The sequence below is a fragment of the Aedes albopictus genome, chromosome 3 (assembly GCF_035046485.1).
Source record: "Aedes albopictus strain Foshan chromosome 3, AalbF5, whole genome shotgun sequence".
NCBI classification, from domain to species: domain Eukaryota; kingdom Metazoa; phylum Arthropoda; class Insecta; order Diptera; family Culicidae; genus Aedes; species Aedes albopictus.
In genome coordinates, this window is record NC_085138.1 from 401,519,923 (window position 1) to 401,592,011 (window position 72,089).

Here is a 72,089-nt window from a genome sequence, read left to right on the forward strand (position 1 = left end):
TTCTTATGTTCACTCCCCAAAAGTTTATTTGGTCTTATCTGAGAGCTACAAGTGTCCTATTTAAGTCCAGTCTAGTCCACGCATACACTACACAGTAGGCCTGTCCAGTTTTTCAAAAATGTTCTCTGATTCTCAAGTCCACCCCCATATTTTAATTGGCATCCTAAAAGAAGTAACTGGTCAAAATTTCAGCCAAATCCGTTGAAATTAAGAGGTGCATCAAATCAATTTTGTGTTTTTCAACTATTTTTGAACTTCAAAAAATCATAACTACTCTAAAACATGTCAAAACTTAATTCTTTCGGCAGAAATTGAAAGCTATACTTGTTTGCTACAACTTCTCCGAACAACGTGTGCCAATAAAATTGAAGGAAACATGTGTAATTATCACATTTGTAATCAGAAAAACCTTAAAAAGTTGATTTTTTGATAGATTTCGTTCTGGAACACCCTAATATACTTAAAAAGATGGATTTTTCAAAACGGCATCATATTCTCCAATGTTTTTTGGTTATTTGCTTCTTTGACACTAATGCTGTAGGAGTTGAGCAAAAATTACTAAAATTCGTGAAAGTCAAATGTGGCCTAAAAACTAGCTTTTTGGTGGCAATCACGTTGTGGCGCGAAATTGTACTGAACGTAGTAGCTTTGCTTCCTAGTAGTTTGCCTTGGCTACCCCCTACCACGGGTGATAACAAACAAGAGCGATGACAGGTGTTGGCTATCACATCAGTGCTGACGCGATGCCACTTTTTGCGCGCCAAAGCGTGATTGCATCCGAAAAGCTAGTTTTTAGGCCACATTTGGCTTTCACGAATTTTAGTAATTTTTGCTCAACTCCTACAGCATTGGTGCCAAAGAAGCAAATAACTAAAAAACATTGGAGAATATGATGTCGTTTTGAAAAATCCAACTTTTTAAGTATATTAGGGTGTCCCAGAACAAAATCTATCAAAAAATCCACTTTTTAAAGTTTTTCTGATTACAAATGTGATAATTACACATGTTTCCTTCAATTTTCTTGGCAGACGTTGTTCGGAGAAGTTGTAGCAAACAAGTATAGCTTTCAATTTCTGCCGAAAGAATTAAGTTTTGACATGTTTTAGAGTAGTTATGATTTTTTGAAGTTCAAAAATAGTCGAAAAACACAAAATTGATTTGATGCACCTCTTAATTTTAATGGATTTGGCTGAAATTTTGACCAGTTACTTCTTTTAGGATGCCAATCAAAATATGGGGGTGGACTTGAGAATCAGAAAACATTTTTGAAAAGCTGGACAGGCCTACTACACAGCCATTCAATGAAAGAATCCTGGAAAATGATAGAATCGACTACTTCCATCATTTTTTGTCTTTAATTATGTTTGCAGTGCATCGGAATGAAACGATCGTTCGATCAATTCTGACTATACATGTCAATGGTTGCTCCTCCGTGATTGATCTGAACTGGTACCAGTTGCACTGAGATCCAACTGAATAAGGGGCTGGGACATTCCACTTATTCTCAAAGTGCAATTTTAGCAGCTCATGCATATTTGATCAATAACGGCGTCGGCCAAGTCCTTATAGTCAGCTGGGAAGGGAAAGGAATGTTAGAGTGTACTGGTTCTTGCTACTAGAAACCGAGAGCACTCTGCGTCCCCACAACCCGCACGGACTGGGGTATTTGTTAGACGGAAAGGATGGGAGATCTGGGAGTCACCGTTGGGTCGGTGATGCGATCCATGGATAGGGTTATTTATAGTATTTGTGATAGATTGTGTGGTGAATAAGGTGAATAAGGTCAAGCGGCACAGCACGCTTTGGTTGCATAACTTATAGGCGTTATATACACTGTGCTGTGAGTGGAAGTTGGAAGGGAGGGAAACGAGTTTTTTTTCAATTCGTTTCTGGTTCTAGCGATGGCTATGAACATATGAATATACATGAGTTGTATATGTAGAGAAGAGAGAGCGAGAGAAAGTGGATAGAAAGATACAAAGTAGGATGAAAAGGACGGGCCAGGGATTGAACCCATGACCTTCTGCATACGAATCAGAAGCGGTAGCCACTAGACCACCAAGCCCGTCTACGAGTTTGCAGTGCATCGGAATGAAACAAATAAAAAGTAGAAACCTTGAAAAGGATCCGGTACGGATCGAAACGTCGGAGCAAGAAAACATGAGGTATTTTTGATCTCAAAATCGGACTGAAAAGTCAAGAAATTCCAAGAAAGAATGAAAATATATGTACACTGTGATGCAAAATTGATCAGACAAACCCAAATTTTCATACAAAATGGCCAACTTTGAGATGCCGAAGCTATGGTTTGCTTTGAAGGATTGAGCTCAATTTTTGATGTGGAACTACAAATATGCTAAATTTTGCGTATACAAAGTACAACATGTTTTCGCTCACAGGTATGGGCGTGACAAGGCGTTCAAAATGTGCAAATTTGATCGAACAGTGGTACGTGTGTAATTCAAAGGGGCATATTTGTAGTTCCGTGTCAAAAATTGAGCTCAATCTATCAAAGCAAACCATAGCTTCGGCTTCTCAAAGATGGCCATTTCGTATGGAAATCAGCGTTTGTCCGATCAGTTATGCATCACAGTGTATACATAAAGCGGCTGGTACAAAAAAGTCAAAATCGTCAAAAAGTAACGTGGAACAAGTATGCGTAGACCAGAACCACATTCGATCGCTACGTGATATATGATTGCAAATATTTATTTGTTGTTTAGTGAAAAAAGCTCTCAGTAACTTATGAAACACTTCTATACTGAAAAAGTGGTTCTGCCTCAGTTGGGTCGATACAACAGAAATAAAACAAAATCGCTTCATTAGGGAAGGGAAATTATCAAAATCCGCAATCAGAGCGCAATCAGTTGTCGTGCCATTGAATCTCCGTTGGTTTGCATATTTTTAGACACGGCATCTATTCGCCAAGGCGTGTTGTGCGTTCGATTCAAAAGTGTAGGATTGGCGGCCATCGCCGCCGTGTCGGAACCTTGGAATACCGAAAAAAAAAACGTTCCCATTTGAAAGCGCCGAAACAAAGCAAAAAAAAAAAAAGAGAGCATTCTGAACCAAACGTGATTTTTTACGCTTCAAACCGCACACTAGTGCGTCCCCGCGAGTGCGGGTCAAATTTAAATAAAAGCGGAAGTGTCACCTTTTTCGGTCGTCGTCATTTCGATGACTTTTATGGCATAATGATGACGACCGCGAGGTTCAATCTCCTTTTTTTTTTCATCACCACTAACTAACTAGCCGTGTATGTATGAGATGTAGTCAGTGGTGGCGAGCGAACAAAGTTTGTCATCGAGACTGCTACCTGGCATATATGTGTGTACTTTTCCACAATGTAGAAAGGCAGTTATATAAACTCTTATAGCTAGAATGACATTCAGACGGGTTTAAGCACATCCGGTTTACTTTTCACTTTTGTGGTTTTGCCTAGGACCTAGGTAAAGGTTTGCACTTGTAGGAGAACGGAACCCATCTTCAGCAAAGTGCTCTCATTTTCATCGAATCGAAAACGAAGCTAATGAGCGCAATTTGTATTTTTATTTATGTACTTTTTTTTTGCCAGAAGTGAGCATGCTTGATAACAAAATGAACGAAAAAAAATCGGTGCTTAAATCGTTTATTTTTGGAATAGGATGAACATGGGGACAAAAGTTGAAGAAGAGTGGTCATACGATATTTGATAGAATTTATTTGTTGACTTCTCCTTTATAAATAAGCCGGTTTTCATCTAAATAAACAAAATTGCGATACATGAGGTCTTTATATTTTTTTTGGTATTTGTCGGGACCCACGGTTTCACTTCCCACCGCAGGAAGAACTCTCATTATATGAATTTGCTGGCGGTGAGATTCGATTCCAGGGGTGTACATTCATTTGGCCGACTGCTGTTTGGCTGAATGTTGTTTTACCGAATGCCATTTGACCGAATTCCGTCTGGTCGTATGGGTCGTTTGGCAGAATGTCGTTTGGCCGAATTATGATCAAATGAATTCAATAAGTGGCGACCACAAACTTCGGATAACATTCAAGCTGCCAATATAACCATCAGACATAATTCCTCCTTTCCTATTTTTCATGTTTTACCATGAAAGGCTATGAAACTGAGGACATTTTTTGTCAAAGATTTTTCCTTCCTTGAATCGTCTTTCTTTTTCGAGTTATGCTGATACAGCTCTATACGGCACGATATGTTGCGCATTACAGATCCCATTGCGATCCATTAGCCTCTACCTAGCAAGAGGGACGAATGACCGTAAGGTTAAAGTCCCTCATCAAAAAAAAAATGGCAGCCTATTTATTGCACCCATAAACAAATAGAAACGCTCCATAGAAAATCAAAAAGTGCTCCATAAAGAAAGAACATATGTTCCATGAAAATGTGCAATGTTACCCATAAATAATTGAAAACGTTCCATACTTTATAAAAAATGTACCGGTAAAACATAAAATTTTCTCATTAAAAGTGAAATTTTGCACCAATAAATAATACTGAAATGCTCCATAATAAAATACAAATGCTCCATAGAAAAATGCAAACGCTCCATAAAAAATGAAATTGTACCCATTGAAAATTGAATATTGCTCCATAGAAAAATTAAATTGCACCATAAAAAATTTAAATTGCACCATGGGAAATAGATGAATTCTCCATAAGTATTATCAAACTGCACCATAGAAAATATGAATTGCTCCATGATAAATTGAAAATCCTCCATAGATAGTATATTCTTATAATTTAATTCGGCAGGGCTGCATTGCTTTACATTGCACTGCTTTAGTGGTGCAAATGTTTAAAGTTATGGAGAATTTTCAATTTTTTATGGAGCAAATTGTATTTTATGTGGTGCAGTTTGCTAATACTTATGGAGCATTCATATATTTTCTATGGTGCAATTTCTATTTTTTTATGGTGCAATTTAATTTTTCTATGGAGCAATATTCAATTTTCTATGGGTACAATTTCAATTTTTTATGGAGCGTTTGCATTTCTCTATGGAGCATTTGTATTTTATTATGGAGCATTTCAGTATTATTTATTGGTGCAAAATTTCACTTTTGATGAGAAATTTTTTTGTTTTACCGGTACATTTTTTATAAAGTATGGAACGTTTTCAATTATTTATGGGTAACATTGCACATTTTCATGGAACATATGTTCATTCTTTATGGAGCGCTTTTTGATTTTCTATGGAGCATTTGCAATTTGTTATGGTTGCATTAACCTTTTGCCAAACCAAATACACACTCTGCCCAGCAACTCCTATCCCTACCTCCCCACTCAACCAGTGACAGTATAAGATGTTGAATAAGATGTTAAAGTGGAGGCGATATGCGTACATTTTACATGCGCCTAAATGGAGACATGCGCGCATATGGCCACCCCTTTATCATCTTATACAACATCCTATACGATTACTGGTTATCTGGGTCCTTGTGGTACCGGCCGGAAGCAACCATAAGGAAGATCGGGTAACCAACCCCGTTGGGTACTTTGGTCGTAGGCCGACAGGGAAGGGGGGCGGAGGGGTGTTTGCTTCTGAAAACCTGAGCGTCTGTTCTCCAGGAGAAGCGGCTCACAACAGCGGCTGATCCCCATGTTAGGGGCGGCAGATCAACGTCCAAGTGCCAGGGAAGGATTCTAAGACCAACGGCAACGACCCCAGCGAACAAAAAGGACTTGCGATTGGAAACTCGATCACGGTGTGTTTATAGAGCAACTTTAAAACAAAAAAAAAATAAGTTAGTCTGGATTTTTGCCATAAGAAGTATAGGTATTCTTATTTTATTTAAGGGTAAAGTCAAAAAAATCTAGAGGGTATAGAGTAAAATTTATTTTTGAAACATTTGGTTAGAATATTACGAAGGATGGGATTAATAACTTAAACAAAGCTACATTCACTTGCTCCTATTTCGCTTCACAAGCATTGAATCAAAAAATAATGCATGAAGCTTTTTTTATATGTATTTTTTCTAAAACTTGACAGAACATTGTACTAACCTATGTAGCTTTGATAATTTGGTCACTAGAGAGCAGTAAACGAAACTCTCCATGGCGAGATTATTATTTGCGTACACAATATGGTGTTTTTGTCTTTATGGTATTCTCATGTGTTATGTTTACAGATGTGACACTTGGATTATTTGGATTATTTTTAGATAGAACTACAACCTAAAAGTCCTCCATACATTGTTTTATGATCGCATACCTGTGTATTGAGATAATTGCTAGTGATTGTGTCCTATCTTTGCTTACTATACTGACTTTCTGCCTAAATCAAAGCATTACATTTTCCCAATCATGCTCCACAGCTTACATCCACCTATAAACCCTTATTTTCATAATTAGTTGTCTTCAACATACTTCATAAGAGACCAGCCCACTGTAGTATGCTTGAGATATTCTTCATAGTTATGGGACATAAAAATACGTTATAAAACAGGCCCACAGGCATTTATTTACTGAAGGATCATATTTCAATGAAGCCCTACAGCACATTGACAGCTTAAATAGTTTAACAATAAATCGGCAAACAGAATACTATAAAGCATTTCAAACATCTTTTGTAAGTTAACAGATTGTTTTTCTATGAAGAGGGAGAACAGAAAAATAAACACTTCTCCCTCTTATATCAAAGTATGCCTCTATTACGAATCCTATAATAAACACAATTATCATAATTGCTGAGCATGTCGGCCTTCCCCCAAAAAAAAAATATTCGAATGTTATTTTGGTAAGCCAGGAAAAGCACTCGAGGATTGGAAAACATCACTGTTTTGAAGAAAAAGTACAGCAACTAAATTATCTCGGAGTGAATGTTTACAAGCTCAACATTTAATAGTATTTTACCTTAGTCAAAGAATAAGAACAAGTTAACTCTGATGAATACCTCAAAATAACATTGAAGTTGTGGATATGAGTCTACATTAAACCACTGTCTTCAAGAACACAATAACGAGAACTGAATTCAGTTTTTTGGGCAATAAATATTCGATCAAGGTCAACTTTACGGTACTAGACATAGTTTCCGGATTATTCCACGATAGCTGTTGAATCTAAACTTAAGTTTGTCTTTGAATTTAATAGCGATATGATGTTTATTGCGTATGCCATCATTGATAAACAAATAACTGATAATAAGTTTTGAAAGAATAGTTGAAAGAACGGAGTACTTATTGAACATGTTTCTACATTAAGCATAAAAATTAGGCTGTTCAGCATAAAGCCTAGGTAAAACAATGTGAAAACAATGATTTAAATAGTCTTATCAATTTTCAAATGATGTCACAAACAATATTTTCAGTGTAATTTAAAACCTCTAAGCATGAAGAAGAATGATATCTGTTAGGGCGTCGTTTACTAGTAGAATATTTTCAACATTAAGCTACCTATATTTTTCGAGAAATTAACAGTTTTTTTTTTGAATAAATATTATGACCCCACGCTTCCCTAAAGCCTTTCGCTTGAAATTTGATATTTATGAAAAACTTGATCATTAATTGAGGAAAAAATGAACATGTACCGTAAAATGGGGTAACTTTGATAGTGTTTCAGCGAATTTTCTCAATATTTTTACATGTAACAGTATTTCCTAGAGTTTTATATTTTTAAAACAAGTACTGGGGTATCAGTTATCAATTGCAATTAAAAGATTCGATAATCTGAAATATTTTGGGTAACTTTTAGTTTTTCATATATCCGAAAATCAGATTTTCATTTTGGGGTAACTTTGATAATGCCCTAGAAACACATTAAATCTCAAAAAATAATCACAGATTGAAATCTTAGGAGTACGAAAATGATAAGAGAAGGCTTCTGGAATATATCAGATAGAATTTTTATATCAAAGCATTGATTTTTTACTAAATTCTACATATAAAAATGAGTTTGTGGAGTATTGAGTGCAAAACACAATAAATTTAGCAATCTAAAATCATTATCTTTGTAATAATAAATGCTTTACGGTACATCAACATATGATTACATGCTATTCATGGTTAGTTTCTTTTTTTGGGTAGTTTTTTAATGTTTTATTAACAAATTTTGAACAACACATATTTATCTACATGAAATTACGAGGGCATGGCATACTTTTAGGCGTTTATCAATGTATGGAGATTTATATACCAATTTACAAAATTGCTTCCATTTCGTAAAAACACACTTTGTTAAGAGATTCAAGGCCAGATATGGAATCTTCTATGATGAATCTATCGAGAATAAGAGTCCATTCATTGAAAAAATAGTTGTAACGAAGTCGTATAGCAGATTGTTTGAAAAGGTTGATGAATGGCATAAATATCAACAATTTTTATTTTTTGTCCAAAAAGTTGTATGTAAACTAGATTTTAATGAAAATACGTCTAAGATGAACTTTCATATGTATAGAATTGATTTACGTTTGCCTTTTTCTTAACTGGTTGAAGGAATCATAGTTACAACATAAATTATACAACGCCTGTCGCACTATCAAAGTTACCCGCATTATCAAAGACACCCCGTTTTACGGTATACACAAAACCACGTTCATGAAATAAATAGCTAATACTTCAGTGAAAAGCTACATAATGGCAGTGTGCTTGTTTTTCTTTCATGTATTGAAGACTATGTATCTGTTCATCATTTGAAAAACAAGTTTTCACAGTACTTTCATCTTAAGGCGAAACTGGAAGCATTTCCTCACTTTTTGGTTTTTGATTTTTCAATAAATAAAGAAGCAATATTTTCAAAATCGGTTTTCGTGCACATGTAGAGTATGGATCAAGGTATCTTCTGATTTTTTTTTGTAGTAGAAAATGTTTTTCGTTTTTGCAGAAACCATTTTTGAACAAAATTTCACAAAAAAATGGTTTCTGCAAAAATGGAAAACATTTTCCACCTCAAAAAAAATCAGAAGATACCTCGATCCATACTCTACATGTGCACGAAAACCGATTTTGAAAATATTGCTTCGTTATTTAATAAAAAATCAAAAACCGAAAAAAATGAGAAAATGCTTCCAGTTTCGCCTTAATGATTCAAGGTTCTTGGAATTAAATATTTTCATGTATTATATATTTAAAAAAATATAGATATTTTTTTGGACTTGCTACTAAGCTTAGTATTTTAAAAGGCTTTTGGCAGTTTTGCTATTATTTGAAAACCATTCAACATATTTCAATGAAATTTTCACACAGTCATCTACGTATACTACTTCGAAACGTCTGAAAATTTTATGGTTCTAACTTCAAAGACAAAAAGTAGCGACTATTTGTTGGAGATGCAATAATTTACAATATCCGCATTTTGCATGAAAAAACTTAAAAAAAAAATGTTCCAGACCCCCCGATGGAAGTTTTCCACCGACCCAGCAAATTGAATGGAATGGAATGGTCCCAAGTATCATTGGGCAGAATTTCTGACTTACTTATTTTTTTAATATAAAGTTGTTCTACACAATACACCGTTCCTCTGACAACGACGCAAGGAAGTTTTCATTACGAAAAGTTCCTGGACCACCCAGGAATCGTACTCGTCACCCTCAACATGATCTTGCTGGATATCCGCCCGTCTACTGCTCTGGCTATGTGAAATCAGGGTGATGAACTTTATTAAGTTTTACTGCCTAATATTAAACTCGAGGGAGCGATCAGGAGGTGTGAAATTAATGGACATCACACTAAATATCATCACACGATCATAGTGATATGTTACGCAAAATTTCAAACGATATGGTCTCATCGGCTCATTCACTGAAAAAAGCCCCCGCCGTGCAAAGAATGATTCTTCATTCTATGCGCTGCAAATCAGCAGAATCTGAATTTTGAATGATTATTCTGCAGAATGATTTTACTGCTTCCTACTGAGGGAAAATCATCTTGTTTAAAGATTGCAATTGTTACTATTCATAAATGATTTTACGCTTAGGGTTTGTTGTGATTGATAATCATCACAAATCCATCTGAAAGTATTGGCTGCCTCGGACTTTGAAAGTATGGCTGCCTCGGACTTTGTTGTTTTCGGGACTTTGTAATAAAACACATTACTAAAGGTAAGAACGAATTATTGTAGCTTTTGTTCATTATTGTATGATTCAATCATTATGTATCTGTGGCTGATTTATTTACAGGATGCTGCCAGATATCCCGTTTTCACACCGGATAAACTAAGGGACCCACGCTCGAGCACGCTTAATTTTTATATTGAAGTATTTTTAGGGAAAATTTAATGTATATATGAATAAATTGATGAAATCCAAATCAACATGGTGTATGTTGTTTTTATTTAAATTTTTAAATAATAATTTAGAAATAAACAGACCCCATAGAAAGTCAGACCAGAAAAGGAATGAATATCATTTGTTTTTTGGTTTCCAAAAAAGTAACAAAAATCATCTTTTTTTGGGATTCTCATCATTCAGCTTGTTTTGATTTTGAAGGAAAATCAATCAAACGAAAATCATCCGAATCATGTCTGAAAATAGGCATGGGGCTCGGATGAGGCAAAAATCATTCAAAATCTGACGGGAGTTTTCGTTCAGTGTTGACATAAAGAAGCAAATATTGTGTACCGTAAAGCGTAACTTTGATAGTGCGGAAGGCATGGCATATCAATATCTTATAACTATGATTCCTTCAATCAGTTATGAAATAGGTAAACGTAGATCAAAACTATATGACAGTCAATTTCAGATGTATTTTCATTACAATCAAATTTATATATAACTTTTGGACAAAACAAAACTTGTCGATATTCCCGTCATTTTACATTTGTCAAACAATCTGCGCTACAACAATGCACAATGGCCACGAAACAGATTTACGAGGAAAGATGCATTCAGCGCCTTCAAATTATTTTCTAGATTAATATGGTCTTCTACAAAGTTGTTCCTAAAAATAAGGCCCTCTTTTCAATATACATACAGCTTCCAAAAAACGCGCATTTCGTGCGCTGAGAATGTTGTTACGTCATTCCGTTCAAAAGATATTGATGATTTTCTAGTAAATATTGGGCACTGTTCTACTTTTTTTTTTCTTGAGTTTCAAAAATAACACCTCTCTTATTTTTTTGATATGTTTTATAACAATATTTCAACTTTTGAATGCTGGAAAAAGATATTTTTTTATCTTTGCCCCAACCCGTAATATCGCCTTTTGAATAAACTATGACTTTTGAAGAAAAACGTACATAACTTTTGAACCAAAAGAGATAACGATCGTCTCAGCGCACGAACGACGCGTTTTCAAATGCTCTACAAGTATTTTGTGGGCGACTTTGATGAGAAATTGAAACTTAAAAAGTTAAAGCCAGAAAACCTGTTTTTCTTGGAGCACCCTAAGCTAATTTAGAAATATATCTCTAGATCGGTCAATTTTAAAGCTACATAAAAAGTGTCTTCAGTAAACTTGCTCAAAATTGATAGATCTACAACATTTCCGAAAAATGTATACAGTTATTCTTGCAAATAAAAAAGTTTGGTTACCAATTTCTTTGAAAATATGGACCACTCTTATTTTCATGCACATTTTAAAGAGGGCCTTATTATTGGGGACCAACTGTGTAGAAGACCATATTTGACGTGTTTCTCGGGACTAGAGTACTAAGTCCAGTATTTACTTCCTGATTCGCGGGACGACATAAAGCGAATTTCGTCGTTATAACTCAGAAAGGCAAGAAAGACACGACACTTTCGGTTTAGTGACCGTTTGATAACCGTTACAATCTGGAATCTGTCCGGACTTAATGAGGACTTGTGCAGGTGCATTGAGCGGTGCATTGAAAAAAAAAAACGAGTTTACTCCCAAACACACCATGAGAGCCGACCAGCAACTCATTCCAATGACATTTACGACGCAGCGAAACACAACAGCTGCTTAAAAATCTTTGGTTACTTACTCACTTACCGGTCAGGCTAAGGCCGGGGTGGCCTCTGCTATACATAGTAGCCGCCTCCATTCCACTCGGTCCATGGCTGTTTGTCTCCAGTTCCGCACTCTGCGTAGGGTCCGCAGATCGTCCTCCACTTGGTCGACCCACCTAGCTCGCTGCGCTCCACGTCTTCTTGTACCGGTCGGATGACTCTCGAGAACCATTTTAGTCGGGTTGCTATCCGACATCCTGATGACGTGACCCGCCCACTGTAGCCTCCCGATTTTCGCGGTATGGACGATGGTTCGTTCTCCCAGCAGCTGATGCAGCTCGTGGTTCATTCGCCTTCTCCAAGTCCCGTCTTCCATCTGCACTCCGCCGTAGATGGTACGCAACACCTTCCGTTCGAGAACTCCAAGGGCGCGTTGGTCCTCTGCACGTAGGGTCCATGTTTCGTGCCCATAGAGGACGACCGGTCTAATCAACGTTGTGTAGATGGTTAACTTCGTGTTACGGCGAACTTTATTCGATCGTAGAGTTCTGCGGAGTCCAAAGTAGGCACGATTTCCTGCCACAATGCGCCTCTGAATTTCTCTGCTGGTGTCGTTGTCGTCGGTCACCAGTGAGCCCAAGTACACGAATGCTTCAACCGCCTTTATCACCGTCGATATGAATTCGGGGTGGCGGGCGCGGTGATTCCTCCCTGGAGCCCTTTGCCATCATGTACTTTGTCTTCGACACATTAATGACTAATCCGATTCGCCTGGCTTCACTCTTTAGTCGGATGTATGTTCCCGCCATCGTCTCAAATTTACGAGCAATAATATCAATATCATCGGCGAAACCAAGCAGCTGAACGGACTTCGTGAAAATCGTCCCACTCGTGTTTATCCCCGCTCTAAGCAATGTTGAACAGCAAGCACGAAAGACCATCACCTTGTCGTAACCCTCTGCGAGATTCGAAGGGACTCGAGAGTGTCCCTGATACTCGAACTACGCACATCACTCGATTCATCGTCGCCTTGATCAACCGTATCAGTTTATCCGGGAATCCGTATTCGTGCATAATCGTTTTAGGTTACCGTTTTATATTCGGCAGATTATAGTGGGCTAGTCACATGGTGCGAGTGTCAGAGCAAATAATTGCGAAACAAAGCTGAGGACCAGATAGAAGACGACAGCAAAAGCGCTAGCTGATAGAAGGCATATGAATCTTAAATATTCGGGGAAACTGGATGAACATCGTCCAAGACTGACATAGATGGTGCTCTAATATGCGGTTGGGGCTGTTCAGAACCCCCCTCCCCCCTCGTAGACAGTTGTCCATACAAAATTTTGAAAACTTTCATGGAGCGTAAGCTTTGGCCAGATAACCCCCCCCTTTCCCAAAAAGTTTACGTGGTTTATGAACGGCCCATCACGCGTCTGACTGAAGTAATGTTAATTTTAATTAACTAAGTATCAATTTTAGTACCTGAATTTCAGTATAAATTGTATTAAAAATATTGAAGCAGCTAGCAAGCTTATTCAAGAATACCAAAATTTCTTAAAGCTCCGTTTTAACACTACACAGTGTACGTGAAAACATGTTTTATATGTGAATTCAATTTTAATCCACCCAGTAATTCCAAAATCCATCCAAAAGCCCCAATCACCGTTCATGCAAGCTCACATACAACTTGTGCCACACACTGAACTGAATGGTTGTGCCGCCGCAGAAGAAAGTACATAAAACCGTAATGTACACGGTAACAGCAACAGCAGCAGCACTATACAAAACCGATGTGAACTAAATGAGACTTTCATATCGCTTTTATGTGCTGCTGCTCACTGGTTTGCCACTGCTCGCGCCGTCATTCCACCGCCTTTTCGTTCCCTTAGTTTTGACTTTCTTAGCCCCCCGGTTGCCGATGCCTTCTTAGAAATTCCTTCACATTTGCTGGAGAAGAAATTTCTGCTTTATATGGTGGGGGTCTCACACTCTCCCTGAATGTGAAGCACCCGAATGTGGGAAGAAAGTATCAATTTCGGTCACATCCGTCAAAATCCATACTGGCTGATACATAGGTAGTGCATGGGAGTTCATGTATCATTGATGTGAGATGCATGAATATTCAAATAAAAGGTGTTGAATATGGATATTCCATCCCACGACTTCTCGTATCTCAAGATAAAATTTCGACATCGCATGATTTCCGAGCCTTTTGGGTGAGTCGACAACGTGGGAGGAACAGCTAACAAAGCTAGTATTTCTGGTCTTCACTAGTTTATACCTCATGATTCTCATGATACCTGTAAAATGATAAGATATTCTTCATCCGACATTTGGATATATTTTACATTTTCGTCATGGAATTAGAGGCATTTCTGTTTTATATGCATAAGTGACTGGATGGGTCTCACAACACTATAGAAACATTTTGCCAGAAGTCAAATTTGGTTACATTTGTTCAATAAGCAATAAAGAGAAATGCCTCTTCTTCGACTGTTTGATTGATTCTAGAGAAGATGGGTTTTCAGTCTTGACTAATGATGTTGTATGTTGTCCAATAGAACTTCCAGAAGGTCCTAAGTGGACCGAAACGTCGGACAAGATAAAATAGCAGTTTAACTATTGTCAAGACTGGAAAGCCATCCCTTCTAGAATCTCCATCCAAAGGACCGAGAGGAGATCTTCATGAGAATCATTTATGGACCCCGAAACCACAAATGCAGCTCATTAACTCGCACCAACATACATGACACTGTGCTGAAAAATTCCAACAATTTCGATAATGCAACAATCTGTGAAACGCACATAAAATAAAATCTCATGCTGTCGTGGCTAGTGGCCTTTTGTGTTCACCGCAGCCAGCCGCATTTAGTTACGCACGTTTGGCCCGAAATTCGTAGCCTCGTCCTCATCTACAACAGCGGAGACAACCAACGACGCCATTGCATTGAGGAGTACATGTTGGCGAAATGAAAATGATAAAATCGTGCACAGCCAGCTATTTTTAGCACTGACGCTGCCTGAATGTGTCATCAAAGGCCGGTAGGTATAGGTAGGTTGCATTACTTCGCACTTAAGTCATAATTTTTTGTGTGGTCTGCATCAGTGAAGCGTGTTTCACACCAAATAGGGTAATTACGCAGGTGTTTTGTGCACTAGCTCCTTAAAAAGCGTGATTGAAGTACACGGTCAGTTGAATCCCCTTTATGTATATATAAGATTTATTTCTCAATAAACACCAATCAAGTGCATTGAAAACAACCAGGATATATCGGCTAATCTGTAAACGGATACGACACAAGCCACGACATTGACGTTATAGGGAATCTGTGCTCAGTAGGTCAGAAAGAGGAATTCAGGCCTACGATAGGGCAATTGTACACCTATAACACTCTCTTACCAACAATATACGGTAGGTCTACCCGAGCAGAGGAAAAAAAGCTCAATAATATCATATTTTGATATGGATAACAGAAAGTGATATTTGTTTGTTTGAGATAAGAGGTAAAAGTACAGAGAATAACATCTCAATTTTACTCCTGGAACATCATCATCATTAGCACATTTAGCTCTTAGTAAGATCTAACCAATAGCAGTGAGCTATTTGATTGATCTTCAAATATCATATTTCGCTGTTGGTTAGATGGTTCGAGAACAAATGTTTGCTATTATTTTCAGTACTTTTACCTCTTATATCAAACAAATCAATATCACATCGTATCTTCCGGCTTTGGCCACTTTCTGGATGCTGGGTTCGCCGTAAAGTGCAGCGAGCTCGTGGTTCATCCTTCTCCGCCGTTTTCCTGCACGCCGCCGAAGATCGTCCTTAGCACCCATCGCTCGAAAACTCCGAGTGCTTGCAGGTCCTCCTCGAGCATCGTCCATGTCTCGTGTCCGTAGAGAACCACCGGTCTTATTAACGTCTTGAACATGGTACATTTGGTGCGGGGGTGAATCTTTTTGGACCGCAGTTTCTTCTGGAGCCCATAGTAGGCACGACTTCCACTGATGATGCGCCGTATTTCATTTCGTATTTCACGGCTCACGTTATTGTCAGCCGTTAACCTTCCAGGACGCGCGCCATCAAGCGACCGAAACTGCACCGCGCTCGCGCTGTATACGAACAGCGAGGTTTTTTGGTAGTGTTGTACTTTTTACAACAGCGCGCGCGCTGAAGGGTTAACAAGGAACCGTGGTAAACGAATTCTTCTACCACTTCGAAAGTATTCCCGTCTATCGTATCGCTGCCAAGGCTTGTCCTGTCTCGCTCAGTCCCACCTACAATCATATTCTTTGTCTTAGCCGCATTCACCACCAGTCCGACCTTTGCTGCTTCACGTTTCAGGCGGGTGTACAGTTATGCCACCGTTCCAAATGTTTTAGCAATAATATCCATATCATCCGCAAAACAGACAAATTTCGTGAAGATCGTACCCCGGCTGTTGATCCCGGCTCGTCGCATAACACCTTCCACGGCGATGTTGAATTGTAGACAGGAAAGTCCATCACCTTGTCGTAGTCCCCGTCGAGATTTGAATGAACTGGATAGTTAACTCGAAATCCTTACGCTGTTCTGCACACTGTTCTCGTCCATGATTTTCCATAGCTCAGTTCACTGTCGTACACCTTGAAGTCGGTGAACAGGTGATGCGTTGGGACCTGGTATTCAATTTCTGGAGGATTTGCTGTACGGAGAAGATCTGGGCCGTTGTCGACCGGCCGTCGATGAAACCGGCTTGGTAACTTCCCACGAACTCATTTACTTTAAGGACATAGTTGCAGGGGTTTCAAAATGGCAGCGGGTATGGCAGCCAGTCTCCCCCTTACACCTCATTCCCCTCACCACAGTCATCGAATAGCGTTTAGGCTGCTGAACAAATTCTCCTAATTTTTCTTGCTTACCTTGTAGAAGTGCACTCAGGTTGCTACTTGTGGTAGACAACTATATTTCTCATCCGTGGGGTAGCACTACTATTAATTTTTCACTTTATTTTCACTATTCCGTGCCAAAAATAGGCACTCACTGCACTTTTTATCTTCGGCAAGTACGTCGCCAATTTTTTTAAATCAGTTTTTATTAGTCGTCCAAACAACATAGCACTGAGATAAGTTGATCGATTATTTGAAACTATTCTTACTTTCACCTAACCACCCGTTTATCGCGAAAACCCGACGCGTTTTCCACTTTTTTGATCGAAAACTCGAATCAATTTTAATCGCGGTTCTTTAAAACGAAAAAACGTACCGTGAAACTGGGTGATGTTGTTCAACGCAGGGTAAAATTGATCAAACCGTTGTACACGTTTATCGCGAAACAAGGCTGTATTTTTGTCAAACATTGTAACTATTTTAAATATCATACTGCCAATGTGATTACAATAAGTAACAGAACAATCGGTCGCTGTTTATGAGTTAAAATTGCATTCATTAATATCACCCCATAACACGGTAGTTATCTACAGTCAGAGAGAGGAAGTGCGAGAGTAGAGAGGAGAGAGTTGTCAAAAAACGTAAATAAAGCGGCGCACAATGGGATAAATTTAAACAATATTGGGCAAAGCATGAGTTTAAATCACTTTGAAAATGTTTTATAACAAATTGTGTCGGTGAGCAGATTCAATAAATCACGTGGGTGCAAAAATGCAAATGTAAATATAACTGCTTTTTAATATTGTTTATTTATGCAGATTTGTTTTTGCTTCTTTGACCAAGTTACACCACACTGTGCGCCGTCCGATTTGGTTGTTTTGAGTGGGTGGCTGAGAGGGTGATTAGAGCGGGAGCCAAGCTTATTGTTGTGATCTCAAGCAACCTTCACCTTGAAAGATGACAAAAGATGATCTGAGATAGCACTTTGTAGGCGGCATTTAAAATGGTGATCGCTCGAAAGTTTTCACACATTGACTTGTCGCCTAGCTTGTCGCCTTTCCTGTGGATGGGACGATAAAACCTAACCTTAAAATGACTGATAATTCTCAGGTAATTTTGACAAGTGTAACACGAGCATGAAAGGGGCGACAACAAGGTCGGTAAAGCAGTAGATATATTTTGTCTTCCTCGTTCATGTGTGCGATCTGCCAAAATAACCTAAGAATTGTTAATCATTTTGAGGTTATGTGGTGTAATAAAAAAATGTGTGTGCATCCCTTTTGTTCTTTTGTTATCACGTTGTTGACATCACATTAGTCTTGTAACTGCCTCGCTATAGAGCACTGCATTATTTTGATTTTGTACTGGATTTTGACGTTTCTTGGCCTTGTTGTTTACAAAATTCCTATAAGAGTGAAAGAAAAGGAGAGAATTTCATGCCGCATGGTCCACTGCACGAATTTATGCTGGCCTGCTTACTCCCACAGAAAATATGACATTTGAGCGGTGCTGACACCGCTCCAACATCAAATTTCGAGTGGGAGTTGGTAGGCCAGCATAAATTCGTGTATATTTTTCTAAGTCTTCGACGTTTCGTGCCCTGTTTGGATATGGTTCGTACTTAGAAACATGTTGTTAACTTTCCATGGGTGGCTTGATATAATTCAAAGTATGGGGTTCGCATGCGCGGGAAGTTTTGTTGATTTATGGCGTGATGGTGGCACAGTGGTCCTTCTGGGATTCCACATGAGTTCCATCCGGGGACTCTCCGAGACATCAATTTCCAGGTGTTTCTTCTGGGATTTTCAGGGAATTTTTATTGGGGGCGTTTTTTTAGGATTCCTGCAGAAGTTCCCTTTGGGATCCTTCCAGGAGTTCCATCTAAGATTCCTCCAGCAACTTCTTCCAGGATTCCTTCTAAGACACCTTCTGGGACTTCAAGGGATTTCTTCCGGGATTTCTCAAGGAGTTCCGGTAATCCTTCAGGATTTCCATCCGAATCTCCTAATATTTTTTAGAATGCCTTCGGAGTTTGTTTTACTTAAAAAACAACACAATCCCGGAGGGAATCGTTGGAGGAATACCAGAGGGAACAAGTTTTTTTGTGATTCTTCTAGTATTTTCTTCTGAGATTACCTGAAGTTCTTCTGTAATCCTTCCAGCAATTTCACTCAGGTTTCCTCGCGGAAGTCCTTTCGGGATTGCTCGAATTCCTTTTGAAATTCCTTCAGAAATTCTGTCTTAGATCCTTCCACGAACCCACCATGAACTTCTCTCAGTTTTACTCCAAAAACTTTTCCCGTATTCCTTCAGGAACTTCTTTCTGGAACTGCTTCTGAGATTGCTTCAAGATTTCCTTCTAGAACTTCTAGGGTAATTCCTAAGGGTATGCGGTATGGGATTTTTTCAAAGCGAAACGAAACGAAACGATATGTGAAATTTCTGACGCAATGCGGTACGAAACGAAACGAAATTCAAAAATGTTTCGTGAGATCGATACGAAATCCGAATTCACTCGGTATTTTTTCGAAACGAAACGAAATTTTCGAAAAAGTTCCGCGGAATTTTGCAGTTATATCAAATAAATCAGGAAATGGATGCTGCGTGTTTGCATTTTTTTTTCTAGCGGTGGCGTGGCGGTGTTTCAGTTTAGTTTCATCTTCAAGACTTCATTTACTACAGTTCCATTTATAGGTTTGTTGCTGGGGCTGCCGTTTTTCTACCATTTCTCACATCAAACCCGACATTGGATTTGTCTTCGGTAAGCTAGTCGGTAAGCTAACATGAAAAATAGAACTACACTCAAACCTCCATTTAGGTAGGATCCATTTAGGTAAAATCTATTTAGGTCCCTCCATTTAGGTAACGTTACCTAAATGGAATTTGATTGTGTTCAGATCAGCTGGAGTATTTGAGATTAGGTATAAGGTTGGTTTACGGGAAAGAAGTAGTGAGTGGTATTAAGGGGATATGGGGGGATGGGAGGTGGGATGCAATATTGAGATATGCCCCCTTAACACCCCCCCCCCTTCCATGCAGTGTTGAAAAGTGTCAGTATCCGGCGTCATTTCCAGCTAAAATTGTGATAAGCAACCATCCTTCCATCAATCAGTTGATATGTATAAGCTTCAGCATTGATGACGTCAAACCCGACATCAACCTATCATTCACCTGTTTTTATTTTGGCCGCGAAACCCAACATAGACCCAACAGTTGTTCGATGTTGGTCCAACAATGGTCCAACATGCGATAAAAATTGACCCGACTTTGACCCGACATTCAATTATTTTTCAGTCTGGCGGAATTTTGCAAGGTTTTTCGTGTTTCGTGCCCAGTTAGTCATTTGAATGACAATTCTGATCTAAGACTCTCCAAAACCCCCGAAAACGCCCCTGAAGCCCCACCCCTCCTGAAACCCATCCCCTCCTGAAACTCCTTGAAAGCCATCTGAAACTCCGGATGACCTCCTTTAAATCTCCTAGTAACTCTCCCTTCATAAACTTCTTTGCAACCTTGTACTCCATTTAGGTAATAAACTGAATCCATTTAGGTAAAAATTCTATTTAGGCAGTCCCGACCCATTACCTAAATGGAGGTTTTGGTGTACTCACAAATTCGGTGATCTAATTGAATCGTTTGTTTGAGAAACCGCATAAGTGACATTTTTATCAAAAATGACTTTTTGACGGTTTTCATATCTTTGAGGGTAAATACACTTTCCCTGATAATTTCAGAAAAAGTTAGTTCCACAAACCCTTTCAAATTAAGGTTCAAAATATTCGTTTGTTTGAGAAACCACCTAAGTGCATGTTTCCGATTATCACCACGCGCGGCGCTTCAATAGCTTTGAATTTTTCATTGCTTGTTTACATTCGGTGGCAGCGCGCGTGTTGCGATTCAAATTCGATAGTGGTGGCGAAAGTGGTGGCGAAAGACTACATTCGTGGTGCTAAAAATAACACTTTCCGGCTGTTGTCCAAGCCAGGACAACTAAAACTCCCAACAAATCCAGCATATCCAGCAGGGAAAGTACCGATAAATATAAAGAAAATTGATGACATCAAGAAGCTCAAATCGTACATTCCGGTTGATGATGATATTACTGAGTTTTATGACGAAATTTTGACGAATTGGCCTACATGCGAAACTGACGCTCAAGAAGAAAGTGGCCAGTGATGTACCCAAGCGGAGAAATCCAAGTTTTGTATTGTTCAATGAAATAAAGATGAAATGAACCAAAATTGAAACATTACTCATTATTCACTCAAAATTGTTGAAAATACATCAATTTTAGGGGAGAGGGAAGGAGGGGGGGGGGTTTGGCCAAAGCCTCCGCTCCATATAAATTTCGAAATTTTCATATGGGTGTAAGTCAACGAGAGGGGATTATGGTGGGATGGGGGGTCTGAGATTCCTAAACTTTGGTATTCGTGGTTTATGGACAACCCCTTATATAACCATATGCAACGAGCCAATCATTGATACATTTCACTAATCAAATAACGCTAGGCGAGACGGTGTGACAAAAATCACCAACCCGATTTTACCTACGCTTTCGTAATTCAAACATACTCCCCTAAGTTTTTGTTAATTTCGTAATATAATGAAGGGGGGGGGGAGCTAAAGGGAGGAGGGGGCGAGCGCTAGGGATGCGATAGGTTCAATTTTGAAAAACGAGTTTTTTTAGTTCATTACATATTACAAAAGTTAATCTTTAATCCCCCATTTCCTCTTTTCCAACTTTGTTCATCAGCTCTTTAAAACCATAGGGGCTATCCATAAACCACGTACACCAAATTTTAGGAATCTCAGACCTCACCCTCCTCTCCCCGTAAACTTTCGCCTATATACAATTTTGAACATTTCTGTAGAGCAACTTGAACCAGACCCCCTTTAAGTCTACGTGGTTTATGGACAGCCACATAGTAAGGAAAGGTTCAATATAGAGATGTTCTTTACGATCCCTAATTACATATCGCGTCTAGTTCTTTATAGAGCGCTAATATTTCAATTTTATAACTTGAGTAATAAAATTTTTCTAAACTCAAGCATGACCACGTGGTATTTGGACGACCCCAAAAAGCAAATCTGCTTCATTACGATGTCTATTTATGTGTTTATGCGTATTTTGAAATAATGGGCACATGCATTTAATAAAATAAGATGATAAAGTGTCCAAAACGCATAATTATCGTAATTGATTTTTCGTTTGTTTGAGAAACAACCTAAGTGCATGATTTTCAAAGTACTGTAGTTATTGTTTAAAGCATTATTATGATCGAATGATGGACTCAGATACCTTGTTTTGTGCATTTCTAAAGATCCTCATACTAAAATCGCAATGCTCCAGGTCAAAATTTCGAGGAAATCAGTTTTTTGTTGTTTTCCAACAATTGTGTCGAATGCACTTATGCGGTTTCTCAAACAAACGATTCAATTAGGAAACACCTCTTCACAAAACTAACAATTGAATTCCTATTCGCATGCATTTTATGCCCAATGAATGACTAGGGGTGTTCAAATAAAATTTGATATGTCTAAACATTTCAGATAAGTGCCCAACTTTGCCTAACAAGGGTGGAGGACCATTTGGGCCCTGGACAGATTCTGACCACTTTGAGCTGTAAGTCAGCCAATATTGTAGCAATTTACTTGGAGTTTTGCACATCTAACAGTGTAAACAAATCAAGTCATTTGTATGGATGTTTCTTTTTCAATGAGTATTCATGATTTGGAGCAATTTGCTAGTGGAATCTAAGTAAAATATAGTGGGAATTTGAAGTTAAAATCCTAATGGAGTTTGGAGATAAATACTTGGAAAGATATCTTGGGTATCTAAACTCGAACAATATCTTAAATACAAAAAAAAAAAAAAATAAAAAAAAAACTTTTGGATTCATTTCTCGTGCAGCTTGTTGATGATTATTACCCCTCTACTTCCCACGATTGATCTAGAGCACCATCGATTTTCGACGAACAAGCGGAATTAGATAAATATGTTGCAATACTTTTTAGATTGTAATCTCATTAGGTAAAGCCAAATCCTATCTACTTGTTTCAAAAGTGTATTTTTTTCGGAAATGCTTTCTTGGTATAGGAATAGCCGTTCAAAGTCGTGGGAAGGAAAGGGTTAAGATAAATTTAAAAAGACAGAGGAAAATCTAAATAAATTCAAACATTAATTATAAAACTTTCGTTGAATCTTCAACGATTGAGGAAACTTAAAAAAAAAACTAGTATTGATTTGCGAAGATCAAATTGATAAAGAAGTCAAAATTATGGCCACGCCGATTCACACCGACGCCGCAGAAAGTGCTCTCGGCGTCACGCCGATTACGCCGCCGCTGAATTAAAAAGCGCCAAACGCCGCCGCCGACAGATTTCAAATCGGCGCACATCTCTACTGTAAGATGCTCTAATATCGATTGTTTGTCAGATACATGAAGAATATGATGTGGAAACATCAACTACTAGATATTTACCAATCAAGCTAAAGAAAGCTTGAAATCTACAACCTTCAAAGAAATGATAGATGATTGAAATTATCAGAAAATACCCTGTAAAACTCACAAAGAATGCTTAAGAAATATATGCGGTAATCATTGAAGCATCCGCAAACTCGATCCACAATCCGCTATCCGCAAATTCTAAAAATATAAATACAATCATCTCTAGTTATCCCTTTCGGGACGAAGCAGCACAATCGTGCTGTTTTTCGACAGTGGTTTTACACATTTTTTTCAATTGTTTTTTCGTCAAAATATGTGATGTAAATATTTTTTATGATCGAGTTATTACTCTAACTTGTATTTCTGAGCCTCAGCTTTGGTTGGGATTGTTTATGAAGAACGCCACAGTAAGTTAAACAAAAAAGTAAACAATCACCCTAAAAGTTGAAAAAGTTTTATCTGTCGTATTTTTATAAATATCTGCTTAATCCAGGTATGCAGAGTTAAAATTCGATAGAAAAAGAGTAGTTCTGCAAAACGGCGAAGAAAAAGTGGTGCTTTGTTGAAAAGCACAAGATTTCTGGGTGGTCAAAGTGGGACCAGCACAATTCAGTAACAAATTTTGAAAACGACGTATAATCAATGGTGTAGCATTGATTATACGTCGTTTTCAAAATTTGTTACTGAATTGTGCTATTCCGTTCCCAAGGCGGTCGAAGTCCCATCGGAAATTGCCAATTCTTAGGCGTTTTATAGTATAGAATATTGATTTGAATTATTAAATCACTACAAAGTGAAAGTTTGTGAAAGCTTAGACGTATAATTTCATTTCAAGGAACACTATATCAGCTTGTACGAGTTTTTTAAAGAACTTTGAATACTTGGGTGAATAATATTACTCCATATTATCGAAATCATGAATTAGATTGGAACAGGGATTTGCTGTTCTTATTATCTTCTTCTTATTCACTTCTATGGTTTGAATACCCTGTCAAGCTGATCTCGTGTTCCTAGATTTGAAATTATACGTCTAAATTTTTACAAACTAACACTTTGCAGTGATTTAATAATTACAATAAATCTTCTGTACCATAAAATGACTTAAAGTAGACAATTTTTAGCAATTACTTAGAGAACATCGTCCGGCTTCAGGACGGACCAGCACAATTGTGCTGGTCCTAATTTGACCCCAAAAAGTGCATAGGTGGATAAAGTAGCCGAAGTAAAGAAAGTTTTATTGTAGAGGACGTTAAGTTTATTAGAGAAAATTTGAGATAATCATTCTTTTATGGTCCGTCACGAAAGGGATATTGGGCCAAAAATTCTACCAGATAAAACTGGACTCAAGATTCTACATGTTAAGCGGACCTGATGTTATGGTTGATGTGCATGCTCTTCTCACCGAGGACCTGGGATCAAAAAACCAGTACCAAAAAAAAAAAAAACAAAAAGTATTTTCTACCTTCAGGTCATTTGATTCGGGACTAGCCTAGGATTGTCGCTTTATGAATCGTACATTTATAATTTGGCCAGAAAATTCTACGGGATTTCTTATTAACGAAAGGAATAAGAGCTTAACCGTGAATAGCGTTTCGTCATACACAGACCCGGATCAAGGATTGCCCGAGGTCCGAGTGGATGCGAAAGTCCCTTGGTGATGAGCATACTAAAATTTCTTTGTTTTCAAACAGTATTTGAGCAATAAGAAACATAAAGTTGATGTGTAATAACCAAAAAAGGTCTTTGTAGGGGGGCCTAAAATGTGGGGGTCGGAGCCCGAATAACCACCCCCAGCCACCCCTATCCTACCCGTACATCCAGCCCTGGTCATACAGATGTAATGGTAAATCCCTTTCAAGAGTAAAACACACTAAAAAAATAAACTATTTCAAAAAAAAATGTCCGAAAACACAATGAACTTGTTTTCGAAGTTTATTAGACATTCCGCGGAATTCCGTTTAATTTCGTCAAAATCTATTTTTTGAAGGCGAAATTTTTAGAATTTGACGAAACGAAACGAAATTTAAAATCATAAATTTCGCCTGGTTGAATTCCGTGGAATTCCGCGGAATTTCGTTTTGAGGTGTATTTGGCGAAACTTTTCGGTATACCGCATAGCCTTAGTAATTCCACCGGGCATTAATTTCGGGCTTCCTCTACCCAGCCAACACATGAACAATAGAACACATTTTTGTGATAAGCGGTTATAACGGCTATGATCTGTGTGTCCTTGTACCGACTTGTACCCTTTAATTCCGCCCTATTTTGCTTATCTCTTGACAGATACGCATATTAGAGTGGGTCATCGTTTATATGGCAAAATGAAAAACTCAATGGTATCCCATCAGATCAAAGCTTTTTTGATCCCATTTCAGGACCCAAATAAGTGTGCAAAATTTGGGAACGATCGGCTATGTCTACGTTTTGCGCATCGCGTTTGAAGTTTGTATGGGATTTTACATGGGAAAACACACTTTTTGCATTTCTCACATATCAAGCTCAAATTTTTCTAAAACCATGTACAGTGACCCCACACCGATGAATCACCTTAATTTTTGTACACTATTTATGAATCACCATGTTGATCAAATGGAGTGATCCATAAACTATGGTCATTTTTTCCGATTCATAAATTGTGGGGTCACTGTAACCATGTAACTGATGATTGGCAGAGGAGCTTTTTAGTCAACAACTGTGAAAGTGCTCATGGGAGCTGAGACGCAGGCTTTGCCCCAGTCACTGGGGACGTTCCGCCAAGAAGAAGAAGAAAACCTAAAATCAATTCAATTGTGAGTAACAGTCGCATTTTTTTTTAAAATTAGTCATGTGGTTATGCACATAAGGATGTTGAAATACATACACCACTACACCAGTTATTAAATGATGTCAAATTTTGGATGTTGATTGTTGATATTCAGTAGGGTGCCTGTACCAGTTATCGCACCACCTAAGAAAAACTATTTCTACAAAAATAAGAAGAAGACCGACGAATGTAAACAATAAGTCAAATGATTGATTTGTTTTCATACTTTACAGGAAAAATATAGAAACGGAGCCAAAACTACTTTTAGTATTTATTACGACGTGTGCCAATGATAGGAACCCTGTACCAGTTATGGACACATTTGTTAATTTGGGTTCCACTTCGCACTATTTACATGCTTTCCTTATGTGAGTTGCCATAACTGGTACACTATGGCGAAATAGGGTGCAAGGAGGCCGAAAAGTTAAGGAAAATGATTTATTTCTACCATAATTTGAGCAAATTGTGAAGTTTGAATGATTGCAATCATCTTTTGTGATTGTGATCTGTTGTTCACGATTTTTTTCTTGTTGATTTGTATCTTTAAAGGTTGAAAATCAACTATGGCGAATTTGAGGTACTATAGCCATAACTGGTACACTGAGCCTATAAGTATTTAAATTGTTTTGTTCGATCGGTGGTGTACCTACGAGACAAGATAACAACAGCTTGTTTGTGTAATCGATTGGGGCATGTTTTTATGCTTCTGTGTATACGTTATAATCATCGTTGTTATTGAATCTCGCTTTCAGTATCATTCGGGTGTAACTCCGGAGATCGATTTTCTCTCTGAACGAACATGTATCCTTATGGACTTACAACAAACTGAACCGTAAAATGTCTCGGAAAGATTCTTGATTTATCGTAATAGGGAAGGTACAGTAACCCCACACCGATGAATCGCCTTAAGGACAGACTTGTTAAAATCCCAAAATGGCCGCCACAATGGCCGACTTGGGCACCTACTCACGATTTTGAAAGCACAAATCTCTTCGTAAACAAAGCCAGCGCAACTGAGCTTCTTATTTTAAGCTTATTACAAGTGAGCAAGAATGGAATAATAAAATGCAGTGTTGTTTGAATCTTGCTTCTTGAAATTTGTGCGTTTGAAGTTCTGATGCACTGTTGAAGCGGGATTTCAAGACGTTTGTCCTTAATTTTGTACACTATTTGTGAATTCCCTTGTTGATGAAATGAGTGATCCATAAACTGTGGTCATTTTTGCCGATTCATAAATTGTGGGGTCACTGTAATAGGTAAAACAGAATCTATGAATCTATCACTGCGATTACGCACATTGATGCTTAGAGCCAAACATATTCGGCATTTTATCGATCAATGATTGGTTGGCTAAATTTCAATCTAGCAAATGTCCACAATTCGCAAAGCTAACTCTTTTCGACAACTCGTTCTCGATGGTCGTCTATAGTGGTGCTATTAAAATGCCACTAGGGGTTGGAGACGGCACGGGGTCAGCAGATAGGAATGAGTACGCAGAAAATAGTACGGCGGCGGCGAGTTCAACGACCACAACTTGTTGGCTGGCGATGGAGAATGCGAATGCGAATGGTGGCGCCTAGGAAAACAACTTTCCGATACGATAAGTTCAGTGAAACAAATGAATAAATGGATGTTACCATTTCATTACTTCAGTCTTTGTGTGTGAGGTGTGGTATGGCTACGGGAAGCGTGAGCCCATTAATCAAATTAAGTGTACTCTTAGTTTTAGTTTTTTTTTGTTGAACAAAGAAATTAATTTTAGTTTGGTCACATACCGACTGTGCAAAATTTCAGCTCGATTGAAGAAGCTCGATAACTGAAACTGGTTTAAGTTTCAATAACCGAACGGAATTTGATAAAACTGTGGTAAAGGGCAGATGCCAAAGAACAAACTGTCTGTTCAAATAGGAAGCATGCCGTCAATGAATATAGAAAACATCGCGCTGCAACAAAAATGCATGCGGTTAAGAACGCATTGCTGTTGAAAATGGTGCGTGAACAGCTAAATTGGTGTACGCTGCGATTTGTAGTAATCTCTTGAACCGTTTGAACCGAGCGAACGTATTCTGTATTAGGATCGGTTTAAATAGGGGCCATCCATATACCACGTGGACAGAAAATGCATGGTTTTCGACCCCCTCCCCCCTCCCCGTGGACAAGCGTGGACTTTTCATTGACCCCTACCCCCCTCCCCCAATGTCCACGTGGACATCGAAAAAAAGTTTTTTTTTTCATATTTTCTAAAACAAAAATGAAAAAGTGATTTTGAAAAGTTTTTTTTTTTAATATTGTTTTTTTTTTCTTCTTCGTAAATAATGTCTTAAATATAATTGAAAACTTCATAAAATACAAATATTCTATAGCTTTACATAGAATACAAACAAGTAGCACAAAATAGGTACCTACAAGTTTTCAACGTTGTTTTTAATTCAGCTTAATGTTTGCGAGAGTGATTCTTGCTCCAGTTGATGAACAATTTTCGTCAAACGGGGAATTGATTGCTAAATGTTTTAGTCTGTACAGCCTCTGGTTGAGGACGGTGTTTTTAGAATGTATGTTCAACCTATGATTGTCTGATTGTTTTGTTGAGATAAGGTAATTTTAAATCTTAGATTTTTGTTGAGATAAGATCATATTTCTTAGATTCTTACAAAAAAAAAAAACAAGATTTACAGCAACTACAGGTTTAGACTTTAATATCCATTAGAAACATCTTAAATTTTAAATGAACCTAATTACAAAAGTTTTTGAGATAAGCCTGCAAATCCCTACATGTATTTTGGAACTTTGAAGTAGTTTAAAAATTTGATATGAAACTTCGAAAAATCCATACAGAACTTCAATGAAAATTTTCTGACTGAATCATCAACATTTGCATGGTCTACACTCCATTTTAAATCTACAGAATATTCCTCGATGAAGATAACTAAGTATTTGATTAGGAATTCTGATAATTTAAAACAAATTAGTCTGTGAATCAATACCATGATTTTTTTTGCTTGTAGAAGTAACTTAGAACTAAAAGACAATGTATAATAAAATAAAATGTATAAAAGAACTGTTGAAGAGAATCTCATCAATAATGCGACATAATTTGTTTCGTTTGTAGATTCTTGTTTCCTAATTTAAATGTCAATGTTGTCCACGTGGACAATTGACGAACCCCCACCCCCCTCTCCGTGGACAAGCGTGGACTTTTCGCTAACCCCCTCCCCCCTCCTAGCTGTCCACGTGGTATATGGACGGCCCCATAAGGGATATTTTAAATCTGATGAACACCGAATAAATAGCGGCGGTTGCAAATAAATTGTCTAGCGAATGCAGTTGAATAGTTCAACATTGTTAGTTCGAAGTCTGCGTTCCACGCGTGTTTCAGATAAACGTCACCAGAACGTGCTTCCACCGCTAAATTTCCATCAAATTGACCGACAAATCAGTAGAGGAAGTCAGTACGTGATGCTCCTACCGGAACAACCCCATTTCGGTAAATAGCAACACAAGCATTCAAAAATGTTATAAATACAACCGCCACTCCCTCAATTTCCTTTAGTTTTTATAAATCAGGTCTTGCAGGTCAGGAATCCGTACATGATGCAGCTCAACATCGCGTCTGCGATCTTGACGCTCTTCCTCACAAGTGCAACCTGCAGTAGACACAAAATAGTGGAGAAAAGCCTCTCCAGAACCGGAACCGAATGCCGTCAGTATGACCCTCCTTGGGACTGCATGGCCCGTTGCCAAACGCTACTCACCCGTGACTGGACCGATTCTGCCGGAATGCAATCACCGTATGATCGCTTCTTCCGGCCAGATCCGAACGATCGGTGCAACATGAACCGTACGCAGCGGTGTTTGCAGGATAAGCCGTCCACCATACCTTACGGGAGAACGTGTGTACGAGCGAATGAATCTGTTCAGTGCTTCCTGAGTCAATTTGGGGAGGTGATCATGGATCAGCCTAAGTACGTGGCTCCAAGTCGGACGCAGGAAGATGCTATATTTTTCGAATGTGGAGCAATGCTTGGGTTTTCGCGACAACGAGTTGCGGAAGTGTTGTACTATGGACAGTTTTCATTGCCGGAAGTGAGCTGTCTGGTACGGTGCTTCCTGATCAGGTCGGGTCTGTACAGTGACAATGAGGGTTTAACTTTGGAGCGGTTCTATGTGGCTTGCGGAGGATATGACGAGGAGTTCTATCGTAACGTGACACTGTGTATAGCGAACGTGGAGTCTGCTGGTTTATGTGACAAATGTGCCAAGGCTCAACGGTTAGCACTGGAGTGCATTGGCAAGCAGTATCCTCTGCTGATACCTCTTTCCACTACTAGTAAGTAGATGCCAAGTTCATATTTGTATTCGATATAATGTAATACTTTTTTTTATTTAAATTTCAGACATTGATTCTGAAAACAACGCTGGACGAGATGTTAACAACTATTACACATCCAATTTTAATTTCTACATTGGTGACACGATAACTCAAGTTCTTGGCCCAGTACTGGCAGTTGGTTCAACTATCGGTGGTTGATGGAAACAATTGGGTTGTTTAGTGAATTAAATATTGCCATTTACTTTAGCCTAATTGAAAGAGCTCATTTTTTTTAGGTGATTTTATTGCGTTCCAATTCCTTTGTTTTGATGGTTAAATAAACAAAACAGTTTTAATTTCCGTCGATGGAATGACAGATCAATCGATGAAGTGATAGTTCAGCCGAACTAAAAAAATTCCCCATACAGACTTGAAATGCATTTTGAAAATAGCTCCCGGGCATCAAAAATGATGAAATTTTGCATTTCGACTAATTTTTGGACGGAGATTCCGATTATGCAATAATCTGGATACCCCTAAAGAACCCAATTGAGGTAACCAGGAGACCTTTAGTATAAATTAAAACTGCAAATGACGACGAATAACTGACGAGCTTCACGCAGAATGATTGGAAATAGACAAACATGGCCATCTACGATCTAGATTATACTTAGTATAGGTTTTCAGAATTACAAACTAAAGTTTATCCGCTGAAACCTTTTTTTCGACCCTCGAGTAATTCAACTTTGGTTTTCGCACACATTTATTTTGAAAATCTGTACCTTGGAATCCGATGGTGATATGAAAAAAAAAACGACTGTAAACGAGTTCTAGGAGATTGATTAGGCTTTGTAGAAAACATTCCAATTTTTTTCGTTCAAAGAGAAAAATCCATTATGGGCTTCATGGCCGTGCGGTTAGCGGCATCAGTCGCTTAGGCGTATTGTAAGTGCCACGGAGTGAGGGTTCGATTCCCGCTCCAGCCGGAGGAAACTTTTCGTCAAACGAAAAATCCTCCACTGGTCCACTGGGTGTTTCCGTGTTGTCCGTTGACTAATGTTAGTGATTTGTTCAGCCTGTGCAACCTCTGGTTGAAGACGATGTAGTGTCTTTTTTTTTTAAATGAATCTTAACCCTTAAAATCCGTAGACGAATGGCTACTATCAAAGATCATGCAGTAAAAAATAAGTTGATCTTCCAATATTTGGGTGCAGCATGCTGTGATTCTTTTAGGGATTTTAACAAGGATTCCTGAACAAACTTTTCTTAGTATATACCCAGTAATTCCTGCCGGATAACCACTTGAGATTCCTTAAGGAATTCTTGCTGGTATTACACAAGGATTAAAAAAGACACTCACACCGTCTTCCGCCAGAGGCTGTACAGACTGAACATTATTTACACTAAACAACGGACATTGTATACGACACGCCTAGTGGTCTAATAAGGATTTTTTCCAGTTGACGAAAAGCAGAAATCTAAGACTTATTCAGAAATTTCTGTTGAAATACAGAAAGTCCTGTTGAAATTCCTCAGGTAATTTCTGGTAATAATCCTTCAGGAATGCTTGATGAACTCCTAAGAGCAATTGCTGTAGAAATCTCAGCTGATATTATTTTAGATATTCCAGCAAAAATTCCTGAAAAAAATATGTGTAGGATTGTATACTAGCAAGAATTTCAGCTAATTTTCCAGGAGAAATACCTAAAAAAAATCCTTGAACAATCTCTGGAAAAATCACAGTTGAAATTACTATAGAAAACCTTGGATTTGTGTTTAAACCAGGATTTGTGTAAGAATCCTTGTAGAAACCTTTTGGACAAATCTCAGTAAGAATTTCTAGAGAAATCCCATCAGAAATTTGTGGATGCATTCCAAGACGATTTCTATAAAAAAAACCCTTGGATTCCTCCATGAGTGCCTCTTTGCATTGTTCTGTGGATTTCAGGAACTCCTTTAGAAAATACTCTAGAAGGGCTCACTGAAGATTTCTGCAGATGCTCCTTTTGTGATTTTACAGTGATTTTTCAGAAGATTCCTCCACAAATTCCACTTCAAAATTCTTTAAAAATGCTTGCTGGGTTTTCTCCAGAAATTCCTCTTGGAATTTATACAAAAAATCTTCAGGGAGTACCTCTACACATTCTTGTTGGGATCCCTCGAATTACTCTTGATAGAATTTATTCAGCAACCACTGCTGTTACTTCTTCATGGATTTTTTTTTCAGGAATTCCTTCAGAATTTCTCTAAGGATTCTTGCAATAATGCCTCTAGGGATTCTTCCAGGAATTGCTCTTTGTTACCCTTGAGATTTTTTTTGAGAGTTTTTGTTTAAATTGCTCCTGGAGTGCGGAAATCCCAGCAAGAATGCTTGGAGAAATCCTGGTAAGAGTTCCTGAAGGAATCTCAGCAAGACCTCCTGGAGGTATTCCTAGAGGAATTCCTACACAGATCGAAAAAAGAGTGTTAAATTCTGTGACATATGATGCACATGATTGGAGCGTGGGATATCACAGAAGTTTACATGACATATCATGTAAAAGTCATAAAATATCATTTAAACTTCCATTATAAGTCATGTAAATCAGCGTGACTCTGTGTGTTTACATGACATATAACACAAATTTACATGATATATCATGTAAATCATCATAAGAGTAAGTTTACATGACTAAACTGAAGTTTACATGACGTGTAAATCTCATTATTTTTATCTGTGTAGAGGAATCACCGAAAAAATCTCTTAAAAAATTATCTGAATGATTCCTGAAGGAATTCTTGAATAAAAATCAATGGAAGAACTCCAGCAGAAAATGAATGCGGGATTCCTCCGAAAATCCTTTTCAGGATCCATCCAGGATTTTTTCCTGGGATTCTCCTTCAAGGATTCCTCTTGCACTACATCCAGTAATCAGCAGCGATTCCTTCGAAAACTTCTTCTAGAATTTGTTCAAGAATTCTTGCTGAAATTTCCAAGAATATTCAGCAGGAATATATCCTATTATTGCTATTGAGAGTGCTCCAGGGCTTCCTGGAGGATTCTTTGCAGATATTGCATCGGAAACCCAGAAAAAAAATCCTGTAGGATCCCTGCCTGAAATCTCTAGAGAAACCCCAGTAGCAGTCCCGGAGCAATTCCAGCAGTAGTTCCTTAAATTATCTCAAGAGGATTCCCGTATGAATACCTAAGTAGGAGAATTTCATGAATAATTACAGCAGGAGTTATTGGAGGAAAGCAAGAAAATCCTAGTAGTGGTGTCAGAAGAAAACTTGCACTCTTAGAAAAAATCATGTAAATTTAAGTTCACTTGGATGCACATCAGGCTTGATAATTCTCCTCGAAATCAAAAGAGTTTTGCAACATACTCTAGAGTGGTGTTTTGCCTCTGCCTCGTCGCGAGGGAGCGAACGAACCCCAAACAGAGAGGCAATAAAAATTGAGCGAGGAAGAGGGGAACGAAACAAGAGCCGATGATGATTTCGGATAAAAGAGTGCGATTTTCGCCTCGAGAGTCTTTCTTTGTATGGGAGTGGAACTCGCGAGAGCTTTTTGAAATCGCTTCCTCATTTTCTCGCGAGGGAGTTTCTGTCAAGCCTGATGCACATAAAAGGAGCGGCCCGTTTGACACAAATTTGCGTCTTCTATCACAAATAAAGTCGAGCTAGCAATCACTAGAGCCAAAGCGAGAGATAAAACATATGTAAGTAAAATAATGAACTGGATTCGAACTCTGGTCCGCTGATTGAGAGGCACATACTACACATCTCGACTGTATCACCGAGTTGAGAGACAAACGATAAATGTAAAACTGTTTCTACCTATATGGTCAGATAGGTTTGTTGACATTTTGTGCAACCAACTCGAAATTACACGATGAATGTAAAATTGAGTCAAATTTACCATTCAATCATGAAATGTTTACGTACGTTGATGTTTTACGTCACGTGTAAATTCCTAATTTTTTAAGAGTGTGGGTTAGTGCTTGCAGAACGGAGTAATGTCAAGAGGATTTTTTTTTTGAGGAATCCTTGTAATAATTCTTTGGAGGAACCACAGGAGGACCATGGGAGAAATCCCTTCAGATTTCTTGATATGAATTTCTAGAGGGTTTTTCGGAGCAAAATTTGAATGCAATCCTGGATGAGTTATTGGGGAAATGTTCGGAAAAGTTTCTTGGAGAAATTTTTGAAGGAACCATTGAAGGTATTTATTTAGCCATCCCTGTGGGAATCCCCTCGAGAAGCCCATCAGGTATTCCTAGAGGCATTCCTCTTGGATTTTCTCCAAGGAATTTTAAACATATTCTAATAAATATTTCTTCTGTGATACTTTCGTGGAATCTGTGGAGTTTATATCTGACAATGAGCATCTCTCAGTGTGTTAAGAGTCTTATCCCTCAATATGTCAACAGACAATTGATAACGCACGCACATTGACCATCCGAGGTAACGCCTACGCTATCGAGTGACAACTGCTGACGAGATCATAGCAAGCCGCGACTCTTCCTCTTTCATCGGTCAGCGTCCGACCACGTCGGACGCACAGTGTATCGGTTCGCTGCGCTGGGCGATTCTCATCGAGAACCATCAGCCAGGCTTTATTGCGATTTTTTTTGCAATAAAACTAAAATAAAGGTGAGAATCGCTCAGCCAGGTAAGTTAAACCAAAAGTGAATTTAATTGAAAAATGCAGTATTGTGGTAAAGTGGTAGGTATGAGTTTTCTTTTTTCGTTAATGGACGTCTTGGGTAGAAAAATATAAAAGACGCGTTCCGAGGACCGTCCGAATGGATTGATTTTTTTGTATGCCAGAAGACGTGTCTCGAAGACCGTCGAATTTGTTGTGTTCGATTCGAAGCAAAAGACGCGCCTCGAAGGCCGTCGTGAAATGCAAAAAAGGACGCGCCTGGAAGGCCGTCGAAAATGCAAAAAAGGAACGCGCCTCGAAGGCCGTCTAGAAATGGACAAGACAGGCGCGCCTCGAAGGCCGTCGAGGAAAGAGAAATAGTGACGCGCCTCGAAGGCCGTCGAGGAACTCAACAGAAAGACGCGCCTCAAAGGCCGTTGGAAAAAAGGCGGGCCTCGAAGGCCGTCGAGAAATGGAAAAGACGCGCCTCGAAGGCCGTCTAGGAAAGGAAAAGAGTGACGCCGTTGGAAAATGCAAAAAAGGGATGCGCCTCGAAGGCCGTCTAGAAATTGACAAGACAGACGCGCCTCGAAGGCCGTCTAGGAAAGGAAAAGAGTGACGCGCCTCGAAGGCCGTTGCAAAATGCAAAGAGGGACGCGCCTGGAAGGCCGTCGAGATGTGAAAAAAAAACGAGCCTCGAAGGCCGTCGACGAAAGAGTGATGCGTCTCGAAGATCATCGGTAGATGGAAAAAAGAAACACGCCTGGAAGGCCGTCATGAAATGGAAAAAAAGTACGCGTCTCGAAGGCCATCTAGAAATGGAACAGAGAGACGCGCCTCGAAGGCCGTCGTGAAGTGAAAGCAAAGGCGAGCCTTGAAGGTGCCGGAAAAAGGAAAAAAAGGGCGCGTCTCTAAGGCCCTCGTGAAATCCAAAAAAAAGTTTCGAGTAAAGAGAAAGAGGGACGCGAAGGCTATCGAATTGATTTGGTAAGTCGAAATAGAGACTGAGGGACGCGTCTCGAAGAACGTCGTATTATAAAAAGATAATTCTTGAAGAATCGGAAGTTGGACAACGAAGATTGCTATAATCACACATGTTGCCTCGAAGGCCGTTGGTAAGTCAGTAGAATCGCTGGACGCGCCGTCAAAATGATAGGTGTTCATTTTGCAAAGCAGGACGACGTTTCGAAGAAGTTCGTGAGAAAATTTTAGGTTGAAATGAAGAGGCAATAGGACAGATATAATTGAATGTAAGATATATTCTTTAAAATGTAGACCATAGATAGTGCTCGATTCCCAAAACCGTTTGAGAGTGCACTCTGACCATGTTCATACTGAATGTTAATTTTTATTTTCCGGGAATAAAGTTCCTGAAGTACTTGTGCACGAGAGAAAATTAGCCAATTAGTCGTTTTTGAAACCGAATGTGGACTGAACGGAACGGCAGTGACACCATTTGCCATCGCTCTATTAGAAAGATGGGAATAATCGAGTCCATACTATATTATGAACTTGTAACATAGGCATATGTTTGAATACTTTAAGTGCGCAATGGACTATTTTTCTTTATCAATAAACATACAGTTGGATGTATTATAGAATTGACGATTTATTGCCACCTTTGGATTTCCACGACGACGGCAGATCCTTTGACAAGAAAATAACTTTGACAGCGGTCACCAAACCGTTGGCTACTCTGATATATCATGGCGGCTGTCCGCTAGTTGTGTGAGTGGATTGCAAATAGAGTATTAGCTATGTGTTATAACTTATTGTATTATGAGAAAACTTGCTGTGGAATTTAGTAATGTGCTGTATCGCGTAAGCCTTCGATTGAATTCGCAAGCCTTCGGTCATGAAATTCAGCGAAGTAATGCAAATTTTCAGTAAAAAAGGCAGTAATGTCCTACATTTGTTAAATCCCTTGGTAAGAGATTTTTTTCTTTTTTTGTTGAGGGAAAAAGGGGAATGTGGGGTTTATATCTGACAATGAGCATCTCTCAGTGTGTTAAGAGTCTTATTCCTCAATATGTCAACAGACAATTGATAACGCACGCACATTGACCATCCGAGGTAACGCCTACGCTATCGAGTGACAACTGTTGACGAGACCATAGCAAGCCGCGACTCTTCCTCTTTCATCGGTCAGCGTCCGACCACGTCGGACGCACAGTGTATCGGTTCGCTGCGCTGGGCGATTCTCATCGAGAACCATCAGCTAAATTCCCACAGAATCCTTCAGAGATTTCTCCGAGGTATTCTATAGAAATTCCTCTTGCGATTCATTCAGAGATTTCTTCAAGGATTCCTTTATTTTTTTTTCTTAGAGTACCAGCAGAAATTGCTACTAGGATTTCTCCAGGAATCTTGTGGGATCTCACAAACATTTTCAACAAGGATTGCTCTAGAAATTCTTATTGAGAGTAGTAAGGCTCTCTCCTGGAGGATTCCCAGCAGAAATTGCCTGAGAAATCCCAGTAAAACTTCCTGGTGGAATCGATCAAACATTTCTGAATGTTTCTCTGCATCCCCCTGGAGCAACCACAGCAAGAATTATAAGTCGATTCTCAGTTGAAAATTTTTTAAGATTTTTTTTTAAACTATTGTCATATAAAACCCTGAAAGTATCTCAAATGGATTTTTTGGAGCATTTGCAGCTGTAATGACTAGCGTGGGCAGCATTTTCTTTTTTTACTCATTCTTCTGAACAAGCACGAGAGAGAGAAGGATACATTCCGCTCTTTTTCATGCTTATAAAAGATAATAAGTCAGTGAAAAGAAAAAAATCCTCAGAAAAAAAAAATGTACGGAAATTTCCGTATATCTACGGAGTTGAGCGTTTTCTACGGATCGACGGATCCGTAGGTTAAATTTGCGGAAAACTCGTTTTTTCTTCGGAAACCTACGGAAAGTTACGGGAAATTTACGGATTTTCCAGCGGAATCTACGGAACAAAACTTCTGAAATTCTTCCCCAACACCCGCTCATCTTTTTTCATCTCCGAAATCACTTGCGGACATCACTGCCAAAACTGTTATTCAAAGATGCGGTCGAAAAATTAACTGATTTTTTTTTCATTTCCCTTCTTTAATTATTATGCTGTTCTTTTGGGTTATTTTGGAACGTTGTAAATTGTCATATAAGTTGAAGTGGGTTTTTTTTTTTCATTTGACATGCTTGAAAGATGAACTTAATGATTACACAGCGTAACAAAAAATAACTTTTGGTCTGTCTCAAGAGCAAACTTATGTGTCTCTGACAGATTTTGGGCCGCTGAATCCATATCTGGGCTCAGATTTGCTCCAGCACGTCAGAATTTTGAGCTATACCCCAATTTATAGGGCAAAATATGCGATTTTGGGCTTTTTTGACTGCCAGCCATTAAGCATGAAAATATTTTTTTAAGCAATCAAAAGGTAAACTGGTCAATTAACCTCTAAATTAACGACTCATGCAAAATATTTTGTTTTACCAAACCAAATTTGATAGATTTAAGCATTTTATGTTAGTAAGTAAACTTGCATGCAACTTTTGGAGGGTGACTTGTATGGGAAACATCGTACCTACCATAAATCACTTAAAACTATCAAATTCGATTTGGTAAAACGAAATATTTTGCATGAGTCGTTAATTTAGATGGTAATTGAGCAATTTACCTTTTGATTGCTTAAAAAAATATTTCCATGCTTAATGGCTGGCAGTCAAAAAAGCCTAAAATCGCATATTTTGCCCTATAAATTGGGGTATAGCTCAAAATTCTGACGTGCTGGAGCGAATCTGAGCCCAGATTCGTATTCAGCGGCCCAAAATCTGTCAGAGACACATAAGTTTGCTCTTGAGACAAAAAAATGTTGCGCTGTGTTATTGATGTATTTGGCATAACATTTGTTAAGAAGGAAGTTTAAACATGAACCCTCCGTGATGAAGCTTATGCGTGAAACTGTTGAGTCGCTATGAGACATCGACACAAACTGAATCTGGCTTTGACAAAGGCAAGCTGAATTTCTGAGAAAAGCTTCGCTCAATTCAACTTAATTTGATCCATTTGTCCAGTCGAAAGAGAATCATCTTCTCAAACAACTTCTGCAGACAAAACAACATAGCGATTGGACGGTACGAATTATGATCTGATGTCGGTATCCTGGATTTTATGATAGCTATTATTCTCACTTGCCTGTTGTTCCAGAAATTATCGCCACGATTTTTAACTGGATTTTTTTTTTCTAAATAAAGTTAAAAATTCAAAGATTTCTTCCACGATTTCACCCTATATTTTTTTTAAATGACTCATCCAGGAATTCACTCGATAGCTGCTTAAAGTGCTATGTCAGGAAGTCTCTTTGGAACTGTCCAATAAATTTTAACAGTTGCTGCAAATGCATTATTTCAGTTTTTTGGTAGTCGTAAAACTAGTGTTTTCCTGACATGCATGAAGTAAACTGTTTGACTTCAGAGCACTGCCTGTTGCATGTTACATGTACAAGTAACAAAAACTTGCTTATGAAATAGTGCTGACGACTTTCCATGAAATACACGGAGTATAGAAAAATCGATCAGATGCGTCCGCCAGTCCACCTAATTCTCTTCAAAATTATGAAGAGGAATATTTTTCCTGTACTAAAGCTACTAAAAACTGTACGTGCTACATCCTAACTTAGATACCGCATATACTGATAAAATAAACTAGAACGTACACCACCTCACAGTAATTAACTGGCAACCTACGGCAGCGGAGTTATAGTTGCAGAACTGAATCCAAAAAAGCGATAATCTTCGACAAGAATGGTCCAATTTGGCATCTTGATATCAACGCTACTAGCACAGCTCGTGACGGCTTCCGACCGACATAAGATCGTCTACAAGAGCCTCCAACAAGCAACCAACGAATGCAACCAGTATAACGTCCAAGGGGGCTGTCTGACCCGTTGCGTAACTCAGATCACCCGTGACTGGAACGACACCCTCGGAATGTCCCCTGTGTACAGCCGTTTCTTCGAGCCGAATCCAAACGACGTCTGCAGCAACAACCGCACCCAACGATGCCTCCAGACTAAAAATGCAACCATTCCTACGCACAAATCCTGCCTCCGAGCATCCGAAGCCGTTCAGTGCTATCTGGACCAGTACGGCGAGGTCAATACGATTGTTCCGCAGTATGTTCGATTCACCACCTATCAGGATGTGCAAAACCTCTTCGATTGTGCCGCCATACTGGGCTATTGGAATGTAGAACAGTTGGATGCGATATTGAGAGACTCGGAGTTCAAGCGGCCAGATACGCGATGTGTGATTCGCTGCGCTATGATCCGGTCGGGACTGTACAGTGATGCGGAAGGGCTCAATATGGCGCGGTACTACGTATTGTGCGGAGGGTACGACGATGGCTTTTACCAGCGAGCGGCTGAATGTGAAGCTCGTTTGCGACAGGAAGTTCCGTGCGAGGACAAGTGCTTACTGGCTCAGCGAATGGCCAGTGAATGCATTGGGGAAGATTACGAAACGTCAATCATGCAAAGAAAGGGCAATACGTATAACACGATCTATGCTATACAGGGCAGTGATGTATACAGTGAGTATTTTCGTTTTGTACTTCAGATTTTATCATGAAATCATGTGAAAAATTGTATTTTTCTATCTCTTTCAGACATTGATGGTCAAAATGCGAATTCAAACGTCGCTATGACATCCATACAGCGTGATAAAACCGTCAACATTGAGAATGTCAACTCTGATTTTTACAAATACGGCGATACTGTTAATGTAAATAAATAAGCATAACACAGGGTACTGACAAATTTAATATAGATTTATGCATGAGTATTCTTGAAGACGTCCCTGAAAATACAAATCTGTAAAATAGCTTACCTTCCCGATCAGGCTAAAGCCGGGGTGGCCTCTACTGTACACAGTAGCCGTCTCCATTCCTCTCGGTCCATGGCTGTTTGGCTCCAGTTCCGCACTCTGCGTAGGGTCCGCAGATCGTCCTCCACTTGGTCGACCCACCTAGCTCGCTGCGCTCCACGTCTTCTTGTTCCGGTCGGATGACTCTCGAGAACCATTTTAGTCGGGTTGCTATCCGACATCCTGATGACGTGACCCGCCCACCGTAGCCTCCCGATTTTCGCGGTATAGACGATGGTTGGTTCTCTCAGCAGCTGATGCAGCTCGTGGTTCATTCGCCTTCTCCAAGTCCCGTCTTCCATCTGCACTCCGCCGTAGATGGTACGCAACACCTTCCGTTCGAAATCTCCAAGGGCGCGCTGGTCCTCTGCACGTAAGGTCCATGTTTCGTGCTCATAGAGGACAACCGGTCTAATCAGCGTTTTTTAGATAGTCAACTTCGTGTTACGGCGAACTTTATTCGATCGTAGAATTCTGCGGAGTCCAAATTAAGCTTGATTCCCTGCTGGTATCGTTGTCGGCGATCAGCCCAAGTACACGAATTCTTCAACCGCCTCGATTTCATCACCGTCGATATAAATTCGGGGTGGCGGGCGCGGTGACTCCTCCCTGGAGCCCTTTGCCATCATGTACTTTGTCTTCGACACATTAATGACTAGTCCGATTCGCCTGGCTTCACTCTTTAGTCGGATGTTCGTTTCCGCCATCGTCTCAAATTTATGAGCAATAATGTTACGTCCTGCAGTTTGGGGTGGCCGTGACACATCGTTGTGTATTTAAACTCCCAGGAGTAAACAAGAACACATTAAAACGTAGACTTTATTTACACTTAAAATACTACATTATAGAGACGCGACACGTTTACAGCACGGCGGTTACAAAACTTCTAATTCTAATTGACTGCTTTGTGCATCAACCGAAAGGCAGACATTGCCTTCGGTGAGCGAGCAGTACAGGGAGAGACTGCTGATCAGCTCAGTGGTTCCCAACATCTCCCCCTTTTATTTGGTTGACGGAGTTAACCATAGCGACGGTCTTCTTGTTCACGAAGAGCGATGATGGTTGCAAGGCAGCGTTGATTGCATGGTCGGTGATCACGATATCGGGAAACGATGAAACGGACAACATCGGACGTCCATCGATCAGACCCTGGTTGACCATCCATTTGAAAACGCAATAATATCAATATCATCAGCAAAACCAAGCAGCTGAACGGACTTCGTGAAAATCGTTTCACTCGTGTTTATCCCCACTCTCCTTATTACACCTTCTAACGCAATGTTGAACAGCAAGCACGAAAGACCATCACTTGCCGTAGCCTGCGAGATTTGAAGAGACTCGAGAGTGTCCCTGATACTTGAACTACGCACATCACTCGATCCATCGTCGCCTTGATCAACCGTGTCAGTTTATCCAGGAATTCGTATTCGTGCATAATCTGCCATAGCTGTTCTCGATCGATTGTGTCATACGCCGATTTGAAATCGATGAACAAGTGATGTGTGGCCACGTTGTATTCGCGGCATTTCTGCAACACCTGGCGTGTGTAAAATACAGGTAGGGGATTTTTCCAAAGACCTCTAGAGTCAATGTTCTAGAGGCTCTGATTTTCAGCAAAACCACGCAAGACAGTCGGAAATGGTTTTATAAGAACATTTTCTTGGCATTTTTGAACATAAGGCATTACAAAGACAATCCATTGTTTCCAACCAGGTTGCACAGGCTGAACGAATACTAACATTAGGCAAAGGACAATACGAAACATCCAGTGAACCCATGAAGGATTTCTTGTTCGACGGAAGTTTGCCCTGACTAGAGTGAGAATCCAAACCCTTACTCCACGGAACTCAAAACTCCCTAAAAGCCCCGTACATCCCACACCGCAGAAGTGAGGTTCAGCCAACAGAAAACTAAAAGTACGCACAAGAATCCATGCCACAAAAGTTCAGCCTATTGGGCGCAGTGGCTTAATTTCCCCAACAGGGGAGGAAAAAAAACGCACAAGAAAAATGAAAGAATTAATTTTGAATTCCAATTTTAGTTAATTTTAAAACGCAGACAGTGACAGTTCGCTATAACCTCAAACTAGAATCAAAACGTGTTCAAACGTCGATTTTATTGATAAAATTCGTTTTATAGTATTCGAAGTCTCATCCACGAAAATATTAAGGTGTAAATGTTCTAGCATTATAGCAATAAGCCGAAAATTTAGAATAATTGCAGAATGCCAGTGTTTCATTTACCGTTATGTGACAATTCATTTAACCCATATCCGCCCAGTGTCCTATTTATAGGACAGATGTCCCGAACGCCCAGCGTCCTATAAATAGGACAGTCCTTTTGATGGGAATATCTCCAGAATTATGCAAAATTTTAGAATACTTTCTTCATAGAAGATGTTCTCCACACCCACCTTGCTCATAGTGGACAATATAGTTTGTGACTGGTTCACTAGGTGGCGTAAACGATGCTGCAAAGAATACATATTGTCACGATCTGTGAGCTTCATTTCCAATGCGAAAAAAAAAATCCCTGGAATCTTGACAATGGATAATAATAAGTTCATTTCTTCGGCAGAGTTGTTAATAAATGCATACAAAAATCGGTGTATGTATGATTGTATGTTTATATGCTTGTATGTTTACATGTTTGTATGTTTGTCTATTTGTGTGTTTATATGTATGTTTTTAACGCCAATGCTGCTTCGGATACTATGCAATAAGGGTATCTAAGGATCGGACTTCATAAGTAGAACTGAAAAATGAATATCCGACGCCATTTTGAAATCCAAGATGGCGAACAATATCCAAGATGGCGGCCACGGAATGGTTGTTTGATCTATAATACCATGCAATATGGGTATCTATCCCTAGAGCTGTCGCGTCTTTGACTACCTGCAGCGACGCCGCGCTCACGCTGTGTACCACAAGCGTGCATTTTTCATGGTGCGTGTACTCAGTACACGACGCGAGCGCTCCCGGGCTATCGATCGGGACTGATGAGTAGATGTCAAAAATCTACATTTAACGTCATTTTGAAATCCAAGATGGCGGACCATATCCAAGATGGCGGCCACATAATGGTAGTTTGTGCTATGATACCATGCAATATGGGTATCGATCGATGGGGCTTTATGAGAAAAAGGGAAGAAGGTCATGACAGATGGTAGGGTAGTGGGTAGGGAAAACGGTGGAGCAGATGGTCAGGTAGAGGGTTTGGGTGAAGGATAGAAAAGAGGGAGTAGAGTGGAAGGTTAGGGTAGAGAGTAGGGTGGACGGTACGATGTATCTATCGATCGGGCTTCATGAGTAGAACTCAAAAATGAATATCAGATGCCATTTTGAAATCCAAGATTGCGGACTATATCCAAGATGGCGGCCACGGAATGGTAGTTTGAGCTATGATACCATGCAATATGGGTATCAATCGATCGGGCTTTATGAGAAGAAGGGTAGAGGGTCATGGGAGATTAGGGTGGGGCTTATTTTAAAAAATGTCTCCGGGATATGATTTCCCATGTGGAAAGTGATCCACTAGTCGCAATAAGTGAGCTGTACAAAAATGAGCGATTTCGGTTGATATTCAGGGGTGGCGCAGTCGGCTTTTCGAGTCCGTATGAAGTTGATCATCAATATTAACTTCTTTTCTCGATCAGCCTAGATAGCTGTGTAGTGTCGGTAGCGATTGTCTCAATTGGCTAAGAATAACACTACGGACCGCCTGTTCCGGTGGTAAGAATCCACCAACAGGTGACCCCTAATTCATGGTGTGATGCGGCTTTATGCTTACCGTGCCTAGGAATGAATGGCTAGGGGGGTCTAATAAAAACCTAACCGCTAACGGAGCCTGTGGAGTACCAGGGCGCCCTTCACAGTATGTAGCCCTTACTGCGCTAACCGGAGCAATGGTGCAGTGGACCTTGTGTTTCTCCGAGACAATCAGCTGCCCTTCTTTAGTCTCACTTGAGGCTAAATAAGGGCGGGATTATGAAGATGTTGTTAATTAGTTTAAATTTTCACCTATATGGTTTCGCATTATGCGATTTACACAGTGTATTCTGTGTATCCTCGCCTTTGGCGTTTTCCAATCGATACCGATTTGGTTTTATTGTTGCTGTTCTTTGTTGTGCTGCTGTTGCGAAGAGTTTAATCTTACCTAGTTTGGGTAGTGGCTACGGTTAGGATAGCTCAGATCAATCTTCAGCATAAAAGAACAGCAACGATCAATCTTTGCAGACTTATGCAAAATGGTACAGCCCAAGTGGCCTTGGTACAAGAACCTTACTTTCGTAAGGGAAATTTCTATCTAGGAAACCTTGTGAACCCGGTGTTTGCCACTTTCAGTAAACATGAAATGGCAAACTCGCGTGTCATGCCTCGAGCCTGTGTGCTTGTCAACAACGCAATAGTTGCTACACTCATCTCTGAACTAACCACCAGAGATGTATGTGCTATCACAATTGATGTATCTGTTGGAAACCTCAACAGGAAATACGTCTATTGTTCTGTGTATTTACCACATGATGAACCATCCCCTACGGATGCTTTCAAACAAGTCATCGCATACTGCACTTCAAAAGGCCTTCCGCTAATTGTTGGCAGTGATGCTAATGCTCACCATATCATCTGAGGCAGCTCAGACATTAACTTGAGAGGCTCCAGTTTGATGGAGTACTTAAGTAGTACAGATCTTGCATTACTTAACATAGGCAACCGCCCAACCTTCATGGTATCTGCTAGAGAGGAAGTGTTAGATATAACGCTTTGCTCTAGCAGAATTAGTCACGAGCTGACCAGTTGGCATGTGCCAGATGAAGAATCTTTATCTGACCATCGCTATATCTTTTTTGAACATTTAAATGTTACTTCGCAAACATTGCGTTTCAGGAATCCTCGGTCAACAAACTGAGATCTTTATACTGATTTGGTTGCAGCCAAATTTCATGGATATTCACCATCCATTGACACTCCAAGTGATTTAGATGATGCCGTTGATACTACAACGACCTTCATCATGGAAGCTTTTGAAGAAGCATGCCCTCTACGGTCTGTGAAGATCACAAGAGGAACCCCTTGGTGGAACTCTGATCTGGCGAAACTCAGGAAACAATGTAGAAAGAGTTGGAACAGACGACGTTCGGCTGGTTCGGAGGCTTTCAGGTCGGCTCGCAAGGCCTACAGGAAAGCTCTCCTGTCTGCTGAACGATCCGGCTGGAAAAAACCTTTGTACAAATGTTTCCAGCTTGAGTGAAGTCAGTCGGTTAAACAAAATCCTTGCGAAATCTAAGGATTTCCGGGTGAACGAACTTCGTTTGCCAAATGGCGATCTGACTTCCTCTGATGAGGAAGTTCTGGAATGCTTATTCAGCACACACTTCCCTGGATGTGTGGATATTACATCTTCGGATGATCCTGATGTCTTTTCTTGTAGTTATGATTCTTTAGCTTCGGCTCGGAGTATTGTAACTATAGAATCGATTAAGTGGGCTCTTAATAGCTTTGCTCCTTTCAAATCTCCTGGGGCAGATGGGATTTATCCTATTTTGCTTCAGAAGGGATTTGATTATTTCAAACATGTTTTGAAAAAACTACTTGTTTGCAGTTTTGCTACAGGGTATATTCCCAAATCCTGGAGGGATATTACTGTAAAGTTTATTCCGAAAGTGGGTCGTGCGTCGTATGAAGAAGCAAAGAGTTTCAGACCTATCAGTTTGACCTCTTTTCTTCTGAAATGCTTAGAACGCATTGTGGATCATCATATCCGTGATGTTCATCTGGCCAACGTGCCTCTTCATGTGAACCAACATGCCTACCAATCTGGTAAGTCCACTGTGACTCTTTTACACAAGGTTGTTTACGATATCGAGAAAGCATTCGCTCAAAAGCAATCTTGTTTGGGTGTTTTCTTAGATATCGAGGGTGCCTTTGACAACGTGCCTTTCGATGCCATATTGGAAGCCGCACGGAGTCATGGTATATCTCCAATGATTTCCAATTGGATTTACCAAATGCTCAAAAACCGATATCTCTTCTCGACATTGCGTCTAGCAGGGATTAGGAAATTGAGTGTTTGTGGATGCCCCCAAGGGGGAGTCTTATCACCGCTTTTGTGGAATCTCGTAGCAGATACGCTATTGAGGCAACTCAATAATAGCGGTTTTCCTACTTATGGTTTTGCCGACGACTACCTAACATTGTTAGTTGGTATGTGCATCAGCACCCTTTTCGACCTGATGCAAAACGCCCTTCAGGTAGTTGAGGGTTGGTGTCGCCAATATGGCCTTTCGGTTAATCCGAGTAAAACATCTATTGTTCTTTTCACGGAAAGGCGAAACCGTAATGGCGTTCGACCTTTGCGTCTCTTTGATTCTGAAATCGATGTGACTGAACAGGTAAAGTACGTTGGAGTCATTCTTGATTCCAAGCTTTCCTGGACACCTCACATTGAGTTCAGAATCAAGAAAGCTTGTATGGCCTTCGGGCAATGCCGGCGTACTTTTGGTACAACTTGGGGTCTAAAACCCAAGTATATCAAATGGATTTACACAACTGTGGTTCGGCCAATATTGGCTTATGGATGTCTTGTGTGGTGGCAAAAGGGTGAAGTGAGAACGGTCCAATCAAAATTAGGCCATCTCCAAAGGATGTGCTTAATGGCGATGTCTGGAGCGTTCTCTTCAACTCCTACGGCAGCGCTAGAAGTTCTCTTTGACGTTGCCCCACTACACATTCATCTCAAACAAGAAGCCCTTTCTTGCACTTACCGGTTACGGGTACTCGGTCTACTAGAGGAAACTCCTGTGAACCGCAGTTCAACACACACCTCGTTGTTTCCACTTTTGGTGAATTGGGACAAAATTGTCCTTGCTCCAAGTGATCTTACAATTGCTTGTAATTTTCCATATAGGACATTTTCCACGAAATTCCCTTCCCGGGAAGAGTGGACATCTGGTTATCTGGAAAGAAGTATTTCAGACGGCATCGTATGTTACACTGATGGCTCCCTTCTCGAAGGTCGAGCAGGTGCTGGTGTTTATTCTCGTGAGCTAAGGCTGTATCAGTCTTATTCACTTGGTAGACACTGTACCGTTTTTCAGGCCGAAATCTTTGCTCTTATGTGCGGAGTGCAATCAGCACTTCAGCAGCACGTAATGGGCAAAGTAATATACTTCTGTTCAGATAGCCAGGCTGCTATTAAAGCACTTGCTTCGGCCAACTCCAGGTCGAAGATAGTTATCGCTTGTCGAACTCAAATCGAGGAGCTGAATTCAGCAAACGCTGTTCACCTTCTATGGGTACCTGGTCATTCTTCCATCGCTGGAAACGAATTGGCTGATGAGTTAGCTCGCTCTGGAGCATCACATGACTTCATTGGCCCTGAGCCAGCTATTCCGATATCGAAGTGTTGGATTAAGCTTCAGATTCACACCTGGGCTGTCACTCAACACAGACAATATTGGAATAGTTTGGAGTCATGTCGTCAAACCAAATTGTATAGTGCTGAGCCATCTCTACGGGTGGCGAAGTATCTAACTAATCTGTCTAAGCAGAATTGCAGCATGCTGGTCAAAGCATTGACTGGCCACTGCCGACTCAGCTATCACATGGCGAATATTCAGCAAGCTGATTCATTTGCCTGTGATAGCTGTGAATCCGATTATGGAACTTCGTATCATTTGATATGTAACTGTCCAGTTTTCGCGCAACTGCGTTTCCGAGTATTCGGTAAACACTTATTAAGTGAAACTGACTTCAGAAACCTGAATCTTCAGGATATTCTGTTGTTCTTAACCCGCTGTGGTAAAGAGCTATAGGCTCTCTTTCGCTTTATGCGTTATTACAGTGCCCTTTTCAGGGCGCTGTTTGAACCCATTGTGGTACGCTTGTGCGTTAGTACCCTCTTCCAGGGTATTTTTCCTATTTCCCTACCTGTCCCTATCCCCATCCAAATCCTTTTTCCTTCCTTTTCCCTCAGGTAGATGATGAAATAGGCTGTTATTTTGGCGATGGCACAAATGTCCCAAATGGAGGATAACGTGCCTCTGGAGCCGGCCTTCTGATACCTTGATGATACCATGCAATATGGGTATCAATCGATCGGGCTTTATGAGAAGAAGGGTAGAGGGTCATGGGAGATTAGGGTGGGGCTTATTTTAAAAAATGTCTCCGGGATATGATTTCCCATGTGGAAAGTGATCCACTAGTCGCAATAAGTGAGCTGTACAAAAATGAGCGATTTCGGTTGATATTCAGGGGTGGCGCAAAAATTTTCAGTATTTTTTTTACTAGAAGAAACCTTCAAATACATTTCAAAATTAATGTTAAAACATAACATTTCCAGACTAAATCGGTGATTTAAGAACCCAATTGGGCCAAATTTGTGCTCAAAATTACAATATCTCCACTGGTTTCCGAGTTATTTGAAAAAAATGTCATATTTTGGCATCTAACCCAAAAATACCAAAATACTACATATTTTTTCAAATATCTCAGAAACCAGTCGAAATTTTGAGCACAAATTTGGCCCAATTGGGTTCTTAAATCACCGATTTAGTCTAGAAATGTTATGTTTCAACATTAATTTTGAAATGTATTTGAAGGTTTCTTCTAGTAAAAAAAAAAAAATACTGAAACCCTTTGCGCCACCCCTGAATATCAACCGAAATCGCTCATTTTTGTACAGCTCACTTATTTCGACTAGTTAATCACTTTCCACATGGGAAATCATATGGGAAATATGAATAAATATAGATTTCTTCCGAGATTTTTTTTCTGGCAATCCTCAATCAATCGAGGCAATCATCTTCTATGGTTCTTGCAGGAATACCTGCTCAGCTTCTGCCGGCATTCTTGGCGTGATCTCTCTAAGGATTCTATCAGGTATTCTTTACGGGATTCCTTCAGGAATAATTTCAGAGTTTTCTGCCAGAATTGCTTACTTTCATACTTTCAAAGTATTCTGTCGAAACATATTTAGAGAATCCTAATGGACTTCTTTCTACGAGCCGGGATCCTCGCTCGGAATTTATACAGCAATTCCTCCCGAGATTTCTTCTGTGATTATTTCAGGGATTCCTACCAAGCTTTCAGCTGAGATTCCCTCAGAGTTATTCAAGATATACCTCTCAGAATTCCTTCAGTAATTCCTCCCGGGATTCCTTCAGCGGGAATGTCCTTCCCCCAGCGATATGTGTTTCAGACTTTTGTACGTAATTCTAAATTGCAATTGGTAGATCGAATAAAATTGAATTTTTGTGTGATTTACCATTTTCATGTAGCCGTAAGACACATTCTCTTTTCAATGTAACTAGATAGTACCCATAATTATACAATAAAACCCACATATTATTCACGAATTAAAAATAATGGAGTAGTACAAACATGAGTGAAGAAATCGTGTAGGGGAATTGTGGGTAAAATGAACAGGGTGGTGTTTTTCAACAATCAGGCTATTTTTGCATATTTTAACGATTGGGTTCTATGCAACAACATAAACCATTGTACTTCTGCTGTGGCCTTAAAAATTAACTAAATCACTTTAAAATCAGGAAAATAGCGAAAATCTTGCAAACAATATGGTCTGATGTAAAAATGAGCTAATCGTAATTAAGGTTAATTCGTACATTATTAGCAAATTTCTACATGTGTGATGCCATATTCTAATGATTCACTCCTAAGACAAAACATTTAGTGAAGAAAAAAAAATAGTTATTATTTTTATTAAAATTTTTGAAGTTATTTTAAATCAGAGCTTGGGGGTAAAATAAACAGTTGCTGCAAACTTTATATCATTTTTTCAAGATTTTGTTCAAACTCAATATACTGAAATCTCTAACGTATATCGTTACATAAATAGAGTAAAAAGTTAAGAAAACATATACTACTTAAACAAAATAAGATTGTTATTAGATTTTTTTTTTCAAATAATTATTTCTGCCCTAATTTATAAGTCCTTTTTCTATTCTGTTTGAGTGGTTATCATCTTTCTCACTTGTTGAGAGCTGTATTGTATCTATACGGATCAGAATATAACGATAGAAGTTGTGCTGAAATAGAACTCGAGAAAATTATCAGATATTAACCCTAAAAGGGATACCTGGGGTCCATTGGACCCCAGGCGCCTTTCAAAGCTCGTCTTTGATGTAACACACTCAGCGAGGTGACGAAGGTATCCTTTTTAGGGTTAAGGACCTACAATGAAGATTATTTTTGGAACTACACCATAGACTTTCATTTTTTTCGTCACATCATTCTTATTTTATTTTAACTTGACCTTTGATAACAAATTTATTTAAAGTTTTAAATTGTGAGACACCTTGGGCGTTAACGGGCTAATAAAATTTAGAAATCTGTTTGAGCAAGTCTTCCAATGACATGTAAGTTTTGCAGCAAAATGTGGGTAAAAAGGTTTTTATCAGTTTGTTGTGAATGTTAGTTTACATTATTTCTAGTAAAGTTCGACACCCAATTCAGTACCTCTACCCAACAATTTCGCAGCGTGACTTTACTCCATTGCACGTATCGAAAAAAGAACCAGGGAAACGTACCGAACATTTTTGGCGAACTTCCAATACAACGCACATAAAATGCCATTATACCTGATGGATGCCTTCAGTCGAACGTGAGAATTGCGCTACAAGCATGATCAAACATTTTGGAATTCTCGTTTCAATCCTCGCAGTCGTAAGCATTGCGTATGCGAACCAACACAAGATCGTCCAGAAGAGTCTCAGCGAAGCCAACGCCGAATGTGGTTTATATAGTCCTTCGGGCCCATGCCGGGCACGATGTGTGACGCTGTTGACCCGTGATTGGAACGACACGGCCGGACTGAGTCCAGTGTACGATCGCTTCTACCGACCGGATCCGAACGATCACTGCAATAGCAACCGCACGCAAAGATGTTTGAGCGATCTCGGAGCAAGGGTGGCTCCGGAAGGCACGTGTCTTCGCGCTTCCGGATCTGTCCAGTGCTATCTTGATCAGTACGGTGAGGTGAACATGAATGCACCAAGATTTGTGAAGCCCACCCCGCTGCAGCAGCAGTTGATCATTTGGGAGTGTGGCGCCATGCTTGGCCTTTCGGGTGATCAAATTCTACGTTCGATCGGGGATTCTGACTACAGCATGCAGGAGACGCGATGTCTCTATCGGTGCTACCTGATTCGAAGCGGAATGTATACCGACGAGGGCGGACTGAATATGGAGAGATTTTATGTGGCTTGCGGAGGATACGAAGACGAGTTCTACCAGAATGTGACTCAGTGTGCGGAGCGAGTGCGAAGTTCAACGAGTTGCGATGATCGGTGTACGCTGGCACAGCGACTGGCATCGGAATGCATCGGAGCGCGGTATGATCAAAATCTGAACCCTGGAGGAGCTAATATCGATGCGCGGGATGGTTCTACTGTCACTTGTGAGTAAAACCAGTTTGAAAGAGTAAATTCTAAGGAAATGTAAACCGTTTTCTTTTTGTTCTATTGCAGATGCTGTTTTCCAAAATTATGCTGGACGAGATATGACAAACTCTTTCGTACTAAATCAAGGATAATCAAATCAAATAAAAAAAATATAAACAAACTTATATTCGCTTTTAAATATTTTTAGAATTGAAATAGGACCATGCGGGGTTTCTGAATGCATTCAAGGGGGTTTCAGGAAATCAGGAAAGGGGAGAGTGTCTTCAGGAGCATTTATGGACTTCCAGGAGGTTCAGAGGAGTTTCAGGGGGCTTCACATGCTCTCAGATGAGTTTCAGGGAGGATTTTCAGCTGGTTTCGGCAGAGGGTTTTTCAGGGATTTCGGAGGGACTCAGTTTACAGGGGCCTGAGAAGGTTTCAAGGGGTTTGTGGAGGCATTTAAGAGGCGTTTTGGGGAATTATTGAGGGTCTCAAGGGCGTTACAGGGAATTCTAGGGGGCTTTATGAAGCTACAGGTTTTGGCACTACATTTTGGATCACTGCTTTCAGCTTCAATGAGATTTTAGAGGCGTTTCATAAGAATTTCAGGTGGTTTGGGAACCTCCAAAAACTTCCTTTCGTCGATCAGCCACCAACCGATCACGCACCTCTCTGCATGTCGTCCATCACTATAAAAGCTGTTCCAAGCTCACGTGTGCTGCAGCAACTCTAGTAGATGGTATGATTACCTCTAAACGTTCGCACCGTGAATCCTGTCCAGTACATCTCCTGTAGTGCTACGATGCCGAACCCGCGGTCCTTCAGAAGATAGGTGAGTTGCGGGTGCTCCCGGTGAAGTTAGAAGATCGGCAGTTCCACGTAACGAGTTTCCAATCGCAAGTCCTTCTTGTTCGCTGGATCGTTGCCGTTGGAGTCGGTTTGTGTTATCTGTGCTGATTTTCTGTTACAATGGATTTTTATGGCTGGCTCGTAAGGTCAGACACCAACTCCCTACTTTCTGAAGAACCATAGTGCACAGCTGAGCTTAGAGTCCTTCCCTGGTACTCGGACGTTGATCAGCCGCCCCTAACATGGTGATCAGACGCTGTTGTGAGCCGCTCCTTCTGGAGAACAGACGCTTAGGTTTGCAGAGAAACCTCCCCCTTCCCTGTCAGCAACGATCAAAGTTCCCAGCGGGGTTGGTTACCCGATCTTCCCTAAGGTTGCTCATAGTTTCCGCCTGGTACCGCGAGGAGGTAGGGATAGGAGAGAGTGCCATGTGGAGATAGGGATAGGAGTTGCTGGGCAGAGGCTAGTGATCTTAATGCGATCTGTATTGCACGAATTACTCAGCCTTTTAACCGTTCCAACTTATCTAAATCAAATATTGTGTAATCAGATCTTAGTAAAAACATTTACATGACACTTCTTTGAAGATACCAAATCTCTAGAGTACAAGAGGGTTTGTCTATCCAAAACATCGTTCTGCGCCAGTGTGCGCCGTGTGCCATAACTATCGTCAATATAATATATTCTGATGGGCGGTACTGAATGGCCTCTTTTTTATGCTGGTCATAAACAAGTTGCACAAACAGAATCTGAATATAATACCGCAAAAAATAATTTTAGTCTATCAAAATCACGTTGAGGAAATAATTCAACATTTTCCCTTTGGGACCAACAACTATTTATCTTCGATTCGAACTCGTCCGAAAGAACATATTGGAATTTCCACCTTCATAGGTACTGCTCGAGCCATTGTCGACGATGTTCGCCGTACTGCCACTGTTGACCACACGATAAGTGGCATCCGAATCAGCATTCTGGTCGTTAACCACTGAAATAATAAAAAAGAAGACGCGATAAGGAATGCGAACTCATCTTATCAGCAAGTGTTTTTGATTCGCATAGTTGTCTATCAGTTGTATATAACTAAATAAAAAATCAAACCAAGTCCCACCAGCTGCGGACATTGAAACAAAATGATACATACTGTATACACTACTCGCTCGTGATGCCAAAACGTAATTAGCTGAATCGCCTTGATTCTGCATTATTGATGAGGTTGCGTAATCCACCCCGATACACTCGGTTGCCATCCGCTGAGCCAGCGTGCATTTGTCCTCGCATGGAACTTCTTGGCGTAAGCGAGATGCACATTCAGCCGCCTGCTGGAAGAAGTCATCCTCGTATCCACCACATAAAACGTAGTATCGCGCCATATTGAGCCCTTCCGGTTCGCTGTATAGTCCTGACCGGATCATGAAACAACGAAGCACACAACGTGTTCCCTGCTGTTTGAACTCCCAGTCGTTCAGTAATGCGTCGTGTTGATCCGAATAACCTAAAATGGCGGCACATTCGTAGAAGAGTTGCGCATCCTGCAAGATGGTGAAACGAATGAACTGAGGGACAGCGGTGTTGACCTCGCCGTATTGGTCCAGATAGCATTGTACTGATTCCGACGCCCGAAGACAGGAGTTCTTCTGAGGAATTGTTGTATCTCTTGAGCTTAGGCATCGCTGAGTGCGATTGTTGCTACAGACGTCGTTTGGATTCGGATGAAAGAAGCGACTGTACACTGGGGATATGCCCAGTGTGTCGTTCCAATCACGTGTAATTAGAGTTACGCAACGGGAAAGACATCCTCCCTGGACATTGTACTGGGTGCACTCGTTGGTTGTCTGTTGCAGACTCTTGTAAACAATCTTATGCCGATCATTTGCTGTTACTGTGGCCAGGGTCAATGGGAGTAACCAGATAATAAACTGAACCATACTACCACTATTTTTTTACCAAGCGGGTAATAAGCAGTTGTGAAGTCGCCGGTAGTTATTTCATTACTAAGTCAACTGTGGTTGTTTGAATTCTTCGCGGGTGTTAGCTTCCGCAACGGCATCCGGGTCACGTACCAAGCATACTATATAAACTAGAATAAGACGTTTTTGTTACATTGCGTGGGAAACTATGATTTGAATGTTTGCTGAAGATATAAAACTCTCATGGAAATCAGTGTTAACTTTCACATAGATTCATTCAGAAAACGCTACCAACGCTATCTTCTTTGGAATACTCTAGTTAAAATCTTCTTGATTTCTCTCAGCATTTCATTGGCAGCTCCATTGGATAATCCAAAGATAATGCCCGATAAATAACAAATAATTTCCGAAGAGAACCAATGAAACTTGTAAGTATTTTTTCAAGGTAATGATGAAGAAAAAAAAAACAGAAAAAAAAACTAAAAGAAATTTCGGGAGGAGTTCTAAGGAAAATGCGTAAGATGTGCTTTAAAACCCCTTCCGAAATTTCTTCAGATGTGGATCTTTTGTGAAGTCCTTCAGCCTCTTGCCATGGAGCTCCAACCCTTACTTCCTAGTTTCGAAATAAGTAACCTAAGGTAAGATCGGGTACCCGAGCAAAGTCTGAAAGCAAATTGAAAATAAATTTTGATGTTGTGATATTCAGGCTTATTCTGCGCGGCGTGTGAGGTGAGACGAGTCGAATGAGGTGACAAAAGTCGACTCGCTCCATTTGATTTACATTAGTCGTCTCACGTCACGTGAGACGAAACCGTCCGTCTCACCTCACACGCCGCGCAGAATAAGCCTGATTGCAAATTATGATAACTCAGGTTGTTGTCGTTTTGGTCGTTTTAACGGTTAAAACATCAAAAATGAGAGCAGAAAAAGGCTCCCGAAACAACAAGTTGAAAACAATTCCTGCTATCAGTGATAGCAAATTGATATCTGTTTTTGCTATCAATACGAAACAAAGGAAAATCGTTAAATACATATATGGGTTTTTCGATTAATATGAAATCCTAAACGTTATGAGATAATTACACTAATGGTATATTCTTAGAATTATTATACAAGGTTGCCTAGAAGTTTTGAAAACACTTAAAAACTTTTTTTTTAATAGTTTGAAATGACAGCACAACGAAATCTAAATTTGAAGTCAAATTTGATATCAAAATGTGATATCAATTTGCTGCTGAATGCAAATCGAGTTTTCGATTTGCTATCATTTTGTTGTTAGACTCTGCTCGGGTAACCAACCCCGGTGGAAACTTTGGCCAAACGCAGACAGTCACGGGACATTTGCTTCGACAAACGTACGGGGGCCCTCTCCGAATAGTAAAGTGGGAGATTGGTGTTAGGCTCTGCAAGCCTTCCTTTGCAAAATCAAGCAGTATATAACCAACAAATTATACGACCCGAAACAATTGGCGACGACTCCAGCGGCGTAGAGAGACTTACGATTGCAAGCTGGATCTGTCAATTTCATCGGGAGCACCCGCATACTCGCTGATCTACTAAAGAAACGCGGGTTTGACATCGAGGTATTGGACATTATCCACGGTGTGAAAGCTTAGAGGTGTTAAATCATATACCATTCACATAGCTGCGGCAAATACGTTAGCTGGGAACAGCTTTTTTCGTGATGGGTGATATGGAGAGGCACGTGATCGGTTGGTGGCCGATCGACGATAGAATGTGCAAGTTGAGGGTCAAGGATCGGTTCTTCAATTTCAGCATAATAAATGTGCACAACCCATACTCAGGCAGCAGAAGCAGTGATGATGACAGGGACTCATTCTACTCTACACGAAACTTCAGCGTGAAAACGACCGCAGCCCAAATCTCGACTACAAGATCTCTTTTTTCCAATACAGCCTCTCTTATCGTTACACCTGGAGATCACCACAGCAGACGGAATTTCCAATCGGCCACGTTCTGATTGATGGAGGACACTCCGCCAGCATTATCGACGTCAGGAGCTATCGCGGCGCCATCATTGGCTCCCACTACCTGCTGGTGGTCAAACTGTGCCCAAAACTATTCGTCATCAACAATGTAGGTACTGGAGACCACCACGGAACAGCCTAGAGCGACTGAAGCAACCGGATATAATCTCAGCATACGCGCAGAATCTCGCGGCAGCGTTGCCAGACGAGAGTGAACTCGATGTGGCCTCTCTAGAGGACAGCTGGGGTATAGTAAAAGCAGCCATCAACGACGCAACCAAGAGCACCATCGGGTACGAGGAAAAAAGTCGACGGAACGAATGGATTGGCAGCGCGGGTAGCGCGGGCGGTAATGCTGCAGCAAGACACCAGGCAGAACATGCAAGCACAGACAAACAGACGTTTCACTGCCACCTATTGGTAGAACCGCGCGAGACACTGTCGACCATCAATCATGGTCGATTTGACGTTTGTCTAACACGCACACTACTACACATATCGCCTGTAATTTACGTTTGCATCATTCAGCAATGTGTACACTGGTAAACGTCAAAGCGATCGAACATTAGTGCCTCTAGTGGAAGGATCGCGGAAAACGAATGAAATTTGAATTGATCGTTAAATGCATGTACCATGCCGTTTTGAAAAGTGTTACGTTTGTTTGTCTGTGATGTAACGCTGCAAACAGAGGCGGGAACAGCAAACCCGTCGCTTTCAGGAGAAAAAAACGCCACCTGGAAGAAGCGGAGCGCGAAGCAATGGAGCTGCTGTGCCGATCCCATGAAACACGGAAGTTATATCAGAAGCTCAATGCGTCATGCTCCGGCTTCGTGCCGCGAGCCGAAATATGCACAGATTAAGGCGGGACGGACGCACGTGAGGGGATCGAAAGGAGGAAACAACACTATGATAAACATCTGAATGGTGCGGAGTGCGCAGATATGGAGGACCAAGGCAGCTGAAGAAATGACTACATAATTACAGCAGGGAGCCATAACGAGCCAACTCCCACGTTGAGGGAAGTTAAGGATGCTATCCAGCAGCTCAAGAACAATAAGTCAGTTAGTAAGGATGGTATCGGAGCTGAACTTATCAAGCTGGGGAAAAGTTGCCCACCTGCCTGCACCTACAATTAATCCGGATCCGGGAGACCGAACAGCTACCGGAGGAGTGGAAAGAAGGGGTCATTCATATGCCGCATCTACAAGAAAGGTGACAAGTTGGAGTGTGAGAACTTTCGAGCGATCACTAGTCTAAATGCAACATACAAAGTGTCAGATCATCTTCCGTCGTTTTTCACCTAAAGTGAATGAGGGCCCACATAGCCGAGGCGGTAAACGCACGGGTATTCAGCATGACCGTGCTGAGGGTGACGGGTTCGATTCCCGGTCGGTCCAGGATCTTTTCGTAAAGGAAATTTCCTTGACTTCCTTGGGCATAGAGTATCTTCGTGCCTGCCACACGATATACGCATGCAAAATGGTCATTGGCAGAGGAAGCTCTCAGTTAATAACTGTGGAAGTGCTCATAGAACACTAAGCTGAGAAGCAGGCTTTGTCCCAATGAGGACGTCACGCCAAGAAGAGAGAGAGAGAGAATGAGTTTGTCGAATTTTATCAGGCTGGCTTCGTCCATGGTCTTCCAAAAATGCCGCGAATACAAGTACGAAGTAAAAAACTGTGTAAGGTTTTCGGGCGATCTGTATAATTCATTGGAATTTTGCTGGGACTGTGATTAGGTGACAGTGGACTTCGTCTACCTCGGGTCTTTATTAGCTGGCGACAACAACATTAGCGGTGAAATTCGAAAGCCTATCGTCAGTGGGAGTCGGTCCTATCATGGGCTCCAGAACAATACAAAACGCTTCAAGGCCGGTGATTCTCTATGGGCACGAGACCTCTACTATGCCCGAGGAGCGCATGCAAGCACTCGAAGTATTCGAGTGTCGGGTGCTTTGGACTATCTTTGGAGGTGTGCAGGAGAATAGTGTGTCGCGGCGAAGAATAACCCACGAGTTTGCTGTATTCTACGATGAAAACCCAGAAGCTGAAAAAAAGATGGAAGGATACGATGGGTACGGGCATGTTGTGAGAATACAGAACAACAAATCTTCCTTACAGATATTCCCCTAAAAAGCCCAGGTTAATCATCAACAACAAATCTGCAAAGTTGGTGTATACAAAATGTTCGGATGGTACAAGAAGGCCTTCAGGAGAGTGTGCTAGATGGGCGAAGCAGCTACAGAACGATTGGCTGAGAACTGCACCCACAAAACGAGTGTTCTGGCGAGTATTTCAGTTTTATATATGTAATTGTCATGTAGCGCTGAATAATTGAAATTAAACCAAGCATTCCACCACTAATTCCAACTTATATTATTTCAGAAATTAATGCAGGGATTCTATCAGAATTTTCTTCCGGGGTTCCTTCAGAAAATTATCCCAGGATCAATTCAGAAACACCTTCTAGGGTTCCATCAGGGAATCTTTATGCTACGGAAACGGCTAAGCAGTCTCGAAAAAATCAAACGATACTATTTGATTTTACCTAACGTTTCGACCACTTTTTTGGTCTTCTTCAGGGGTTAATCGATATTATCGTTTTTCGTCAAATTTTCTGCATAGAACTGTCGGGGTCTGGTTAACTATTTTGTACATCGAGGTGGTGAATTAGTGATTCGTAGCTAATTTTTAATTTCTCGTCACTAAATTCTTCCACTTGTTTTGGGCACTGTTTAGTTTTCTGTTTGCTTAACCCCTGAAGAAGACCAAAAAAGTTGTCGAAACGTTAGGTAAAATCAAATAGTATCGTTTGATTTCCTCGAGACTGCTTAGCCGTTTCCGTAGCATAACTATCCCATTCAGTCGAACCCTCCCAATCCAATCACGGAATCCTCCTTGGATTCGTCCAGGAAATCCTTCCTGGGATTCTTCCGAAGATTTCTTCAGAAATTACTTCCGCCATTCCTCCAAGAATTACACTCAGGATACCTCCACGAGTGATTCAGGATAGAGTTATTATACACATTTGGACTACCTCCCTTGCACTTAAGCGATTCATGTGGCCAAAAATCTAAAATACACTTCATTTAATATGAGATTTAGGTTCGGTAGTTGAAAGTAGACCGATTGGAACACTAAACCCCAGGACATTAGTTTGCTAATCCATACACTTGAGACCATGAGATCATTAGCAATTTCTTCGGCTAAAATGAACAATGTTGAACTTTTAAAGTAGTTTCTAAAAGCTTACATGTATATACCTTTCGAATGACATATCAGACATAGAAAAGTAGAATCTGCCAAAAATGGCTCGGTTACAACAAATTTTTGATCTATTGAACAACAATGTTGAAGACACTATCAGGATCTTGAGAGATATGAGAGTTAAATTTCATATGCTTACTAGCGCCGCCTAGTGGAAAAATATCGAATCAAACGGTCCTTGGCCTGTAAGTTCTCTTCGTCGTGTTTTTTTTCAAACCTGCTGAACTAAGAGTTGGTCTCAAATCCTTCCCAACCAAGCTGAATTATATGACCAAGGTTTAGGCAATTTGGCCGACGAACCCCCCCCCCAATAACGTAGAGAACAAACCTGCCGATAAGTCACCTTATATATCAAACTACCTACAGAAATGCAATTTAGCCAATTGTTTGGATGCGTCTAATCCTATTGTTTGGGGACATTTTGAAATACTCTCTAGCGCCACCTAGCAGAAACGTCCCGAACAAAATTGTTTATTGTTAGGCAGGCTTTAACTTTCTCAACATCTTTACTGAAATGTAAGGATCACGAGATATGCGAGAATACACGCTCAGAAAACCGTTCTGATAAACGTGAACAAACAAACGCAAATATGAGAACAAGCAAATATACACCGTGAACTGGAACTAGTTCCAGCTGTCAATATGGGCGTTCTAGAAAACGTGAAATCTAGTTCACGGTGTGCATTTCTTATTGTTGTTATCGTTGCTATGCATAGTTCCCGTTTGTTCCCGTTGCCGTGATTGGGAGTACACGTATATCGGAACGGATTTTTTTGCGTGTACATGTTGGAGGTAGTGATTTCCAAAGTAAGTGAAATTCTCCTCTGGGGCGAAAACCACATTCACGGTTGCATAGTAAAACCCCCTTGTGGACAACAAGTCCGTCGAGATGGCCACCCTGGTCGCATAACGTCAGCGCTTGTCAGTTTGGCAAGCTTAGATATACGTGACAAGACAAAACGTCAAACCATTTCTATAAGACTATATGCCACGCTACATTATTCTCTGAATTCATCTAACTAAAGTGTATTTCTTGAAGTTATTGGCTAAATTATTGTGAGTTTTGATTTTCATTTTCCTCAATTGTGTTACTAAATTCGCATTTATCTTGCAGTTAAAACAAGCAAAGTTCTTTGATCGGTTATAATTTGTACTTGGAATAAAAGGAATCACTGAAAAGTACGATAATTGACCTAACCTATATTATATACTAAACTAATTATTATAATCTGTTTTTTTAGTTTTGAAGCATCGCTGAAGTAAAGTGCTATCGAAATTCAGTCCGTTTTTCTTCTCTACTGATCGAAAGAACACCCCTTCATAGACCATTACAAATTCAAACCATGTATCTCACTTTCAGAATAGTTTGGATGATCCAGGAAGCCTCTTAGTTATCTTAGCCTCAACCTATCTTTTTCACATTTGTTACAAGTGTTACAAGTGTAGATCTGGACCGGAGGCCTTTACCATATAATACTATAAGAGTTACTTCAGATATTCCTGATGTAGTGGAAATTTGTCTCCCCCGATTTGTATTCCACGTATGAGTCGAATGGGATAAATTTAGATATCGGAGATGAACCAGCCTCGGGCTGAAAGTCTCGATAATAAAGATAAAAAAAAAATAATTTAATATTCGTGCACTTTTATTGATAGGTCGTGTGCAAATGTAAACCGTATATCTCAGCGTCAGAGTTTGGATGATCTAGAACAATCCTTAGTTATATGATATTTGGTTAAATTAATCATCTATGATAGCAATGAAGTTTTTCGGCTTTCGGCCACGGAAAAAGCATTGATAATTCTATATAATTGCTTACGTTTCGATCCTTGCGTTAAATCGAGAAAGATCCAATTCAAGGACCGAAACGTTGGCAATTACAGTAATGTTCCGATTTTATCACGCCCTTCGCGTGTCAGTCCTTTATTTTTCATTAATTTGCTGTTACATTTGAGAGCAAGTGCTTCCCCTCTTCTTCAAGATGAATGTTGAAGGCGCGTTTTACGACGATAAAAATATTTAAAATGCGAATAGATTTTATAGAATATTTGAAAGCAGTATGTACAATAATCCACATACTGGTGATCTCAGGTTCCCTGATGCTCTGGAAATTCTTCTCTCATGGCTTTCATTACATGTCCCAAGTAACATTGTTTAGTCATTTATTCTAGAAGGGGTAAAACCAAATTTAAAACCAAAATTAAAGATATAAGGTTTTATGACGGTTTTGTAAACATCTTTGGCAATCAAAATGTTACTTGGGGTGTGAGTCAAATGGGTAAAATCCGGCATTAATGCATTTCTATTGTTAGAACATTCAAAATTTGCACCATATTAATTAATCGATTAATTAATCGATCTTCTATATCTACTAAAACACACTGTACTAAGTTTGAAATGTACGCGATGCATTGTTACGAATTTAGATATTAAGGTCTACATTCCGGAATGATTTCGATGGCCTAAGAAATCCTCTTTGATGTGAATCCGATTAGAAAATGATATCAAGATTTTATCATATTGTGTAATGATGTTATGAAGTTTTACAATAACTTATTATGTTATAAACTACACTGATTCAATCAAGATAATTACCTATTTTTTTATAATCAGATCAAAATTATAACATAATGAGATATGAATTTTAGCTGCAGGATTACTACTTTCTATCAAAACGTGTAACATTATTGACCAAATGTCGAAGAATCAAAACTAAATTATATTACAATGAGTTATCAAACAGCATTTATAACATAATGTGATATATTTTAGTTATATTATTTCAAAACAGCAAGGACGTTGAACAAGATTATATCCCAATGAGTTATACATATCATGGTGTGAGCTTTTGGAACGTTCTTCTTAAATTTTCACACAGTTTTCTAAAATTTGTAGAGATACGTATTTTTTGAAGAAGTTACTTTGGAAAGTCTCTCACTACTTACGTGGAGTTTCTATTCGGAACTGGATCACAGTTTCTCTCAGCTTTTTTTTACACAGAAGAACTGATTTGCTTATACAATTCGAGATTAATTTGATACAAAATTTATTCAAGCTAAATTTCTGTCGAAACTTGACTGCTTAATTCAAGCAGCATAGCATTCCTTTCAGAATCAGCATATTAAAATGCTGTACTCTTAGACATTCCACGCATAACTTCGATGTTCATATTTTTGCTATAAAGCACTACAAACTAATGAAAGTCCTGCTCTTGGAAACGTGCGTCGTCCATGCCGAATGTGACAAAAACGATTTTCTCCGATACAAAACCATACACATTACAAGCTGTACGTGCCTTGACCACAGCTACATTTGCTTCCGTTCGACTAAAATGCAAAGAATGTTTGGCTGATGAAGAGCAATAAATTGACTATCCACAGCTTGGATGTCACCAGTAGACACCTCAACGGGGAAAAAACCAACATGATCAAATTCGGGCTAATTTTGGCAACGGTTGCCGTAGTTTCAGTCGCCGCTGTAGATAGGCATAAAATCGTTTACAAGAGCTTGCAGCGAGCAGCCTACGAATGTGGCCAGTACAGTGCCGTTGGTCCGTGCATGGGCCGTTGCGAAACGCTGGTGACCCGAGACTGGAACGATACGAAGGGAATGTCTCCGGCCTACAGCCGATTCTTCGTACCGGACCCCGTGGACCAGTGCAATCTCAACCGGACCGAGCGATGCCTCCTGAACAAAGTGTACACCGTTCCGCGATCGAGGAGTTGCGTGCGGGCGAATGAATCCGTACAGTGCTACCTGGATCAGTACGGCCAGGTCAACTTGACCGCTCCGCAGTTCATCCGGTTCACCCCGTTGATAGATGATCAGATTGTGCGGGACTGTTCGGCCATGGTGGGCCTTTCGATGGAGCAGGTTTATGCTTGGTTGAGGGAGTCGTCGTTCAACCGATCGGAGACGCGTTGTGTCTACCGGTGTTTCTTGATCCGATCGGGTCTGTACAGTGACTCGGAAGGACTCAACATGGCACGGTTCTACGTTCTGTGCGGTGGGTACGAGGAAGAGTTCTATCATCAGGTTGAGCAGTGTGCGGCCAGATTGCGGAAGGAAGTTCCGTGCGATGACAAGTGCACTCTGGCTCAGCGTTTGGCAACCGAGTGTATTGGTGCCAACTACCAGGCCGGAAACATGGCCGTCAACACCAACAGTAAAGCCTTGGAAGGATCTCGCGTTAACAGTAAGTATTTTGTGAAAAATTTTACCTGATATACTGTGAATATTTACTTTAATCCCGTATGGGAAAATTATTACTCGAATTCTGTGGGGGAACGTTTTCCAGTTAATAATTGTCATACTTTATCCTCAAACGGAGTTTCACATCGCTTGAGGAACTCTACTCGAGTTCAAAAAGAAATTTTACTCGAATTCCTGGAGGAATTCTACTCGAATTCCTGGAGGAATTCTACTCGAATTCCTGAAGGAATCCTACTCGAATTCCTGAAGGAATTCTACTCGAATTCCTGGAGGAATTCTACTCGAATTCCTGGAGGAATTCTACTCGAATTCCTGGAGGAATTCTACTCGAATTCCTGGAGGAATTCTACTCGAATTCCTGGAGGAATTCTACTCGAATTCCTGGAGGAATTCTACTCGAATTCCTGGAGGAATTCTACTCGAATTCCTGGAGGAATTGTACTCGAATTCCTGGAGGAATTGTACTCGAATTCCTGGAGGAATTCTACTCGAATTCCTGGAGGAATTCTACTCGAATTCCTGGAGGAATTCTACTCGAATTCCTGGAGGAATTCTACTCGAATTCCTGGAGGAATTCTACTCGAATTCCTGGAGGAATTCTACTCGAATTCCTGGAGGAATTCTACTCGAATTCCTGGAGGAATTCTACTCGAATTCCTGGAGGAATTCTACTCGAATTCCTGGAGCAATTCTACTCGAATTCCTGGAGGAATTCTACTCGAATTCCTGGAGGAATTCTACTGGAATTCCTGGAGGAATTCTACTCGAATTCCTGGAGGAATTCTACTCGAATTCCTGGAGGAATTCTACTCGAATTCCTGGAGGAATTCTACTCGAATTCCTGGAGGAATTCTACTCGAATTCCTGGAGGAATTCTACTCGAATTCCTGGAGGAATTCTACTCGAATTCCTGGAGGAATTCTACTCGAATTCCTGGAGGAATTCTACTCGAATTCCTGGAGGAATTCTACTCGAATTCCTGGAGGAATTCTACTCGAATTCCTGGAGGAATTCTACTCGAATTCCTGGAGGAATTCTACTCGAATTCCTGGAGGAATTCTACTCGAATTCCTGGAGGAATTCTACTCGAATTCCTGGAGGAATTCTACTCGAATTTCTGGAGGAATTCTACTCGAATTCCTGGAGGAATTCTACTCGAATTCCTGGAGGAATTCTACTCGAATTCCTGGAGGAATTCTACTCGAATTCCTGGAGGAATTCTACTCGAATTCCTGGGGGAATTCTACTCGAATTCGTGGAGGAATTCTACTCGAATTCCTGGAGGACTTCTACCCAAATTTTTTTTTGCTTGTGGAACTCGAAGGGGCCTAAGATGAATTTGACCTAAATAAATCAAACTAATTAAGTTTATGTTGTTATATTTTTACAGACATTGCGGTTAACGCAAAAGACTCAACCCTTACCGCGTCCAACACTGAATCTGGCAACTCTATCTCAATTTCGAGAACTAATTCAGACACCATTGTGTACGGAGACACCAATTATCTTTACAATTATATCGATGATTACTATTCCGGCTAAATTTGTATGTTAATACATCATGTTTCAATAAAGCTTCGTTTTGAAATTAATATGGCTCATAGGAACTAAGCAATGTTTACTGTTCTTCTATATTCCATATCGAATTTGTCCACCTATCCAGCATAAATTTCTGGAATCACAAAAAACAGCTGAAGCTGCGAATCGTGTGAAGGCTTTCAGATATTTTATTCTGAAGGAATTCTTCTTGAGTTCCAAGGGAATTCTACTCGAATTCCTAATTAAATTCTACTAGAATACTTGAACTAATGCTACTAGAAATTCAAAAAGAATTCCAGTCAAATAACTTGATTACTCCTTGAATTTTCAGTCACCGACAGTCATTTTACAGAATCCAACTTAAATTAAAAAAAAAATCTCAAATTGCCAGAGGAATTCCCGTTAACTACAAGTCAATTTCTACTCCAAATGAGCAAACTTCTGGAGGAGTGCTTCTTGAACTCAGAGGGACATAAACTTCAAGACGAATAATTCCCAACCTTAAAATAGCTAAGCTAATACAATTAATTTTGTTTTATTTTTACAGACATTGTGGTTAACGCAAAAGATTCAACCCTTACTGCGTCCAACACAGAATCGGACAACACCATTTCAATTTCGAGAACCAATTCAGATACCATTGTGTATGGAGACACCAATGATCTTTACAATTACATCGATGACTACTATTCGGGCTAGTTCGTCTATTCACTCGATGTATTAATTGACGTTTTAATAAAGCTTCGTTGTGAAATTGATACGGTATTAGGGCATGTTTTTCCTTTCAACATTGAAACTTAACAATCTTTATTTCGTATCAAATCAAGCAGAGATTCCTGGATACACATTGAAAAAATAGGAAAAGCAGCGAATTATGTGAAGGCTTCCAGGTATCTTTTACTATGAAGGAGTTTCTCTCGGGTTCCTAGAGAAGTTCTATTTAAGTTCCTGAACAAATTCTACTTGAATTCCGAGAGAAATTCAAGTAAAATGTTTGAAAGAAAAGCTATTCGAAATCCTTCGAATTCTTCTTGAATTCTTCAAGGAAATCTTTTGGAATTCATGGAAGAATTCTATTCAAATTCCTAGAAGCTCTCCACCCGAATGCTCAGAATCGGAGAGGAATTTTACTGGAACATACTCAAAATGCGAGACAATTTTTTCTCGTATTGACAGAGGAGTTTCCCTCTGACGACAAGTCGGCTTCTACCCAAACTCCTGGATAAATGCTTCTCGAACTTGAAGAGAAATGAACTCCTTGACGAATACAATTCGATCATAGAACGTCAAACGAAATAAATTTTCTGTTTTATTTTTACAGACATTTTTTTCTTTGGACATTCGAATTCTGCTCAAATTCCTGGAGGTATAGGCTCCTAAAGGCCTATCTCAATTTCTGCATAATTCGATCAAGCATTGATTAAAACGACATGTTTACTCATTTTCTAAGTATTCCTATTAGGTAAAGCCCATAAAGTATATTTTCAACAATTTTAATAATTTTTGCAACACTCCTTGTTTAGCACTCAATTTTGGGTAAATTTTGTTTACCGTGTATGTCAAACAGGAACATTTGTTGTCAAAAGTGAGCCAATGTGGTGTCTTTTGCAACCCGCCGTTTCACTTTCGTTACGTCAAGGTTGACCTCGAATGTCAAACAAGACTTGCTCATCATTATTTTATTTTCGAGTTTATTAACTATTCTGTCATTGTTTAAGTTCGGAAAAATTACCATTGAGATCAGAAAAGCATGCTCCTTCGTGTTATGCAGCAAAACCGGGAAAATATTTGTCATTTTAGGACCCTATTCTACTCGAATTCTTGGAGGAATTGTTCTCGATTTCCTGGAGGGATTGTTCTCGAATTCCTGGAGGAATTCTACTCGATTTCATCGGAGGATTTCCTGAAGGATTTTGCTTGAATTCCTGGAGGAATTTTGCTTGAATTCCTGGAGGAGTTCTACTCGAATTCCTGGAGGAATTCCACTCGAATTCCTGGAGGAATTGTACTCGAATTCCTGGAGGAATTCTTCTCGAATTCCTGGAGGCATTCTACTCGAATTCCTGGAGGCAGTCTACTCGAATTCCTGGAGGAATTCTACTCGAATTCCTGGAGGAATTCTACTCGATTTCCTGAAGGAATTCTACTCGAATATAGAGACTAACCAGCCAAGGGCTGAAAGCCTCTTAAATAAAGACAAATCAATCAATCAATCAATACTCGAACTCCTGAAGGAATTCTACTCGAATTCCTGAAGGAATTCTGCTCGAATTCCTGAAGGAATTCTGCTTGAATATCTGGAGGAATTCTATTCGATTTTTTGGAGGAATTCTACTCGAATTTCTGGAGAAATTCTACTCGAATTCATGGAGGAATTCTACTCAAATTTCTGGAGGAATTCTACTCGAATTTATGGAGGAATTCTACTCCAATACCTGGAGATTTTCTGTAGGTTTTGTACTCGAATTCTTGGAGGAGATTTACTCCAATTCCTAGAGGAAATGAACTCACATTCCTGAAGGAATTCTACTCGAATTCCAATAGGAATTAAAATTGAATTTCTGAAGGAATACTACTCGAATTCCTGAAGGAGTTCTACTCGAAATCCTGAAGGAATTCTACTTGAATCCCTGAAGGAATTTTTCTCGCATTCTCGAAGAGATTCTACTCAAATTCCTGGAAGAATTCTACTCGAATTTCTCGGTGCTATTCTAATTGCTAGACAAAATGCATCTCAAATTTGCAGAGGATTTGGATATCTTGAGGAATTCTAACCAAATTTCGAGTACAATTATTCTCGGATTCCAAAATAAATTCTTCCAAAACAACAAGTCGACATATTTTTTAATTCCTACAGGACAGACTCCTGTCGAGATGAACTAGCCTAGGGTTAAAAATCTCGTTAATACAGATAAAAAAAAGGACTGACTCCTCGAATTGGGAGAGAAAAAATTTAAAGAAGAAAAATTATAGAATAAAAAAAATGAATAATACAATCAAACTAATGAAGTCTTCGTCATTTAACTTTTACAGATATTGCTGTTAACGCTCAAGACTCAACTCTTACCGCGTCCAACACCGAGACTGGCAACTCTATCTCAATTTCGCGAACCAATTCTGATACCATTGTGTATGGAGACACCAATGATCTTTACAATTATATCGATACCTACTATTCGGACTAGTTCGACCATTCGTTTAATGTACTCTAGTTTGAAATTCTTCGGCATGTTTCAATAAAGTTTCATTTTAGAAATAAGACGGTGAGTACTTGTTTTTTCTTTCAAGGTTGAAGTTCTGTAGAGAAGTCATTTCCCAAGATGTTCTAGGTTATCCAATGACTTCCGCGAGGCCTTAATTTATGAGCAAAATCAATGGGTTATTGTAATATTACTGATGCGGTGTAACATGCTTTAGGTCCGTGGAGTATGGTTCTGGGAAGAACTAGTTTTCAAAGATTATCTAGGTCTTTCAAGAACTTCCGCAAGTGAAGGCCTTAAGATCTACAAGTGTAATCAATGAAATGTTGTTACATCCTATCATCCTACAGGCACATTATGCATGTTTCTGTAAAGAAATGCTTCACAAAGTTGTTCTAGGTCGTCCTAGAACTTTCATGAGTAAAGACCTGAAGGTCTACTAGAGTAGACAATCAATTGATGTTTCATTACTGATATGGTGCAACATCAAACATATACATGGAGCGCAGTTCTTTAGAAAATTATTTTTCAAAGATGTTTTGGGTAAGCCAAGAACTTCCGCGAGTTAAGATCTACAATTACTACCTTACTAATACAGTGCAACTTCCTACAGGTCTATGAAGCATTATTTTGAAAATAACTAACTTGCAAAGATGTTATTGATTCTTCAATAACTTCTACGCGTAGAGGCCTTAAGATCTTCAAGCGTAATTTATAGATTGTTGTTACATTACTGATATGTCATTAAGTACCTATGCCATACTTTACAGGTCCATGGACCGTTTTTCTGTAACTAATCAAATATGTTAAGTCCCCTAAGCACTTCTGCGAGTTAAGGCCTTAATATCTACACGCGTAATCGATGAATTGTTGATACATTACTAATACGGTGCAACATTCTACAGGTCCATGGAGCATTGTTGTTTAGAGAACTAGTTTGCAAAGATGTTCTTAATCCTCCAAGAGCTTCCGTGAGTGAAGATCTCAAGATCTACAAGCGTAGCCGATGGATTGTTGTTGCATAATTGATACGGTTCAGCATTTTACCATTGAACATTGTTCTGCAAATTTTTAATTTCTACAGATGTTCTACGTCCTCCAAGAACTTTCACGAGTAAAGGCCCTAAGATCTAAAGGCGTAATCGATAGATAGTTTTTACATTATATATGTGATGCAACAACCTACAGGTCCATGGATGACAGTTCTGTAGAGCCTTGACTTTCTAAAATCTTCCAGGTCATCCAAGAACTCTCCCGAATACCTGACCTTAAAATTTACAAACGTGATCAATGCGTTGTTATTACATTATAGATGCGGTGCAATACCCTACATACAACTCCATGGAATTAGTCTCGTAGATTTGCCAAGATGTTCTAGGTCCTACAAGTACTCTCGCCAATATAGGCCTTAAGATCTACTGACGTGATTAACGAGCTGGATCAGTAGATGGATTAATTACTGATGCGATGCGTCATCCTACAGAGCCCCATGGAAGATAGTTTTGGAGAATAATGGATTCCAGAGGTGTTTTAGATGTCCCGAGTACTCTCACGAATATATACAAATGTGATCATTGGGATTATCTGTTGTTATCACATTACTGATGCGATGCAACATCCTACAGATCCATGGAAGATTGAAAGTAGTGATAGTTCTAGATCATCGAAGTACTGTCGCACATATAGGCCTTAAGATTTGCAAGCGCGTTTAAATGCGTTGCAATACCCTACAGGTCCATAGAAGAGAATTTTGTAAGGCTGTGATTTCCAAAGATGTTGTAGGTCATCCAAGAACTCTTGCGAATAGGAAGATGTCCAGTCCATGATAGATAGTCTCGTAGAGTACCAATTTTCAAAGATGCTCTAGGTTCTCCAAGTACTCTCGCGAATGAAGGCCTTAAGATCGATCTACAAGCGTGCATTACTGATGCGATGCATCATGGACCTACAGGTACATGTAAAAAAGTTTTGAACAACAGTAATTTTAGGTCATCCAAGTACTCTTGTGGATAAAGACCTTTGGATCTACAAGAGTATTTAGTTAATTTAGTATATTTAGTCAAAAGGTTCATAAAGCTTACCTGAATAAATAATCGATTTTGTTAATTGCAGGGCATCCAACAACAGTCTAGAGTGAACTTAAGACTTTTAAGCGTTATAAGATATTATCATGTTTTTTTAAGGGGCATTAGGGAGTTTCGGAGAGGCAAGTCAGCAACATATATTTTTCGCAGCGACCAAGTCCAAACAGAAATCACCCTCTCATCTCACTATTGGACTCTTTACCAATGCGAAAACTCAATAGCGAGTCAAAAGTTGACCTTAGTGCATATCTATTGTGGTCGCGTTTGACACCGAGAAGACCTGAAGGATGTTGCACCGTATCAGTAATGTAATAACAATCCATTGATTACCCTTGTAGATCTTTAGGCCACGGAAATTCATGGGGAACCTAGAACATCTTTGAGAATTCGTTCGTTACAGGTCAATGCTCCATGAACCTCTAGGATGTCTCCATGATCCTTCGCGTCGTCCCTCTAAACCGTTCTGATACCTAGTTGGAACCGGTATGAACTATTCTCCCCAAAAACCCATCGACTATTCCTTGCTCCCTTCTCCACTAACCTCTAGAACCCACGCTTGCTACACTACTTCCTACCTTTCCGCTTGAACTCTCTAAAATAATCCTCAAAAATTTGAAGGTAAGTACAGTTTCTATATATTCTGATTTCCCTAAGTTTTGCCTTAATAGTACACCAAAGTGTATTGAAAGGCTATATGTTTACTCAAAAAAAGAATTTTCGATAAAAGGCTCAGAGAGTCAAGTCACATATACCAATCGACTCAGTTCGACGACATGGACGGAACTACGAATTCATGCCAGGGGTTGCACTACAAACAAATATTCATTAGTTCATC

At 39.9% G+C, this 72,089-nt stretch overlaps 5 protein-coding genes across 5 annotated transcripts; 4 read left to right on the forward strand and 1 right to left on the reverse strand.

Annotated features, from left to right (window-relative positions):
• Window positions 1-29,267: 29,267 nt before the first annotated feature.
• Window positions 29,268-30,504, forward strand: LOC109408375 (general odorant-binding protein 45). Its single transcript, XM_019681676.3, has 2 exons — window positions 29,268-30,297; window positions 30,365-30,504. The coding sequence occupies exons 1-2, from the start codon at window positions 29,559-29,561 to the stop codon at window positions 30,496-30,498; spliced, it is 873 nt and encodes a 290-aa protein (XP_019537221.2). The 5' UTR covers window positions 29,268-29,558; the 3' UTR covers window positions 30,499-30,504.
• A 9,133-nt stretch (window positions 30,505-39,637) lies between these two features.
• On the forward strand, window positions 39,638-40,683 carry LOC109426498 (general odorant-binding protein 45). Its single transcript, XM_019702025.3, has 2 exons — window positions 39,638-40,475; window positions 40,551-40,683. Exons 1-2 carry the CDS (start codon window positions 39,689-39,691, stop codon window positions 40,676-40,678), a joined length of 915 nt encoding a protein of 304 aa, XP_019557570.2. The 5' UTR covers window positions 39,638-39,688; the 3' UTR covers window positions 40,679-40,683.
• Window positions 40,684-51,235: 10,552 nt separating this feature from the next.
• LOC109426499 (general odorant-binding protein 45) lies at window positions 51,236-52,357 on the forward strand. The gene is made up of 2 exons (XM_019702027.3): window positions 51,236-52,222; window positions 52,293-52,357. Exons 1-2 carry the CDS (start codon window positions 51,412-51,414, stop codon window positions 52,355-52,357), a joined length of 876 nt encoding a protein of 291 aa, XP_019557572.3. The 5' UTR covers window positions 51,236-51,411.
• Window positions 52,358-53,867: 1,510 nt separating this feature from the next.
• LOC115255982 (general odorant-binding protein 45-like) lies at window positions 53,868-55,023 on the reverse strand. Its single transcript, XM_029854202.2, has 2 exons — window positions 54,199-55,023; window positions 53,868-54,042 (listed from the first exon to the last, which is right to left on the reverse strand). The coding sequence occupies exons 1-2, from the start codon at window positions 54,980-54,982 to the stop codon at window positions 53,894-53,896; spliced, it is 933 nt and encodes a 310-aa protein (XP_029710062.1). The 5' UTR covers window positions 54,983-55,023; the 3' UTR covers window positions 53,868-53,893.
• An 8,619-nt stretch (window positions 55,024-63,642) lies between these two features.
• LOC109426496 (general odorant-binding protein 45) lies at window positions 63,643-65,973 on the forward strand. The gene is made up of 2 exons (XM_029854208.2): window positions 63,643-64,414; window positions 65,822-65,973. The coding sequence occupies exons 1-2, from the start codon at window positions 63,643-63,645 to the stop codon at window positions 65,971-65,973; spliced, it is 924 nt and encodes a 307-aa protein (XP_029710068.1).
• Window positions 65,974-72,089: the final 6,116 nt, after the last annotated feature.

Coding starts and splice junctions, on each gene's coding strand:
- LOC115255982 (XM_029854202.2), bottom strand. CDS start 54,982: ATGGTTCAGTTTATTATCTGGTTACTCCCATTGACCCTGGCCACAGTA. Junction 54,043..54,198: donor ACGAGCGAGTAGTGTATACA/GTATGTATCATT, acceptor TTATTATTTCAG/TGGTTAACGACCAGAATGCT.
- LOC109426498 (XM_019702025.3), top strand. CDS start 39,689: ATGGTCCAATTTGGCATCTTGATATCAACGCTACTAGCACAGCTCGTG. Junction 40,476..40,550: donor ACAGGGCAGTGATGTATACA/GTGAGTATTTTC, acceptor TATCTCTTTCAG/ACATTGATGGTCAAAATGCG.
- LOC109408375 (XM_019681676.3), top strand. CDS start 29,559: ATGATGCAGCTCAACATCGCGTCTGCGATCTTGACGCTCTTCCTCACA. Junction 30,298..30,364: donor GATACCTCTTTCCACTACTA/GTAAGTAGATGC, acceptor TTTAAATTTCAG/ACATTGATTCTGAAAACAAC.
- LOC109426496 (XM_029854208.2), top strand. CDS start 63,643: ATGATCAAATTCGGGCTAATTTTGGCAACGGTTGCCGTAGTTTCAGTC. Junction 64,415..65,821: donor GGAAGGATCTCGCGTTAACA/GTAAGTATTTTG, acceptor ATATTTTTACAG/ACATTGCGGTTAACGCAAAA.
- LOC109426499 (XM_019702027.3), top strand. CDS start 51,412: ATGCCTTCAGTCGAACGTGAGAATTGCGCTACAAGCATGATCAAACAT. Junction 52,223..52,292: donor GGATGGTTCTACTGTCACTT/GTGAGTAAAACC, acceptor GTTCTATTGCAG/ATGCTGTTTTCCAAAATTAT.